The sequence below is a fragment of the Schistocerca nitens genome, chromosome 3, assembly GCF_023898315.1.
Source record: "Schistocerca nitens isolate TAMUIC-IGC-003100 chromosome 3, iqSchNite1.1, whole genome shotgun sequence".
In the NCBI taxonomy this organism is placed as follows: domain Eukaryota; kingdom Metazoa; phylum Arthropoda; class Insecta; order Orthoptera; family Acrididae; genus Schistocerca; species Schistocerca nitens.
Genome location: NC_064616.1, coordinates 350,146,078 through 350,218,166, shown reverse-complemented (window position 1 = coordinate 350,218,166; position 72,089 = coordinate 350,146,078).

Below are 72,089 nucleotides of genomic sequence, written 5' to 3'. Positions count from 1 at the left end.
ACTGTGTGCTCAGACACACTTGTACTCTGCCCCGCATTAAAGTCTGATGTTAGTCCCGCCACAGTTCGCTGCCTGTCCTGTTTTACCAGTCTGCCCAGCCTAGACTTGCGACATCAGTAATGAGGGGTGGCCGCCCAACGCCACGACTTCTGGTCGTGGTTTCACCTTGGTTTCGCCACTTGGTGAAGACACTTACCACAGTACTCGTCAAACACACGGCAAGTCGTGTAGTTTCCGAAATGCTCGGGCGAGCCTCCGGGACATTGCAGTCTGCTCTCGGTCAAAGTCAGATAGACCGCGCGCCTTCCCCATACTACACACCGACAGAACGCTCTCTGGTACTACATGCACCGTGCGCGTGTCTGACTAGCAGTAATTCTTCGGCAGGCTATGCTGATATCACCTGGACCGGTTTATAGCGATAGTAGGTCGGTGGTCATAATGTTCTGGTGCCGTTGTTAGATCGGTTACTGCTGCTACAATGGCAGGTTATCAAGATTTAAGTGAGTTTGGACGTCGTGTTATAGTCGGGTCACGAAAATGGTTCAAATGGCTCTGAGCACTATGGGACTCAACTGCTGGGGTCATTAGTCCCCTAGAACTTAGAACTAATTAAACCTAACTAACCTAAGGACATCACAAACATCCATGCCCGAGGCAGGATTCGAACCTGCGACCGTAGCGGTCTTGCGGTTCCAGACTGCAGCGCCTTTAACCGCACGGCCACTTCGGCCGGCTCGGGTCACGAGCGATGGGACACAGCATCTCCGAGGTAGCAATAAAGTGGGGATTTCCCGTACGACCATTTCACGAGTGTACCGTGAATATCAGGAATCCGGTAAAACATCAAATCTGGGACATCGTCGCAGCCGGGAAAAGATCCTGCAAGAACGAAAACAACGACGACTGAGGAGAATCATTCAATGTGACCGAAGTGCAACCCTTCCGTAAATTGCCGCAGATTTCAGTGCTGGGCCATCAACAAGTGTGAACCGTTCGGAGCCGAAGGCCCACTCATGTACCTTTGATGACTGTACGATACAAAGCTTTACGCCTCGCCTGGGACCATCAACACCGACATTGGACTGTTGATGACCGGAAGCATGTAGGCTAGTCGGACGAATCTCTCTTCAAATCGTATCGAGCTGATGGACGTGTAGGGGTATGGAGACAACTTCATTAATCAATGGACTCTACATGTCAGCAGGGAAATGTTCAAGCTGGTGCCTGCTCTGTCATGGTGTGGGGCATGTGCGGTTGGAGTGATATGGGACCCGTGATATGTTTAGATACGACTCTGATAGGTGGTACGTACGTAAGCCTCCTGTCTGATCACCAGCATCGATTCATGTCCATTGTGCATTCCGAAGGACTTGAGCAATTCCAGTAGGGCAATGTGACACCCCACACGTACAGAATTACTAGAGAGTGACTCCAGGAACATTCTTCTGAGTTTAAACACGTCTGCTGGCCAGCAAACTCCCCAGACATGTACATTATTGAACATATCTGGGTTGCCTTGCAATGTGCTGTTCAGAAGAGATCTCCACCCCCTTGTACTGTTACGGATTTATGGACAGCCTTGCAGGATTAATGGTGTCAATTCCCTCCACCGCTACTTCAGACATCAGTCGAGTTCATGACATGTGTTGCGGCACGTTTGCGTGCTTGCGGGGGCTCTACACGATATTAGGCAGCTGTACCACTGTCTCTGGCTCTTCAGTGTATATACTGGCTATTCAAAACACTCTTATTGAAAAACACATGAATTCCAAATATTTATGATCAAATCTGCTACTGTATCATTATTTTTACCAACGCCATTACCTTATTAGCGCCGTTATGTCGCATATGCCAGAAGACGTATTACTTCTTATGCCAAATCAATGTTCAGAGTAGTATGAAAAATTCAAAGATCTATTATTTTTGGTACCGTATTTAGTGCACTTCGGTCCCAGGGAAATAAGTTGTGTTAACCACGGACGAATCACAGACCTGGATCAGAGCAGACCTGACACTTTGTGACACTCATGAGACTGGCTAAATTATATCATTTGCAACCAACATGATATCACAAGTGGAGGGAAATTTCTCCCAGTTTGAGCAGGAATTTCGCTTCATTATCTATGATGCCGCGTTGTTCCACTAATAGAGCTGTGAAGTTACATTCCGTGTAGTTGTGGTCGTAAGCCACTATTAGCAACAGTCAACACAGCACTACAGAACTCATTACTCAACGCGACAATTGACTCAGACACTGGCTACTATGACTACGAAATAAATAACCAGTACACCAACAAACATGCCATATGGACGCACTGTGACTCAGTCGAATGGTATAGTCGTAGTATTTTAGGCAATGAAGGACGAATGATTTCAATTAGACACATTCACTGAACATGATCGGTGATATTTTGTTTGCTGCTCCTCGGGTTGCTCAAGAAATGGACCATGGCCCAATAGTCCGAGAAATTAACGACTGTGTACGAGAACTGCATCCAATCCATTGTAGGTGGGTATCTTTTTAATATACAGCACTGAATATTCAGTTGATTGACGAAGAATGACGCTAACGCTGTGTGCAGAACCAAAACTTACGTGGAAGACTGCATGGAGAATAAAGCCCCAAAATCCTTCTCCTCACCTGTGCAGCTCTTGAATTCACAGTTAAAGAATCATAATTACAGTTTACAACAAATCAAATCGAAAACACAAATTGCTCATTAGAAACACACAAGAAAGGGAGATGGTCAGAATATCGACCGTATTACAATAGACTGCGAACATACATATCCCCAAGAACAGAAAAGTTTGCCGAAAAATACCAGACGTCCGTTACGACGCGATCCCTCCAAATTACCTCATCAGATGGTAGCGGGGCCGCTGATTGATTCTAATGTTCTTGCTGCCTCCCAACTCCACATTTCAAGAAACTCTACGTGGAAGGGATGGTTTTATGCTGTTTGACTAGCGAGAATTGTTGCTAAAGTCATGAAAAAGCGATGGAAGGAACATGTAACTTCCTTCCTTGTGCAGATAATATGCACATTTCTAAATACGAAGTTGGTACAGGACTGAAGCACTGTCTTCACTGTTGATAAGCCTTACGCCGCAAGAACACACCAAGTATTCTGTTAACTAAACCAAATAATTAGAGCGAACGCAAGTGACTTCCGCACACTGGACGGATGGTCCAACGATGACTTGCTCTTTGATGCTCGCGCAGAAAAACAATAATGTCATGCTCAGCTATTCGCTGAGGATTATAGAGCAACCGTGGCATTCACTGACCACAGGAGGTGCACGCACCAGCCCAGCTTTAAAAGCCACAGAGCAGAGCACTACCTAACTTCCACGAAAACTGCCCGTATACCCAAACCAGTTGCTCGTCACCTTATAAGGTTCACAGAGTGCATTTTTTGCCATCAAAGGAGGCCATAGAGACGTTCCCAACAATATACCAGCCCAGAGTGGGGCGTACAAGGCTACTTTCCCAAGCACACAGTCCAGCATTCTCACGAAAATAACCACGGAATATCAGCAGATAATGAACCGATATTGCATAGCAATATGTGATAGTAACGTCATAGAAATTATCGTGCCATGTGCTATTTCAACTTGCTGACGAGTGCCTTTGTACACATTTTAAAATAAAAATAATCTTGTGAGGTTGCATCTAACTCCAGTGCCCTACGCATCTGTTTACTCTTTAAGTGCCTCTAAATGTCACATGCAGATATACAAAATATAATAAACACAAATCAAATGACAACACAAATAACACATAAACCTTACTGCTAATAACTAGTAAGAACTTACGGGTAAGGATCATTTTTAAATATCTTATACAACAAACAAAAATTACACAATATAAATTAAAACTTAGGTAACCCAACTGCACAAAAAATTTGAGATTGGAGAAGTGGTGCATCTCAGTTATTCTTCTCACCTGTAATGTCTACAGGATGTGGTCTCTCCTCGTAGTGACTGGTTCTTTGATTGTACCAATTGCTCCTCTGATTTTGAGGTCGGTCGCTGCCGCTATTTTCTCCTACATTACCATTCGTCCACTCATTGTCCCGTAAGTTTCTGTACTGGTTTCGCTCCGATCCATGGCTCATTCTTTTGTTTTCTCGTACATACTCATATAAATCCATTAAACTAGCTTAAATGCCATTAGGTCACTCATCCCAACACAAAAAAATGGTTCAAATGGCTCTGAGCACTATGGGACTCAACATCTGAGGCCATCAGTCCCCTAGAATTTAGAACTACTTTAACCTAACTAACCTAAGGACATCACACACATCCATGCCCGAGGCAGGATTCGAACCTTCGACCGTAGCGGTCGCGCGGTTCCAAATTGAAGCGCCTAGAACCGCTCGACCACACCGGCCGGCATCCCAACACAGAGTGGGGATCTTTTTTATTTTATTGGCATTGTATTAATGAAGAGTTGAATCAGAGCACCATTACTGTACAGTTGGTCGAGATGCTATTCCGTTTTGATACTGCAGGTAACATTGGACGCGTGTTGCTGCTGGTACAGAGGTTCTAGTTTGTTCTGTAGCCGTCCAGTACAGCTTCATAATCTTGGATTCGAATTCTTCAAAGGTTGTACAGTACCTGGCGACTGGCAAAACTCAGGTCATATGACTACTCATAAACTCTAACTATCTTTGGGTTAGCCAGAGGTTTGGCAGACTGTCCTATCCAGGTCTTAATATGCAGGTGTCTGCCTGTAGCGTAGGTGAGAAACTTTTTTATTGAAAAAAAGTGTATATGATCAAAGTCGAGTCCGTGGCGGACACGGTCCTCGATGATGGATGTGTTTCGCTCACATTGACCCTATCTTGCGTTGCTTATAGCTCACTAATAAAACATATAATTATTATAGACATGCTGCTCATTATTAGCTCTTATCAGATTCTCTGCCAGTGGCAAAAATTACTCCACAATTCGCGACCACTCAGTCTCCTCTCTTACGTTCTCAATACCTCGTTAAAGTGGGGAAAACTCCTTAGTTTCTGCGAATCGCACGTGTTCTGTGCTTTACGATTACGTACGCTTGCCCAGAGTACGCACTCTTTGAGACAGCGAGGTTTCCGTCTCCTCCACATTCTTCAGATTTGTCTTCGCGTGGTCCAGCCTTGTCAAGATGCTTTAGGCTGTCTCAGGAATCACAACCAGTTTTTCGTCTACCGAGTTAGTACAACATTCGAATTTCCCTCCTAACGCTGTCATCTGCTGCCTAAATTGTTTCCTGTAATGCTTCGGCTTTTTCCCTGTCTGTCTCTGCTCGTTTCCTATCTTCCTAGACTTTTCTGTCTCTTTCCTCTGCTTCTTTCCTATTTTCTTCGGCTTTCCCGTCCCTTTCTTGTGCCTTTTCCTGTGCGCTTCTGATTTCTCTTTACCTGCCTCTGCCTTACCCACAATGGACTATCCATGTTTCGAAACTTTGAGCTGCTCTGTGCTACTGTTGATTCCGTCTCACAAATCTCGCTAGTCACTACCGAATCCTCTTGGCTAATAGCTTCCCTTGCTCTCTAGATCGCGCTCTACTAGCCCTCTTCATGAATGTAGTAGGTGAAAATGGAAATTACTCTAGAAATGTTAAGATGAACAAATAAACCTACACTCAAAAATACCTTCACACAAAAATACTAAATCTTCACAAGAAACGCAAAAAATCTTCACCGACAATACAAAATTTTCACACACAATACAAAAATCTCATAAAAATTCCCAGGAATATAGGTATATACAAAACATTACTACACAACAAAAAAGTCTGCTAGCGCTACGCTATCATACACTGCAGCTTCTGGTTGTAGCAGAACTGAATGTAAAAAAGAGCAAAATAGTCTCTGTAGCTTTTTGCACCCCAAGAGGTGTTTCATTGCATCAACATAACTGCAGGAAGCTCAAAAAAGGCAAGATTAAGATCTTGGATCCGGTTTGACATGAAAGTTCCTAGTCTGGTGGTTAACTTGAGAACTAATACCAGCATACGACCAACATGTACTTCTAGGGGAAGTGGACTCAATTCTCCCTAGTTAATATAACCAAATCGATTAGTGATTGCAAAGCTGGCTACTTTCACAAAGAACAAGTAAATTAGTGTTGTATTTGGCCACTGCGCCTAAGGGCAAAGCCGACACAGGGAAGTTAACCAAATGGGTACACAGCAGGCAATATTTATGTTTAATGGGTCGTCTAACGAGGAAACTTTGTAAGAAAAGTTAAAGGATCTTGAAATTTGAGTCAAGTGTGCGTATAACAGGAGTTTATTTGATCTGTATGCTTCAATAAATTAACAACAAATTCACAGAGAGCAAATTTATCTGAATTAATTGACCAAGAGTGACGCTAACACTGTGGACGATACCAAAATTTACGTGGAAGGCAGCATGGAGTTCGTTTTCCATACATGGAGGAGACGACTCTATGGTTTTGCCAATGTGACTTGCGAGAATTCTTGCTACAACCATGAAAAAGCAGTGGAAAGCACTCGTAACTTTCCTCGTTTTGCGTAAAAAACACACATTTTAAAGCGTGAAGATTGTACTGGGCCAAATAGCCCAGTCAAGGGAGACTAAAAATTGTAGTCTGGGGGAAAATTTCGGGTAGCTGTAAACTTTTTTCGGTAGTGTTAGGGAGTGTTGTGAACAACAACCTAAAAAAACCTGACAAATCCAGTGTTGTGGTGCGGAGAGGGAAAGCCATGTTAAGGTAATGTGTTAATGTTTTTCTTGAGTAACTCGAAAACCATGGGTTCTATCGTTAATGTTTGTCAATAGAAAATTAAACAACTTGAAATTTCATACAAAAAGGGCCCTATTCATTTATTCTTTAGAACTAATATTTTCCGGTATGTAGATCATTAAAAATAGTGTTCTAATGATATAAAATTTATGTGTGCAGTGGAACCGTATTAAAAGATAGATTGTGTTATGGGGATGTAACAAGATGGAAAGACGGGAGTAGAGGATAGAAGCATAAGGGAAGGTACGACAGCAGAAAGGAAATTGTCGGAATTATAGTCTGTCCGTAAACCGCAAAGCGAAGTGCACTCTTGGTGGGGAAGTTGCCTTTAGCTTAAGAACTTTACAGGTGCCGTACAGGATAACAGAATCAATTTCCACTCTAGCATTGAACAACAGTGTGCAGAGATTTACATAGATTCTGTCTATACGCACTTCTTACATTTGTATTATTGGAAACTCACACCTGTATTCAGTGCAGTGTTAACTCTATGGAAACTAAACACCTCCTCTGGAAGTGTCTGCTTACTGCGTTGCCGGTGATTCATAATCCTAGCTGTGGGAGATTCCGTGTAACTTTGTGAAATTTCCTGTAGTTACTTTTTGTGATATAGTGCAGTAGATAGAATGGGAAATTGTCTACTCACTCTTCATTTTACAGACCTATTAAGGAGGTAACTGCACGATCACAATTTGGACACCCACCTTCCCTCATGCTTCTGTGCTCTATCCCCACCTTTCCATCAAGTTACAAAAACAGAGTATTCCTTAAAAGGTTTCTACTGCACTGTGATATGGTACACATATTGTATAATTGTTATTAAACCATTCCATCTACTAATTAACATCAATTGTACAGCATTGAATGTCGTTTTGATAATCTTCGTTCATTTTATCCCCTTGAATGTGGAATCTATTAGTCCTAGAGAAAAAACGAATAGGAAATTTTTTGAAGGAAACTTCATTTACTTTAATTCTGTACACAAAAACATTTTCGATAGAAGTCGCAGTTTTGGAGGTGTTCAAGAAAGCGTAAAAAAGTGACCCTTAAATGCAGCTCCCCACCCCTACGTTCGCGACCCACCGTAGAGGAATTTTTGTATATTATTCATTAAACTTCCCGCTACCACTGTACTAAAATTTGAGACTGCACGAATTTTTTCCTCGAATGTTCTTTCCTTGACTGAACTAAAAGGGGCGTGTTCACGATTGGTCAGCCTTATGCAACAAAAAGAATGTTTAGAGTGATGCAATGATGTTGGCTGAACCAAATTTTTACAGCGAGCACAACTGACCATCGCATGCTGGACGGATGGTACCAGTGTGTCTTGCTCTTTGATGTTCATACAGACAAGCAAATATGTCATACTCAATTATTTTGTGGGTACTGTAGGGTGGCCGCGGCATTCACTGACCACAGACGGTGCGGGTATCAGCGCAGCTTTCGAAAGCCACAGAGCAGTTCTCTACCCTACAACCACAAAAACTGCCCATATCCGAAAACGAGGGGTTCTTCACTTAATGAGATTCACAGACTGTCTTCTGCCGACAAAAGAGGCCATAGAGAAGTTTCCAGTGACACACCACCCCAACGTGAAGGGTGCAAGGCTGCCTTTCTAAGCATATAGCTCTAATATTCTTACTAAATTAACCAAGAAATGGTGACAGAAAATCAATTAATAACGCGAAATGTGACAGTTATGTCAGAACCTCATCGACCCTATAATTGTCTCCTTTCGACATGACACATCCACATTTATTTTTGTTTTCGTGTAGTAAGCCGTTGTGAAATTTGAGCAAAGAACCACGCAACTCCTAGACATAATATTTTACGTGACTCTTTGAGAAGTTTCTTCATCATCCAACAACCGTACAGTGCATCACGACATAATGCGGGAGGTGTCAGAGAAACGGGACAGAGGGGGATCACTGGGGCGTTATTTAGCAAGAATGGGCATAACATGCAGCACATGTCCCAGCTAAGCCTGCCATACGCGAAGTTACCACACGGCTAGGCTTCAGTGCTGCGTGCAGGGTCAACGTGACAAGGAGTGCCAGCCAAAAACATTGGTGAGTGAAACCGTCACAAGTACTGACCGTTTTTGGCAAGCAGTTCAGTCACTGCCTGCAGCCAACTACGAGAGGAAGTCTGCATCAGTCATCGTCCTGAACTGGATAATCTGGCCGCCGCCGCAAGACGATGTCTTCAGTAACCTGCGGAATTGCCTGCTGTGCTTAAGTCTGGATGCCACAGGGAGTCGAACTGGTTTATTCCAGCTGGTAGGCCATCAGTTTACTGACTTCCTCCGACTGCCGATGGCCAACTTGGGCGGGTCCTTGAATCAAACTTCAGTTTGCCTAGCTGCCTTTTGCGGGTGCACTGTACTGCTGCCTGTGTGCCTAGTGCGGAGATATTCTACTGCTGCTGGTTTGCCCTGTGTGAGCACACCCTACCGCCGCCAGCCGCTGTTGCTACCTCCCATGCTGGATCTACGGCTCGACTCTGCTTGCTCTGATGCTTCCTGCACTTCCCCAGAGGCAGTCTCAGCTGCATACAACTCTGGCCACAGCCCCTCCATGGCTTGCTTACAACCTGAGCTGGCCACGCCAGCAGACACTGAGTTCTGAATGCAGCACCCTCGACGCCCGCCGAGACCAACGTCCGAATATTACCGCTGCTTGTGACAACACAATCACTGTGTACTGATTGATAATTATACTACCCTCCTGATTTATTAGAACACATCCACCTAGGTCCTAGCCACTGCCTTGCTCAAATCACGCCCGTGGTGGAGAGCTCAACATTATCCCGACATCTAGAAGAACGGCTCTTACACGCTCTGTAGGGATCAAGTCATCCCAAGATGTACTGACACTTTCACATCACATAAGAAATATTTCTTCGTGTCTCCTATCAACACACTACAATTTTACCTTGAGCTTACTGGACCTACGGGATAGTGTAAGTAGGAACACTTGATGGTTTTTGGTCGGTACTTCAGTCTAGAATCACATGAAGGAGTGCACACTACAGACCGTCATTTGCAGTTTTTGTCACTTTCTGCAGTTTTTGCTGTTGCTAGAAATGAGGCTGTATTTTGTAAACATTTCTGGTTTTATACATTTAAATGCTGTATAATACAGGGTGACCTAAAAGCCCGTTAACATTTTAAAATGCACTAATTCACGGAATAATGTAGACAGGGAGCTTGAACTTGACACATGTGCCTGAAACGACGTGGGGTTTTATTGAAACCAAAGACAAGTGCAAAAACAGGCTGACAGATGGCCCTAATTGCTACACGTCAGAGACGCCCTTTGTGAATAGCGTATAAAATGAGCTGTAGTGAGAGAGGCAATCACATACATCAGCAATTGCGGCATGTTGACTTTACCAGAAAAGGCACTGTTAGTGAAGCATTACAGTCAGAATGGAGAATCCACTACTGCAGCTGTACGATTATATCGCCATAAGAAGGGTTACGAATAGATACAGATCCTATGACAAGAGTCAATGTGAAGAAAATGATCACGATGTGCGATGCCACGGATTTTTCAGACGACTGGCTCGCTAGTGGGCAACCACACACAAATACTACTGCTTGGACAGTTCAGGAAGAAATGGAGACTTTAGTGGGTTCATCTCCGTGAAGTTAACGCTCGTGAAGTCGCATAACGCACCAGCATTTCACGCACTACTGTTTGGAGAGCGCTAAGACGTCATACTATCCGTACAAATTCCAGCGTCGTTACTAACTGTTAGCAACCGGAGCATTTTCGGTGTCGGCACTTCAAAAAATGGGGGATGATGCCGATTGGTTTCTAAAGTGTTGTGGATTGACGAAGCCCATTTCACATTCTTAGGGTGTGTCAACACCCAAAGCTGCAGAATCTGGGCCACCGAAAATCCTAGAACTATCATGAAAAGCCCCTTACACGACGAGAAAGTCATGGTGTAATGTGGATTTAACACATCAATCGTGATCGGACCCTTTTTATTCGAGGAAATGTGGGATGCAGCTTTTCAGACTGCCAGCGTGACGGGTGCGAGGTGCGTCGATAAGTTACAGAATCGCATCATCCCTAGCCCGGCTGATAACATCTACTGGAAGGCACGACTTTTTTGCAGGATGGCGCTCCATCCTATATTGCTACACACGTGGAAGATCTCTTGCGCAAATCGTTTGGTGAGGATCACCTACCGAGCACCCACTTCCGTCATGCATGGCCACCTAGCTCCCCAGACATCAATCCATGTGATTATTAGTTGAGGGATTACCTAAAGTCATAAGTCTAAAGCGACCGTCCGACCTCATTAGGGATAGTAAAAGGCAATATCAATTGGCTCAAATGGCTCTAAGCACTATGGGACTTAACACCTGAGGTCATCAGTCCCCTAGACTTAGAACTACCTACACCTAACTAACCTAAGGACATCACACACATCCATGCCCGAGGCAGGATTCGAGCCTGCGACCGTAGCAACAGCGCGGTTCCGGACTGAAACGCCTAGAAACGCTCGGCCACAGCTTCCGGCAAAAGGCAATATCGCACTGCAGTTTGTCACCATACCTAATGCTAGGCTGTATCGCGCTGTTTTCCGCCCCCGGTACCTGAGTGGTCAGCGAGACAGAATGTCAATCCTATTGGCCCCGGTTCGATTGCTGGCTGCGTCGGAGATTTTCTCCGCTCAGGGACTGGGTGTTGTGTTGTCCTAATCATCATAGCAGCCATCTTTGGCAAGATGGCTACTATGTTAGTATTCTTGTTGAAGTGATCAGTGTTAATTTAATTTTTTTGTGATAACTCCGAAGTTGTTTCGAGAGTGTGCTGTGTGAAAGTGACTTTTCAACTAAAGGTACTGTACTCAGACCGAAAACCTAGAATTTATTGTCCAGAATTAGCTACAAACTTACATCATGCATGATGGCTCAGTGCATTGTACCTAGAGTGCAAAGATAAATTAATACTGCAGGTATTTTCTATTACTTCATGTTTCAGACTATCTGGACAAAATAGTTATACTCCACAGTGTCTTGTTTTGCTCTCTTAAAATTTTGCTTGCTAGGATGGAAGTTTTTAGGTTATGTGTGGTACATAGATCGAACTTTCGGCGTGGTACATAGATCGAACTTCCTTCGTGGTACCTCAATCGAACTTTCTCCGTGGTACATAGATTGAACTATTGTTGTGGTGTGTAGATCGAACTAATTGTAGTTGGGTGGTTAGGTGTAACTGATTATTGGACAAGAACTTGTATAATGTTAATTGCGGTATACTTTCTTTGTGACTTCCTAGCATCTACGTAGATAGCGTAGACGATGGAGAAGACCACTTGGTCTGAATTAGCGGCGGTTGTGGCCAGCCGGATTGTGGGAAGTGCTACACCTAAGCTTATAATGACGACGGTTTCCGAGGGAAAGAGCTCTGCATCTAAGCGTCGTATTTCTGTAGATATGTCGGAAGCAACTAGAACCGTGGACGCGACCCAGGAAAAAATTGCTGTGGTTGAAGACTTCATGGGTGAATTGACAAGTGAACTACGGCAGAAGAAAACGTCGACAGCGATATCAGACAAAATTAAAAATAAGATTTGGACCTTTGTCTTGACTCAGTCCAGGTTAGAAGGCCAAATCGAGGAGCTCAGGTTAGAAAACCAAAGGCTGAGGAATGAGCTTGCCACTGCCAATGCCCCTGATGCCCAGGAGGGAATACAACGTCTGGAGACGGAACTGAAAAGTCTTAAGGAGGAGAATACACGATTGAGAGAGAGTAAGCCAGCCACATCGTCATTTGCCGCTGTTGCGGCAGCTGTACCAAAAAAGGTAAACACAACTGAAATGAAGATTGAAGAAGTCAGAGCCAAACAGACAAGTGTTCTCTTCTTCAAAGGCACAGCCAATCAGGATTCTAAGACTGTTAGAGAGACAATAACGAAGACCATAAATCCGAAACTAGACAAAGTCAAAATTAGAGCTATCAGATCGACGGCAAATACTGTCATCATGGAAACTGAGACGGCAGAAGACAAGCGCAAGGTTATTGAAAAAGACAGCTGCGCTGCAGAATATTAAATGTGAAGAGCCAAGGAAGCTGCGACCTCTCGTAGCAGTTTACCATGTTCCAACGACACTGACAGATGAGGAATTTCTTGACGAACTTTATGAGATAAACCTCAGCGAGCATGTTTCCCCTGAGGAGTTTCATGCTGAGGTAGCTGTGAAGTTTAAGACGGGACCTAAAGGGAAACGTACAGTTAACAACATTATTGAAGTCACGCCGAGAATTCGTTGTCTTCTGTTGCAAAAGGATAGAGTTTACAACCAATTTGAAGCCCTAAGAGTTAGAGAATTTGTTGCTGTCCAGAAGTGTTTTAGGTGCTGGGGTCTGGGACATTCCACCAGGCACTGTGACAGAGAACAAGCATGTGCAAAATGTGTGAAGACAGGCCATAATAGGTCAGAATGTAAAGAGCAGACGGTAGTTGGGTGCATTCCATGCCATCACAGGAAGAGGGTATGTAAAAAAGCTGGGGGTCCAGACTGTTCAACCTTTAGACAACTTTACGAAAGGAAGATCCAACGCACAGACTACGATTTGAGTAATGTCAACTAAGCCTAACTCTCAAGTGTTTAGGGACTACACAAACATTCAGCATACTCAGCGGATATATAGGTCACCGTCCACGAGAGCCAGAGCATGGCGACGTGCAGTGGCATGGAGAAGACAAATGAGTATTTTATCACAAGAAGAAGGAGATGGAGCACCGGAATCACTTTTAGTGGCCATTCAAGACAAATACTTTCGCATGACCGACATGTTAGATGATGCATGCATTCATGGAACAATGGAGTATTATCTTGCGCGAGAAGTTAAGCATGAGTTATTTCAGTGGGAAATGCTCCATTCAGCCTCGTTATTTCGCATAGAGGACTTGGAGGCTCAACTTCTGGTCGAGGACAGTGATAATAACCCAGCATCAGCTTCTGACAACTTCTCAACTGCGGAATCCTCCCTGCACTCTTCGCAGCAGGCAACGAGTGAGAATGGATACTTTGTTACTGACTGTCACAAGGGATCATCTACAGTGTCACCTGAATACGATGTGTCTAAATGTGAGTCTTACATCAAACCTGTTCGCTTTATTTATGGAGGTAGCACACATGATGGATCTAACCATGCCGGCCGAAGTGGCCGTGCGGTTAAAGGCGCTGCAGTCTGGAACCGCAAGACCGCTACGGTCGCAGGTTCGAATCCTGCCTCGGGCATGGATGTTTGTGATGTCCTTAGGTTAGTTAGGTTTAACTAGTTCTAAGTTCTAGGGGACTAATGACCTCAGCAGTTGAGTCCCATAGTGCTCAGAGCCATTTGAACCATTTTTTGATCTAACCATGGGTTGGTGTCCAGAAGTAATTATTCAAATTCTCAGGGTCCTATAAACACGGAAATAGAAACAGACAAAGTACGCAATGAAGGACAGCACATTGAAGATAAAGAGAAGAATACTGAAACTCTTCACTGTGTGGACTTAAAGAATGGTACAGATGGGGAACCAAGACCTGAGGAACAGAAAGTACCTACCGTGCCATCCAAACATACTGTTGACTCAGTTGATTATTGTGACTTACAAGGGGAGGCCGCCAATTGTGAAATTCAGATTCGATTCATACTGCGCATAATAAAAGCTCATGGCCAGAGGTGTAATGGGGCAAAGCACCTAGATGCACTTCTCAGCCGTTGTCGAGAAAATCGACAGTTAAGAGAATACGTTGCGGTGAAATAGTCTCTACGATTAATAATTTTCTACAGCGTCGTGGCGCAGCGGTAAGCGCTCGGGTTCGTATTCCGAAAGTCGCCGGATCGAATCTCGCGCCATGCAACATTTTTTTATTATTAGTTTTTTGTAATATATATATATATATATATATATATATATATATATATATATATATATATATATGCGGGAAGGTGAGCAACCACGAAACATACAGGGTCCTTCGAGAAGTTCACTGGCAGAAATATTCTTCAACTTGTTACTCTTCTTGTCAGCAGCAGAGGTAGTCATTTCAACGTTCTCGATAGTTTTGTAGACTGTTTGGCGAGAACGTCGACGGTATCTTCTGTAAGGCATCGTGGCAGCGTTCAATGCAGTTGCCTGTGCAGCAGCAGCAGCGCGAATGAGCAGGCTGTGGCCTGTTCGCTCGCTTTCATACGCGCAGAGCGCGTGACCTTGATTCGGACTTAGCCGATTTCACAGTGCCAGCCGCGCACAGTACAGTCTCCCACAAACTTTATATATTCACAACATCCTTTACCTTTAATCCAAATATATACAGATTCATTTACAGAAACTTTACGTCTACTTCTAGTGTAAAGGGATAGTGAGGAAGGTGAGGTATATACAGATTTTCCAAAGTCTTTATTAGCAATTTCTCCAATGTGGTAGGTGCGGAAGGCGATGACATCACGATCGACGAAACTCTCCAGGCCACCAACTGCGGGAACACCAGATCCACCTCTTACGATATATATATATATATATATATATATATATATATATATATATATATATATATATAAACTATTAATGAATTGCTTATGCATGTTGGTGAAGGTGGATCTCTCTCCAATTGTACCGCCTCCATTTTTCCGTTTGTTTAACAGGGTGTATCAAAGCTCTCACGTCCGCACTGATTTTCGACGATATTATAAGTTGCGCTAGGGACCGCATCTACCTTCTTTCGAAGTTAGCAGGCAACTACGCTGTTATGCGGCGGCTCGTTTCGGCCCATTCAACATCTGTCCTTGAAGTGTAACGAGCGAGTAACGGAGTTTATATTTCATACCTGCCACAGCAAATTTGTGTTGGTTGGTTCGTTGGTTTTTGGGGGAAGAGACCAAACAGCGAGGTCATCGGTCTCATCGGATTAGGGAAGGAAGTCGGCCGTGCCCTTTCAGAGGAACCATCCCGGCATTTGCCTGGAGCGATTTAGGGAAATCACGGAAAACCTAAATCAGGATGGCCGGACGCGGGATTGAACCGTCGTCCTCCCGAATGCGAGTCCAGTGTGCTAACAAATTTGTGTTCGTGGGGTTTCTATTCTAATTCGAACGTTTGACTTACGCTATACGTATTCGTTTCGGAATATCGTTTCTACGTCTTCCGTTAACTGTACGTGGTTAACATTATGAAGACAATTAATAACATTCGTGAAATAAAACTTTGTTTGCGGAAAACATAATGATGTTCGAAGTCGTCAGTTTTTCCACGACAAACGACTTTCAACAACTTATTATATGCATAATTGTTGCAACTGATTGGCGGGAATTATATATGTGTGTACACACACTTGAATTCCAAAAAACAAATACTAAAAAAAAAGGTTGCATGGCGCGAGATTACGAACCCGAGCGCTTACCGCTGCGCCACGACGCTGTAGAAAATTATTAATCGTAGAGACTATTTCACCGCAACGTATTCTCTTAACTGTCGATTTTCTCGACAACGGCTGAGAAGTGCATCTTGGTGCTTTACCACATTACACCTCTGGCCATGAGCTTTTATTATGCGCAGTATGAATCGAATCTGAATTTCACAATTGGCGGCCTCCCCTTGTTACAGAATAACATTAGACTCAGTAGGTTAGAAAATGACATATTTCAAACTGCACTACGTCTGGTGACGCGATTGACTCATCCTGAGGGAAATACAATTTGTTACTCCACGACTGAACAGACAGATCGTATGATATTAAGGGTAGAAAACTTGCCAACTGATAAAAGAGAACTTTGTAAATTGTTGGCTATGGTATGTACGCGCCGTGGCGAGGGGCTAAACTTGCATAACGTATACAAAGTCCTGGTTCGGGCCCATGGCAGAGTGTATTTCGACCCTAAGGAAACTACTCCTAGGTGTTTTGTATTCACCAAATATTCATCGTGAAATTTATACAACTTAATTGTATGAGAAGTAGACTGGTTATGGCTGAACTGGGTAGATTGATTGATGACGTTGGAGCACAAATTGCCTGTCTTCAGGAGCCTTATATCCATGGCGGTAAGATTCTCGGATTGCCAACGTATTGCACAACAATCACAGGATCAAACGATGGTAAGGCGGCAATTGTGATAACAAATAGGAAGATCAAAGTCACACGTATTGCACAACTGTGTTCTGAGCACGTTGTGACGATTGAGGCTTTAATAAGGGGAGACGTTTGGATAATCTCCTCAATTTATGCCCAGTACTCCTTGGAAATTGAGCCCTTTCTTGACAGTATTAGGAACATAGTCAATTTTTCCAGACAGAGAAAATTACTAATTTTGGCAGATATAAACGCTAAATCCACATTGTGGCATGTAGACAGGACAGATACAAGGGGGCTTCTAGTGAATGATCTTGTCAATGAGTGTCAGCTGGTAGTATTGAATAAGGAAGGACATGGGCCCACATATAGGGGCCATGCTGGTGGCACTAGTAATATAGATATATCGCTTGCGAATGAACTAGCTTATCCCCATGTCGCGACCTGGCGGATTTGCGATGGTGCTTCACAAAGTGACCATAATATGATTATAATAGAGGTGGATAACTCTTATCGCTCAAATGTACAGGCAGATTCATCATGTCACGCACGATTGCTGTTTGAGAAGGTTAATCTGGAGACCTTGTTTAATGTAATAGATAGTTTCAACATTAATGAAGTACAAGGGAGTGTGGATTTTGGGCTCACTTCCTGGTAGATGTGCTGCAACAGGTGCAGGTTAGGGCCATTCCGTCTGTGAGTGGAGGAAGACAATCTCGTTTCCCCTGGTCCCGACAGCTGACAACACTAAGGAAGAAAGCTCGAGATGCCAGACGATATTACCAACTAGCAAAGACATATAATGAGAGGCATATAAGGCTGCAACTGTATTTGGCTGCCAAAAATAGGTGCAAGGATGAACTGCAGAAGACAAGACAGGTTCATTGGTACAAGTTTGTCAACACAAATCTGTCTAAAGACATCTGGGGCGAGCCATACAGAGTGCAAACAGAACGGGTCGAATCACCTCTGATTATGTCAACACTGCGGCAGGCAGATGGACGCATGACGGATGGATGGCGGCGTACGGCAGAATTTCTTCTTGCATAGGCTGCTTCCTGACGATGATGTAATTGACGATGACGTTTACCATCGTGATCTTCGCAGGCAAATTGGTGAAGAATACGTCAACGACCTAGCTGTCATTCCGTTTGCGCAGGGAGAGGTTTCATTGGCAATTCAAAACTTGAAAAATAAGAAGGCCCCTGGCCCGGATGGTGTGCATGCTGAGACCGTGAAGGCTGCTGCCCCTCTCATTGTTCCGTACCTGACAAAATTGTTAAACGACTGCCTACTGGAGGGTAGAGTTCCGGCCACCTGGAAGTCGGCTAGTGTCATAATTATTAAAAAATCGGAGAACAAAGATCCGACAGATGCCAAGACGTACAGGCCAATCTGCCTACTAAACATTTTAGGCAAATTTCAGGAGAGACTATTCTGTGATAGACTTCAGACTCACCGGCAGCTGAGGGGCCTATCACCCCATCAGTTTGGCTTTCGCCCTAAGCAATCTATTGAAGACGCAATTAACAGGGCAATCGATATTACCAAGAATACGGACTACAGTTATGTTCTGGCAGTGTTCATAGACATCTCAGGCGCCTTTGACAATCTCTGGTGGCCTGCCCTGTTCGCAAGATTGCGGGACTTGCAAATTCCAACTGCATTGTCCACAAACTTTCTTGATTACTGTAGACATAGGACGGTAGAATGGAGGGCAGGAAATCAGACAGTTGTCAAAAGAATATCTAAGGGTTGCCCTCAAGGCTCCATCTGTGGTCCCATTTTTTGCGACATTGTAATTGAACCACTGCTGGACATGATAGATAAGGATAGGAGGGCTTCAGGAGTTGTTGCTTATGCTGACGACCTAATGGTGTTAGTATCAGCAAACTCTCGGAAACAACTAGAGACTGTGACTTCTGACTTGCTTCGTGACATTATTGATTGGTGTAAGAAAAACAAACTGACTGTGGCGGCGAATAAGACTGTGTATATCCTCCTAAAGGGTCAACTGCTACGTAACCCAATTATTAAACTGAATGACGTGTCACTGAAACGACAAGAGGTAACGCGGTATTTAGGGCTTTATTTGGATGAGAAGCAGTCTTTCATACCACATGCAAGAACAATGACGGAAAAAGGATTGAGTATTTTGCATAAAGTGGCGTGACTGAACAGTGCCTCCTTCAGGCTGCCGCTGAACGTTATGAGAGCGTATCACACTGCGCTATTTGAATCTATTACATGCTTTGCAGCTAGTGTCTGGGCACATCGGCTGCACCTAGGTACCCACGTAAACATAGTTAGGCGTGGCCAACGGAGTGTTCTGCTCCGATTGTCAGGGGCTTTCAATACCACTTCCATCGAAGCCTTGTGTGTTGTACTAGGTGTATGCCCAATTGATCTTACCATCAGGCAACGTGCGGCAGCCTACTGGTTGAGGAGAGGGGAAGAAGGGAAGGTGAGAGATATTACAGGGAAAAATCTAAGGAACATGAAGGATTTAAGAGACTGGAAGCTACAGACATGGCAGTCTGAATGGGAAGCGACAGACAAAGGACGACGAGTGTACAACTTTTTTCCTGATGTACGTGAGAGATTAAGATTGCGACACTGTGATCCTACGCGCGGTATGGTCCATTTCCTGACGGGTCATGGACCATATCCTGGGCATTTACAACGAGTGGGATTAAGAGAGACAGATGTATGTGTGTGTGGTCATGTCGGTACACCGGAACACGTCGTCCTACACTGTCACAGGCTTTCAAGGACACGACAACCAACTGTGAGTGAGGACTTACATAATTTAATAAGACAGCAGGGTGAGTGGGTGAGGCTGAATAATTTAAGCAACGATATTTCAAATGTACTCCATCAACAGTTTAGGGAGGATCGGCCTCATGCACGGGTCAGACTGGGTGCACAGGTTAGGCAGCATCAATGGAGCGACACTGACACAGACTCAAATTCACTCTCAGACTCAGATGCAGTTGTGAATGAGGACATGGAATGAAGGTTCTGGCATCCCAAGAGTGACTGGCTCGAAGTCAATTCCGAGCCCTCGCACTTGGGTGTTAATGTTCAAATGGTTCAAATGGCTCTGAGCACTATGGGACTTAACATCTGTGGTCATCAGTCCCCTAGAACTTAGAACTACTTAAACCTAACTAACCTAAGGACATCACACACATCCATGCCCGAGGCAGGATTCGAACCTGCGACCGTAGCAGTCGCGCGGTTCCGGACTGAGCGCCTAGAACCGCTAGACCACCGCGGCCGGCTGTTAATGTATACAGGTAGATGTGTATTGATAATTCATATAATTGTATAACTACGATGTATTGTTTAAAATTGTTCCTGTTTTCGTAACTAATGTTAATGTGATGATTGGTAACAAATGTAATGTACTCCTAAGATTATATATTAGTGCACATTTATCATGAACATGGTAGTATGCTTCTTGTTTGCATAGAGTAATGAACATATAGAGGCTCGAATGTACAAAAGCCACGTCCACTATGACAGGCTCGAGGATTTGCCGAGCCCTCATGTGGGTGTGGCTTTCCGTGGAATCAGAGCTTGCTGTTTTTAGTCACTTTGTTTTGGCCATCTGCTAAAGAAGTAGATCCTAAGTTCATAAATATCTCATGTTAATTTTATTCTTCTTTGATTTTATATATTTCTTAAATCTCAAATTTTCTAAATTGTTTTGGAGTTTCTCTGTATTAACAATATAAACAAAAAAAAGGGACTAGTAAACAGAGGAAGGTTAGTGGCACACCGAGGAAGAAATCTGGTCCGCCTCCACGTGGCTAGGGACGGGCAACGGTGTGAGAACTTTTAAAACCATATAGAAATTCTCACACCGGCTAAGAGACCATGAGTGCCACTAACGCTACATATTGTAGTAGCAGTACAATCCACCATAGCTACTAGACGGTGGGTTTCTCTGTAAGTTAAATGAAAAAAAAATGTCCTAATCATCATCATTTCATCCCCATCGACGCGCAAGTCGCCGAAGTGGCATCAAATCAAAAGACTTGCACCCGGCGAACGGTCTACGCAACTGGAGGCCCTAGTCACACTACGTTTACCATGCTGTTCACTCCATTGTCCCTCGACTACAGGTACTGTTGATGATTGACGGCCGTCATGTTGAGCATTTGTTATATAGGATATCGTATTTGCTAAAAACCAATTGTTGTGTTACTTATTGGTTTTCTATCATATTAAACGCCGTATGTTCATCATTTTGTGCACGTTTATTTGGTTTCAATAGAAACCCATGTCATTTCAAGCATGTGCGTCAGTGGTTTCCTCTCTACCTAGATTATTCTGCGAAGTATTGAATTTTCAAATGTTAAAGGACTTTTGGGTAATACGGTACTGTAAATTAAAGCTATTGAGCATGTATTGTTAATTATTCATTTACAGAATTTTATGGCTAGTAAAATTCTATATATTTTTAAAACTAGTTGGTAACGTGTGGGCGGTTGTGCACCATCTTGTACATTGAAGCAGAAGAAGGGCTCTTAACTTGTAACCTGGGGTATCTGCAGATTAATTGACTTTTGTTAAGGTCTTAACAATTTTAACTGTCTTGAAAATACACGGTGTTTATGAATTAGTTGTACAAAAGTAGCCTTCAATTGCAAAAAGGGAAAACAACTTACAGTAATGTTTGATACAGCACTGAATGCAGTATACCTTCAAGTCTTATTCCCACATAACATGGTTACTTCCCGATGTTGCCGCTAGGTGACATGCGAGAACGAGTTATTCCAACATGTGCCGACTTGGATTGGACGTGGTGGAACAATGTCCTGGCCACCACAATTACATGATTTCATCCCAATGGACCTCCGTGTAAGGGGTTACATTAAAGGCAGAGTATTTGTTTCTCCACTTGCGGCAAACGTCGGCAAGCTGGGACAAAGGATAACACAAGCAGTTGCCACCATACATGAAGACTTGCTTCGTGGGATTTAGCAGGAAATTGATAACAGATGGGACATTTGTCATGTCACGAAAGGTAGCCACACTGAAATTTTGTAAAGAAAACTTTAAGATATACTGCATTTACTGCTGTATCAAACATTTCTGTAAGTTCTGTATCTTTTTCACAATTAAAGGTTACTTTTGTATAACTAATTTATAAACAATCCATAATAATTGTGGTGGTTTCCAATCGATTTCAAAAGGTATTTAACTTCTAATTGAAAACGTGTGTGAATTGCTTGGGGACCAAACTGCTGAGGTCATCGGTCCCTAGATTTACACATTACTTAAACTAACTTATGCTAAGAACAACACACACAGCCATGCCCGAGGGAGGACTCGAACCTCCGGCGGGAGGGGCAGCGCAGTCTACGACAAGGCGCCTCAAACCGCGCAGCCACTCCGCGCGGCTAACTTGTAATTGATTTTTGATAATGCTTCTGCTTAGTTTGATTTCGCTTAGTGATTCTTGGTGTATAGTAGAGTCAAAATGTAATACTGACAAGATTTTCATGGTTGCGACACTTTTAAATTTCAATAGAATATTTGTTGCTAGGTACATGATCATGTTAATAAAATATTTTCGGATTTCAAGCCGCGTCAAGTGTTTAACTGCCTACAAGCTTTTGGCAGAGATCTCCTCTAACATTGTTAAGTGGTTCATTGTCGTCTCAATTTTTTTTTCTTTATTGCGATTTCATTCCCCTGACCCATATGGGCAGGGGAGGGCTGTCAGTGGCACAATCCGCCGCTCTTCAGCCGAGTGACACGACAACTAAAACAAGAATAAAATCATACATAAGGAGATAAAAAAGGTGAACATAAAACAGAGTAAGGGGAGAAAACGGAGGTAAAAAGACATGGACATGTAGACGTTCATTAGGGACAGTTAAAAAAGTCACCAGAAAGTTAAAAAACACAGTTGGCGATTCTTGAAACACAGAGAAGACACTGAATGCGCATGCACAGGTTAAAAGTTGGCCACAGTATTAAAAACACTCCAAAACAACACACTTAAAACCCACTTGGAGCACACACGACGAAGAGTAAAACTACCAGGTGGGACCTGCCGACGGAAAGGTCAGAGAGGATGGAAAAGAAGGGGAGAGCATGGGGCAGCTGAGGAAGCGGCGGGATGAAGAGAGGAGGGGCAACCGTGGGTTCACGAAGAGGCAGGAGACACGTGGGGCGAGAGAGGAAAAGGGAAGACAGGGCAGGAGGGAGCACAGAGACACTGAAAGGAGGCACAAGAGATGGAGGGGGAGTAGGAGGGGAAAGCCGCTCAGAAGGAGGGAGGGGGAGGAAAGGGAGCCCTGAGGAGGAGGCAGGAAGAGGGGGTTAGAGTTGGTAGGAAGGGTAGATGTCAGGGCGAAGCTCATCATCCGGGAGGGGTAGATGGTGGAAGTTGCGTTGGGAAAGGAGATGGAGGGTGTGGAGATGGAAAGAGGGACTGTCGTCTCAATGCCGCTGCCGTGCTTATATAACCGCGCCGCATTCAGTGACGTCACCGATGCCTGTCCCCGGGCCGTATGTGACGATGTTTCGGTGGCGCGAACGCCGCGCCCGCTTCAGTTCCCCTATCACGGGATCCCAGGCTGTACTCAGCTGCAGTCCACCATCTTTATTGTGTTGTCCGATATTTGGCCTCTAATGCTTCGTTTATTACGCTATCGCAGAAGCCGTTGGTCCGTTTAATGATAGAAGTATCACCGAAGGAAATTCGGTGTCTGTTTTCCAGTGCATGCCCTGCTACAGCTGATGTTTAGGGATAGCGTAGGCGGAAACACCTTTCATGTTCTATACAACGGTGTTCAGTAGTATGGACAAGCTGACCGAAATAAAACTGCCACACGTAGACGGTATTGGTTCGACAGGTCGCCACCTACCCTGCTTTACAGAACGGGAAAGCCTCCGAAAATGGTTCAAATGGCTCTGAGCACTATGGGACTTAACATGTGAGGTCATCAGTCCCCTAGACTCAGAACTACTTAAACCTAACTAACCTAAGGACATCACACACATCCATGCCCGAGGCAGGATTCGAACCTGCGACCGTAGCGGTCACGCGGTTCCGGACTGAAGCGCCTAGAACCGCACGGCCACACCGGCCGGCTTTTATAATTTCCTTAGCGTGTCAAGTGAACACAACGCCACAGGGCGGTATTCATTTTTCCGGTGGTTAATGATCATAATCATTAGGTAGATTAGTGTATGAAAAATTCTGTTTGTGTATGGTAGTCTCAGAATCTTATCTAATGGGACGGTCAAAATGTTGCAAAACCGCATCAGAATCAGGAGACGTAAGGCTCATAAAACTAAAATGACCAAGAAGTTAATGGACTTGGTTAAGGTGGGACCTGAGAGAACAGCTTGAAGAAAGAAGAAAATTCTGTCTTGTTTTGGCAGAAATCTCAAGAGAAAAACATTCTCTGAAAGAGAAGGTGGAAGATAATAACCGAGTTTCTATACAACATGAATATTTCAAAGGAATATTCCAAGAAATACAGACTGAATAGTGCACAACGGAGATTTTTGTCCTTTTTATGTTTTGTATACTGTCCATCGTATGAGTGGACTGATCTGCAGTGGAACCACCACCTACACAGATCAAGTTCATTCTGAAGTATATTAACTTTCATTTATAGTATGGTTCCATAAATCTTTTACATTATTGGAGCAATATTAATTCGCAAATCTTTTTCAGGTGTAGAACAGTTTTTATGAGGGTGCACACCAAGTGTAGCTTAATTGTATAGTGGTAGATAACAGCAGTTCTTGCAACTGCTACAATACAGTGAAGAGACACTGGTATACGTCAAAGAAAAATGGCTCTGAGCACTATGGGACTCAACTGCAGAGGTCATAAGTCCCCTAGAACTTAGAACTACTTAAACCTAACTAACCTAAGGACAACACACACATCCATGCCCGAGGCAGGATTCGAACCTGCGACCGTAGCGGTCGCGCGGTTCCAGACTGTAGCGCCAGAACCGCTCGGCCACCAGCTGCCGGCATACGCCAAAGAAATTTTGTGTATTCCTAATAGACATCAACATCACTATTTTCATATCTCAGTACATATATACATACATACAGGGTGTTTCAAAAATGACCGGTATATTTGAAACGGCAATAAAAACTAAACGAGCAGCGATAGAAATACACCGTTTGTTGCAATATGCTTGGGACAACAGTACATTTTCAGGCGGACAAACTTTCGAAATTACAGTAGTTACAATTTTCAACAACAGATGGCGCTGCAAGTGATGTGAAAGATGTAGAAGACAACGCAGTCTGTGGGTGCGCCTTTCTGTACGTCGTCTTTCTGCTGTAAGCGTGTGCTGTTCACAACGTGCAAGTGTGCTGTGGACAACATGGTTTATTCCTTAGAACAGAGGATTTTTCTGGTGTTGGAATTCCACCGCCTAGAACACAGTGTTGTTGCAACAAGACGAAGTTTTCAACGGAGGTTTAATGTAACCAAAGGACCGAAAAGCGATACAATGAAGGATCTGTTTGCAAAATTTCAACGGACTGGGAACGTGATGGATGAACGTGCTGGAAAGGTAGGGCGACCGCGTACGGCAACCACAGAGGGCAACACGCAGCTAGTGCAGCAGGTGATCCAACAGCGGCCTCGGGTTTCCGTTCGCCGTGTTGGAGCTGCGGTCCAAATGACGCCAACGTCCACGTATCGTCTCATGCGCCAGAGTTTACACCTCTATCCATACAAAATTCAAACGCGGCAACCCCTCAGCGCCGCTACCATTGCTGCACGAGAGACATTCGCTAACGATACAGTGCACAGGATTGATGACGGCGATATGCTTGTGGGCAGCATTTGGTTTACTGACGAAGCTTATTTTTACCTAGACGGCTTCGTCAGTAAACAGAACTGGCGCATATGGGGAACCGAAAAGCCCCATGTTGCAGTCCCATCGTCCCTGCATCCTCAAAAAGTACTGGTCTGGGCCGCCAAAGGAATCATTGGCCCATTTTTCAGATCCGAAACGATTACTGCATCACGCTATCTGGACATTCTTCGTGAATTTGTGGCGGTACAAACTGCCTTAGACGACACTGCGAACACCTCGTGGTTTATGCAAGATGGTGCCCGGCCACATCGCACGGCCGACGTCTTTAATTTCCTGAATGAATATTTCGATGATCGTGTGATTGCTTTGGGCTATCCGAAACATACAGGAGGCGGCGAGGATTGGCCTTCCTATTCGCCAGACATGAACCCCTGTGACTTCTTTCTGTGGGGACACTTGAAAGACCAGGTGTACCGCCAGAATCCAAAAACAATTGAACAGCTGAAGCAGTACATCTCATCTGCATGTGAAGCCATTCCGCCAGACACGTTGTCAAAGGTTTCGGGTAATTTCATTCAGAGACTACGCCATATTATTGCTACGCATGGTGGATATGTGGACAATATCGTACTATAGAGTTTCCCAGACCGCAGCGCCATCTGTTGTTGACAATTGTAACTACTGTAATTTCGAAAGTTTGTCTGCCTGAAAATGTACTGTTGTCCCAAGCATATTGCAACAAACGGTGTATTTCTATCGCTGCTCGTTTAGTTTGTATTGCCGTTTCAAATATACCGGTCATTTTTGAAACACCCTGTATATACATGCATACACGGCAGTGGTATTCAACATCTTTGTAATAATGTCAAGAGCTCCAGCAAGACAATTCTTTATAGATAACACGCTGAAAATTAGCTTCGTTCAGAGAAAGTGAGAAACCCGTTGTGATGATCGGAGTAGCGTCCTGTTGCGAGTACTTTGTCATTTCCTGTATGAGAAGTGTCACGTCATAGTGTAGATGAGCGTGAAATAAGCCTGTCGAGCCTAATACTAGGTTTGAGTGAGAGGAAGGGATGAACCCAGTGATGGCACGTAATCTACTGCTCGCCAAGAAGTGTGCTGGGTTTCCACGTCGCCTTTCGACAGCGGCTTACGCCGTCGCCGGCTGACGGCTGTCAGCGAGGGAGTGCAGTTCCTTGCTTCTCTCTGGGGAGGCGAGGGCGGCCGCTGTGGTCCTCTGACTTCCAGCCAGGCGCGGACGGCTACTGTCACATTGCTCTGCCATCTTATTTCAAACCTCAATTTTGCTTCCATACGTGATATTCGATACAACTCGTATTGACGCAGACACAGATTACTTTGCTTGGCAAGAGATTACAATTTTAAAGCTGGCTCTGTCAGTTCACAACACATTCTCTTGCCCTGCTAGTCGAATTCTCTGTTCATTCCTTAGTAAGCACTCAGGTTGGGACATTTTAACACAGCAGCTGGAATCAGAACCCGCGATGTGATTTCGTATTTTGACATTAACAAAATATTGTCAGAGGAGAAAGTTACACTAACTGCTAGGAAGAAAAGCATTAATTTCTTTCACTATCTTCAGTAGTGACGATATACGTGAAATTAAATGTCTGTGTATTGTACGTTACTGCATTAGTCATCTTTTAACACATTTGTTTATAAACATCACACTTTGTTGAAAATGATTTTGATTTAATTTAAAACTTTTCTTTACTTCAAACGTTTTTCCAAAGTAATTTTCCACAGATTCAAATCATAATAATCTGTTGTTGCTGCCTTTGCCCCCGTGAAGTGCTTTAAAATGGTTCAAATGGCTCTGAGCCCTATGCGACTTAACTTCTGAGGTCATCATTCGCCTAGAACTTAGAACTAATTAAACCTAACTAACCTAAGGACATCACACACACCCATTCCCGAGGCAGGATTCGAACCTGCAGCCGTAGCGGACGCTCGGTTCCAGACTGTAGCGCCTAGAACCGCACGACCACTCCGGCCGGCTGAAGTGCTTTAGTAGCTACTCCATCGCATCTCACTTTCGTTAGAGCCATTAAAAATATGAGTGTTTATAGGAAGAAATTGTTCCTTGTAGCCTGGTGCACACGTTCCGATAACACTAACGCTGATTTTATAACGCTGAGATGAGTAACTTGTTCTCTACAGTAATTTTTTTATTTATGTAATTTATGTGTAAGCAACAGCCTACATATTTCATCGCTTAGTAAAGCGTCGTTCATTTAGTGTCATACACTCAGTGTCTTAAGTACTTAACCCACTGACTTGTCATGCACCCAAAGCGATATTGCTGTTCAAAAGTATGTGAATTCCTAAGGGACCAAACTGCTTAAGTCATCGGTGCCTAGACTTACACACTACTTAAACTAACTTATACTAAGAACAACACACACACCCATGCCCGAGGGAGGAATCGAACCTCCGGCGGGAGTGGCCGCGCAGTCAGTGACATGACGCCTCAAACCGAGCGGCCACTCCACATTTTGAAACAGTCTCTTCCACAGACCAACCCATTAGTATTTGGACTCCGGTTTCGCAATTTTTTCTAGCAGCGTCAGCAAGTCTTACTTATTTATAATACCCCAAAGTAGAAAATAACTCATAAATCACTCTCACAACCTGGTAAGACACAGCTTTTTTCGCTGATAAGCTATGCCTTCCCAAATGAAACAAAATTTGGCACTTGCAGGCTACACAACAATATTTATATTTTGTACCCCTTTGTAAAGTTTACACTTGTCCCGCCGATTGCACTGTTTTTTCTGACTAAATCTAATGCAAGAAGCCCAGAGGGTTTCTTTCTGCTTATATGCACTGCATTTCATTTCCTTGTACAAGTGCCGGCCGCGGTGGTCTCGCGGTTCTAGGCGCGCAGTCCGGAACCGTGCGACTGCTACGGTCGCAGGTTCGAATCCTGCCTCGGGCATGGATGTGTGTGATGTCCTTAGGTTAGGTAGGTTTAAGTAGTTCTAAGTTCTAGGGGACTGATAACCACAGCAGTTGAGTCCCATAGTGCTCAGAGCCATTTGAACCTTGTACAAGTAAGTAGTTGGCGTCGGATTCCAGTTGATGCAGCAAACATTTAAACACCGAATAAAATTATGATTTTTGCGACAACGCAGGACATAATTTAGATAGCGGAGATTTATTTTATTGGGAACTATGTTGGTGATCAGATGCGCAAGCGACTTCTGAGATATCTTCGTAAAATAGATATAGCAGATAGATATAGCAGTAACGCCCTTAATTAATAAGTAATGGTACAGAGAGATACATAACACGGCAAGTGCCATAACCTGATTTCCCAGACCCATCGCACAGTGGAACAGGAGTCGAAATAAGGGAACACGTGTGTTGGCTTGTCGGTATGTACTCGACCGTTTCTGAAAAAACGACTGTCAGAGTTTTCGAGGTCCTTTATGTGTATTTCAGCGAATAAGTAGCGAATAACCACATAGACCGAAGCTAGCGTCGCGGCTTCACACATGTGCGCCCTATGTTCGAAACACGATTATTTATATTTTAACGATTACTAAACGAATGTTTTCCAATGTTTACTGAAATAACGTTGCCCCAGTTCTTCTACTGATTGTATGTCTGGTGAATAAATTATAAAAGCAATAAACGAATGAGAAAATTATTTAAATTGTTTTCGGTGAAATTCCTGTAGTGTATCTTGATTCATAAACGGCTTCAAGTGCCAGTTTTGGGACTAGTGATCCGTTATGCGTGGTTTGCCGTGAAATTGTTGCCACCGCTTGAAATTTTCAGCGATGTTAGCAACATTTCTTTCCAGAGAGAGGACCGTACGTAGAAATGTCATTGTGGCAAACCTGCCTTCGCGTTTTTTGGGGGGTTCCGTATTTATATGATTCGTATGTTTTTACGATCGGTATCATTCAAGGGAAAGCACCAAACTTTCATGAAGAATAAACATAATAATGAAATATAAGAATTAATATAAGGAATGATATAAGTATGAAACATAACAATATGGGAATTTAAACCAACTGAAAGCCCTGAAAATACCGTAGACACATCTGTCATATAATAAATATAGAGCACTTACTGCGAAATCCAGCTGTAATTTTACAATTAATATAACGCCTTTGTATCCCCTAAATTGATAAGAAATAGTCGTGCAGTAACCTTCTATGGATGTCAGTAGATACATTGAAAAAAATTAAATAAAATAAATAAGAAAAATAATCGAATTTCGAACATGGGCGCAAAAACAGTGCACTGCGATGCTAACCACTGTGCCACCATTTCGGTTACGATTATTGCACGCTAAAAGGCACATAATGTATCTCTAAAACTTTGACCGTCCTTTACTTAGAAAGAAACGGTCGAATATCTACGGATAACGGGAGACACGTGTTCACTTATTTCGACTCCTCTTCCACTGACCAAAGTTGCTGGGAAATCGGCCTATGGCAACACATATACGACTTTCCGACAATGCAGTTAATTGAGACTTCATCATCATGGACGAAAATTTCGGTCTGCATCACGCTATTGCTCCGTTGGGGATACGAATTGTAACCATTAGCAAGTAATCTTCTACTCTTGCAGATAGTTCTTCTTTGGAAATGGTACTGACTACCAACAGAATTCTGAGCGTGAAACCGCGCTGTCGAGCATGTATCACAGTTACGGGCTGTCATACATCTGTTAACAGTGTTATTGTTTTCTGCGAGATTTTTCAATTTTCTCATCTTTTTTAATGTATGTATTCGTGTCCAAAACACATGTGGAGACTGTCGTATGCAATATATCTTATGACTAAGCGATTAAACCTTGTTAGTGTCATGAGAGCGGCACTAGAATGTGAATTAACATTTTATCAATTATGAGTGGCTTATCCGATAATGGAAAGAGAACTAAAATAAGGATTCAGCTGTGTGGGAGCTTATCAACAATTAATATTTCTTGATTGTGAATTTCAAATACAGCATTCTTAAGAACTTTCATTTAGGAGAACTCAACGCTTGCTAAGAAATAATATCAACCATTACCAGTACGGAGAAAAGCAACACGAGCATTTAATATAAATTCAGATGTGATTCGCAGCCCGTCCGCGTTCCTAGTTTGCTCCCTAAAAGATTAGCCCATATGACCCACATAGTACATTCAGCAATACCACTGCCGGCCGGTGTGGCCGAGCGGTTCTAGGCGCTTCAGTCTGGAACCGCGCGACCGCTACGATGGCAGGCTCGAATCTATGGATGTGTGTGATGTCCTTAGGTGAGTTAGGTTTAAGTAATTCTAAGTCTAGAGGACTGATGACCTCAGATGTTAAGTCCCATAGTGCTCAGATCCATTTCAGCAATACCAATAGAAAGTATATTACGACAAAAGTGGCACTAGTATCCGACAATGAAGCGGAACAGCTTCGGGTGGTACATGGCGTACTTAGTCCTACACTTACTTAGGATTTCAACATAAGACACTACTGGATTTAGAGACTATTTAATTAAGCAACTCTGGTTATTAAACAAATTCCATTAGAGAAATAAAAAATTCTGATATTTTTTAGAAATTACCATCAGCATAGTGAACTGAGTTTCACAAATAGGTAACTTCATTGTTCTTCAAGAAGAGTCCAGCGGTTTTTCAAAACACGGTTTACCGTTTCTCATGATGAGTGTTTGTATTTTTTACTTAGATGTTTTCATTGCTTTTCAAGAACATTACCGTAGATACTGTTTTTTTCAAGGGCAGTATTCAGTTGTTTTCTTCAGGAAGTTTACCCTCCCCTCTGCCCCTCCCCTCCCGTCCTTCCAAGCACCCAAGAAGTTTTGTATTTGTTTTCTAAGGAGAGTTTTCTTTAGTTCTGTTCCCAAGAAGCTTCAGGACAAATTCCAAGAGGACCACTTCACTACGAGATAAATTCTTGAGCCAATGAAGGCTTTTTCATCCAAAGAAGGCATTTTTCATTGTTAGCATAACGAGGGGCAGAATGCCGGGTTAACACCCCAGCAACACAAGCAGCCTCTTGTGGCACCAAGATGAAGGCGTCCAAGTGCAAACTCTGTATACAGGGTGTATCACAATTAGTAGTGAAAAGTGACGCTGTTGAAAGTAAATGATAACAGAATCAAAAAACTCTCCAGTAAACTCCATAAATGTTAATGTAAAATTAGATGATATTTTCTGCATTTCTTCCCACTTTTTTGATGGAAAGTGAAGTAATTTGTTAATTATACACTTAAAAATATCTGTTATAAAATAAAAAAAGCAAAATTGGTATTTTCATTCAAAGCACATCTTTACTGAAGCCAGAAGTCAATAATACGTCGAGTTTCTTGGGCTTTCAGTAAAATCTTTTAAAAATCTCAGGAATTATCTTACATGGAAATGAACAGGAATAAGACTAAGAAATTTATTTCTGTTACAAAGGACTGTATACGTAACACTAATTTTAATAGAAAAAAATTGTTTATACGATCACTAGATTTAGATTTATTTTCAAAAGTCGTGGAGGTGGGGGGGGGGGGGGGGGGCGAGAGGAATTTCAGTAGATATATCGCCTGTGTTGAGAAATGTTCTTGAACCAACCCTGCACCCAGTTAGGTTTGCGAGGTTCACATGCAGGTCATTCAGCAGTGTGTCGCCCTCAGAGCATAATAGCGTGGTGAATAAACATCTCCAATCAGGTGTGCTCTCCCAGCAGTCAACTTACTTGTAAGAATCTCTTGCGCTGACTACAACCCTGCTGTAGAGACTGTGGATGTTTTTGTGATGTTCTGCACTCGAGGTACCAAGCAATCGACAAATTAGACTGCTTACCGTTGGTTACCATAGCAACTTGGATTGTGAAGATGCACACTCCATCTCTCTGGTGTTGTCTGGGACCTACACTTAATGACAGATTCACTGGACCAAATAATGACTTTCGCTACTAATTGCTCTCTTGTTCTTCCTAGGGAGTATAAAAAAGGCGGCGCAGTAATATGGACAAACAATTTTTCGTTTTCTAGCCACATGAGTTAGTGCTTCAACAGGAACAACAGTACCAGCGACAAAACCAACAATAGAAACAAACAGTTTTAGTGGAACAAGTGAACCTGTCCATAGTCAGCCTTTTTTTATGGCTACCCTGTTATTGGCCTGTGTTTCAGACTTCCTGAAATTATGCCGCTTAGAGATGAAAATCGGGCAGATAAAACACATGCGAAGACTTATTAATGTGTGACCTGAGCCGAATAGCTGATGTAAAGACATTGTATTTTATGTAAGATCTGTGCACAAGAAATTTGGGGATACCACAAGTGGGGTATCAAGGTACATATGAGCTCAGATAACTATCTTATATGAAGGTTACACCTGAGGCAATTGAGTTTGCTACCTTCAAAGTCAGTGGGAACCCTACACCCCACACTACTCCCCCTGGGTAGCCCTCACATCTCGGGTAATTGAATGTGTTTCATCAAAGGTCATCAAACCACCGAGAGAGTTCTAACCCAAATAACTATCTAAGCCAACAGGATAGTGGGAAAGCCTCCTCCTTCCCCTCGACCAATAGAAATCAAGTTCCGCTCCCCTTTTTGTTATAGATCCATTTGTTTGAGTATTATCATTTGAAGTGTGCGCAGTAGTGAAAAGATCACCACGAAGTGTCAGCAATATGGGTCAGCCTGCATCCCCAAGCAGAATAAAAAGAATAAGAAGAGACGTAAGAACAGTTAACCTCTGTCTCCCGTAATTACTTGTTATTTACAATTTTTGGGTAATTGGTTCAAATTCTACCGATTTTCCAAATACTAACATCTATAGCCTAAGATATATTCGTATATAAATACAATGTCAGAGTATTATTTAAAAAAAGATGTCATTGTTATAAGTTAACATTTCCCACAACACATTATTTAGCAACAAATACAGTTTTGCTCTTCAAATGTTTAACAAATAACACAGTGTGATATTTAAACAATACACTGACATTATGCATTTAATAATTTTCACAACACATTATCAACCCTTTTTCTGATACAGACGCCCTCTCTGCACTCGATACTGAGCGTAGATTTATTGTCGCTGTGCTGCTCACCAAATGCTGCTATCTATGCTGAGAGATGCCTTTCTAGCCACTATGAAATACTTAGTATCCGATGTAGAAAAAAAAAACTGTTACGGGGAAAAAATTTTATTTTGCACATTTTACAGTCTGATATCTTCAGTCGATAAACGACAGAATTTCTTTTTGTTTTATGTCAAAACTACTGCGCCACATCAAATTAAATGAAACATTACACGAAAATTTAGAGAGTGTGCAGAGGTAAAATCGCATTGCTTACACGTTGCATATGGTGGAATTTAGTTCATACATTGGTGTGTATGAAATGTAGATAAGATACAGAAATTATATTTAAAATTCAGAGCAGAACGATACGTCATTTTATTTTGAAGTTATCGGTTCTTATATTCGGTGCATGGTCGCACACAATGTGCTAATTTCTGTCCCTGCACATCGGGAATTATGTGGTCATAAGAATAGTTGCATTTCATAAATGGTTCAATACATCGAAAGCTGTGTGCACACAAAGAGGTACATATTTCATATAATAAATACTCGAAACTTTTTTATTCATTGTGATATGGAGCCGGCCGGGTGGCCGAGCGGTTCTAGGCGCTACAGTCTGGAACCGCGCGACCGCTACGGTCGAAGGTTCGAATCCTGCCTCGGGCATGGATGTGTGTGATGTCCTTAGGTTAGTTAGGTTTAACTAGTTCTAAGTTCTAGGGGACTGATGACCTCAGAAGTTAAGTCCCATAGTGCTCAGAGTCATTTGAACCATTTTGTGATATGGAAGAAAATAGTTCGCAGCAGCGAGAGGCCGGCAGAACAGAACGTGTAAGCACACTAATATTGCTTAAAGTAAACGCAGGGGCCATGTGTAAACACATCTTCAGCACCTGGGGAGTGGTGGAGCATGACGTTTTACCTCGTCCTCAGCAATCAAAGGGTTAACAACAAAAAGGCACTTGCTGAGGCTTTAAATGATATACAAATATTACAAAACTATATGTAAACATAACCTCTTGCAACATACTTAATCCACGTCATACATATAGTACTAATGCGTCGAAAGTCATAACGTGTGTGTGTTGAAACAGGGGCGTTGTCCTATTCACAGAATTACTATGATATAACGATGTCATGGCTTTTTCTGTAAGCACTCCAAAGCAAGACCACCAGCCAGTATTCGAAAAACATACACGTAAAAATGAGACACTTAAATGCTAACGATATCTGTCATGTAGAATTTTGTAACAGAAACAGTCTTAATAAGTACCAAGTCAACATTTTTCCGTCATTATTAGCGTGTGACATCACTGTATGAGTACCCATAGTGGACACGTGAGTATCAAAGACAACTCCACACACATGGCATTGACGAGTTCACACTGTAAAAAGTTATCCTCAACACTGGTATAAAACTGACTATGTAGTTTGTTAAAAAAAAACAACAACATTACTAATAGGATGGCCTTAGAGAAGTCAGAATCTAAAAGTATATAATACACTTTTAAATTAGAATGGAAAATCTGTTGGGAACATTTCTACACATCGCTAAATTGCACAATAAACAATTACTGCACCACTGGATGGGAATGGTGGAGAAATATACTTCATTAAAAACACAAAGAAACAAAGAAATAATGTACATGTAATGGTCTCCACACAAATCCCCAGCCGCTCACTGCCCACTGCCCACTGGCCACTGCCTCCACCTCGAGTGGACGCTGCCTCGCCACAACCAAAAGAACTGCCTCGGTCGCCAATCACCACTACCACGCCTGTATCAGCAGCTGATATGACCCCAACCCGCCAGTATCATGCGCGTTGGTGGCCAGCAACGGGCAAGAGATAATAGGAACTGTGTGACTGTTAAAGAACGAGATAGTAACTGGGGAAAACTAGCCGTGATGGCATATCAGATGCTAAGTGCCGGAAGCAGAGATTTGATAAGGCAGACAGGATAACACAAGTCGAAACACCCGACAGCAGAGTAGAGGGAAACTGTACTAAATACTCCGATTTTTTTAACTACATGTTGTTCTAATGTTCCAGGATAATTCAAAAAATTAAATGCTATTAACGTACTACAACCGCTAACAAAGGTCTCCTGTATAGCAAATATTTTTAAGTGGACTGTACTAAAAAGAACTTTCTGGCACGTTGACAATGGCAGTTATACAGTGCGCTGTTTAATGGTCATAGGCTGATAACAGTCATGGAAACATTTAAAAATCTGTATATCGTACGCATGTAGTAGTAAACTACAATCGCTATATTATGTATCATTGTGGAAGACATGCCTCCCCACGTTTTTTGCTACTATGTATTGTCAAATCATGTTGTCTAACCTATGAAAGGTGAAATAAAAAGAATTTGTGGCTCCTCAGTAATACTGTAACTAATTGTGTTGCTTTTCCTATTTTCATTTTCTATGCATGTGGATTGGGTGATGCAGAATGAAACTCCGTCGTTACACACAATTCTTGATGAGTTGGGCAAGGGCGGTCTCCAACTGGGTGTGAAAAATCGTGGTACAGATGTATGATTGTAAGCTTACAACTCCAGTTGTGTGGCATCATTTACCAATCATTTTGCGTGTACTTAATTTTTAATTAATTCTCGTAACATACAGTATTCCCGCAAAACCAGAGAAATTTATTTTTACCCAAAACACTTGAACAGCATGCAGGAATGACTGCTTTTCTAAATGCATCCATAAACTGACATAATATTACAAAGGACTGACATGTGGTGCAGACGGCGCCAAACACATCTAAAAAACGTACTTAAAAGCTAAGTCATATTCAGAAACATATCATGTAAATAATAAGTAATTCTAGTTTTGGTACTTTGTAACTACTAGAAGTGTCAGCTGCTTATCATAAATAGAGTAATGGGAAAGAAACACATTTCTACGCATATCTTTTTGTATTTGTATCGTTAGAGCAGTAAGATCATAACGATGACGAGCACAAAACTACCAGACACTTTGGATTGCCGTAGTGACATTAGCGCTACACGTATGCTCTTTTATATTCTAAGAAACTACTCCTAATTCGGTAATACCCAAACTTTTGATGGTATTGTTGCATGCAAAAGATCTAGTTTTACCTCAGTATGTTTAAATAATGCACTATGGCAATCATTAGATGACGGGACATCGACAGGGAGGTACCGCCTGGCTGTCAGATTTTGGCTCTGGCTGCAGCTTTAGGCACGTGTTATGGCAGCAGACCTATGATACCATGGTTTGGCGGGCGCAGTAACGAGTCAAGTGCTGTAGCTGTCTCGGACGAACTGTGAATGTGTGTCTATAAGTCAACGTACACGATGCAGAATATCCAAATCATCAACTTATCTTCCTGTCTGAAATATCATCTAATTTAATATACATATAGTATTCAGAACCATATGTCCTTCTACACAAAACTTCCGTCAACACACAACGCTGACTATCATGGAAAGACACTACAACATACACATTTGGATTGTAAATAATGTTACCAATTCCCTGGTAGTCTTCCTCTTGCACACTGAAGTCTTGATTTGATGTTAGTCACACAAATCCATTTTGTTAAAATTCCCGGCAAAGTCGTGCATTATTTCCCTATAACTGATGTAATAGTCTAGGCGCTTGAACCTCAGAACGCGCATTTTAACGTCAGTCCCCTCCACTTTACATGTCATAGACAAAGGGTTTTTTTATATATTTCTTCTAAATGGTTTACAGCACTTCCCTGCAATTTTTTTTTCTGATATGCCTATTGCTGATGCAGTACGGCCCATGTAAGGGATAGTATCGTAGTTTCATCCGTATAATGCACCAGGTTTTCGCTTTTACACCAGATATATGTGGCATCATCTCTCTATTATATCTATGTGATGTTTACACCAAACGTCCTACCGTAAGTTACAATTACTCCCTCTGTATAATTCTTTTTTGTTTAGTAAGTGTATGTGTGCTGTGATCCCTCTCTTATACATGGTTGTATGGTTCTATAACAAATTTTGATTACTATTTGTGTATAAGTACATATATCCTGTACTCCTATTTTTGTAAACTGATTTTTCCATATTTTTCCCATATTTTACATGTTTCCCATATGCTATATGTAAATTTACAGGAATATTTATGCTCTTATTGTTTATCGTACAAAGTTTCTTTAGCATACAACAGAGATTGAATCCCTCTTCACAGCCTGCACGAATTTACAAAGTTGGTTCAACTGGCAAATTGGCAAGGATTTGAACCCAGCCAGTTGTCTGCCAAATCGTAATAATAGTTTTGGAGTCAGTGCTATCGAGTTCTATTTTGATAACCACGTTACCAAAATAAATGCTCATTAAATATAATAATTCTACAGGTTTCAAAACAAAACTCGGCAACGAACCTCTACAGTAACTGTCAGTAAACTTACATATTCGCTCTAATATCACTGATTTTTGTGATGCGAGACGTATGTGGGAGGAAATAATATTTAACAGCTGTACAGACGTTTTGCTTTTGGTCACCGTCCCTTACTTGGGCTGCCTAGCACACACAAGATAATTTCGAGGTGCCTTGCAGTCTCTGATCAGCTCTGGTGTGCTCTTATTACTGAAGGATGACAATAGTGCTACATACATGCTTTTATACTCAAATGGAGCTAATCTTCGTCCAGTTACGCATTTTAGCAAGAGTGTATTTGTTGGGCACTGTGCTAATTGTTACACTTCAAAGCAGTGGTGGGTACAGAAAAACAACAAGGAAGGGGCGCTGAAGATATCTTAAGCCACCTTTACTTTTGCCATAATAAAAAAATTATCAAGTCACATGCAAAGTTTAAGCAAGTTTTATTTAAACTGATTGTACACATATACAAGACAATGCCATCTTATGATATAAAAAAGTTACAATTGTGGTTGTCTTTCTTCAGTGATGAATTCTATGGGCCTATTCTCCCTAGAAAATTGGTTTATTACATCATCAATAGGACAATCAATGTCAGGGTGTGTTTTCAACAGAGCTAAGCCAGTAAGTCGATCCTCATTCACTGTGGACTTCAGCCATGTCTTTGTACGCTGCAATGTTGAGAAACTTCAGTCGAGTCGACTGACGAAAGAAACGAACGAATAGCGTGCGGGCTGACTGACGGAGGCGGCGCGGGTGGCAATGCGGGCGGTCCCGGAAGGGGGGCGGGGGCGCCCTGTGCGCCCCATATGTCTCCGCCACTGCTTCAAAGCCAGATAGACAACGTTGCCTGGCGTCACAGTAGATTTAAAGAAGGTATTCCTGAATTAACACACAACAATGTGATATGAGCGATATTCACGTGAACGGCATCTGAGGTCGTCTCAGGAGAACTGCGAGTGTGTATCTCTAATGTATCATGTAAGTTAATGTGCGTGTAGTATAACCGAAAACACGAATAAAATTATGGTAAAAGATTTAAAATCAGGCAGAATGCCGAACAATAGTTCCTGATCTGAGTGACAGAGATGAACGTAGACAAGATGTGTGTGGTCGTTACAACCCAGATGATCTGGACGATGATGACCTATTTCTTGTACGAATAAATTTGTATCTATTACTATCAGTTGTGGTATTGTAATGGAGCTAAGATTGTTTTTTCTTTAATCTGGCATCTTAATAGCTGAGACACATCTTCTGCCCGTCTTTATAGCTCTTAAAGGTGCGTTTTATCCCTCTACGGGTTGACAATGGGCTCAGAGGAGAGCGACCACAATGCAGTTATCAGTATCACTATTTGTTATTAAATCATCAACGACATTTTCTACATTTTTCCATATTTTTACTTCTAATTTCAGATATTGTTCGTATTGTTACATATTCCTTACTGCTCTAAAAATACGAACAGATAACTGTAAATGTGGAAATGTGTTGCAGTGCCATTACGCTGTTGGTCATAAGACAATGGGAATGCTAGCAACCGTAAAGTCTCAAAACTAGAAAAAAATGGTCCAAATGGCTCTAAGCACTATGGGACTTAACATCTGAGGTTATCAGTCCCCTAGACTTAGAACTACGTAAACCTAACTAACCTAAGGACATTACACACATCCACGCCCGAGGTAGGATTCGAACCTGCGACCGCAGCAGCTACGTGGTTCCGGAATGAAGCGCCTACAAGAACCACTCAACCACAGCGGCCGGCTCAAAACTAGGATTAATGATTGCCTCCATGATACGTTTCAGGAAATAATTTCGATTTTTGGGTACATTTTCACGATGTGTCAGGTGCTGTCCACACCATATGCCAGAGTCCTTTGTAATATTACAGCAGTTTATAGCTGCATTTAGAAAAGTTGTCATTCTTGCATTCTGTTCAAGTGTTTTGCATGAAAAGCTATCCAGTGATGAGGATATTGCTTACTGTGCTATGTAGCGAAGTGTAGAAACGCTCTTAGTCGGACTTACCATCGTTTATTGACAAGTATACCATATTCCTTTAGTACCAGAATTCTCTAAGGCATCCAAATGGCGGTGTCCTTGTTTTTTTAACTCACTATGACGAGAGAGCTGGTGATCGAAATTTCGTGAAAGGATCTTCCCGCAACTAAAAACGTATTGGTTTTAATGATTGCCACTCTAACTTTTGTATCGTACCCGTGACACTCTCTTGTATGTTTTGTGATGGTACAAAACGAACTCCCATTCTTAGAACTGTTGCGGTGTCCTCCATCAGTCCTAGCTGGCGAGGATCCCATACCTCACGGCAGTACTGTAGCAGAGGACGAAAAATCTCAGTGCAGGCAGTCTCTTTACTTGATTTGTTGCATCTTATAAGTGTTTTGCCAATAATACGCAGTCATTTCTTCACCTTACCCACAACATTATCTATGTGATCGTTCCATTTTAGGTTGTTTCTCGATTGTAATCCCTCGGTATTCAGCTGAATTGACAGCCTTTAGAATTGTGCAAATTTTCGTGTAACCGAAATGTAACGGATTACATTTAATAGTCTTTTGGATAATCTCACACTTCTCATACTCTTCAACTGCCACTTTTTGCACCGTACAGAATCTTGTCTAAATCATTTTGCAATTTGTTTTGATCCTCTGATGACTCTACTAGACTGTAAATGACAGCATCACGTGCAGACGGTCTAAGAGGGATGCTCAAATTGTCTCCTAAATCATTTGTATAGGTCAGGAACAGCAGTCAGATTGCAACGCAAAACTTGTGTTTTACTCGTTGGCTTTCCGTGTGACCTTCCTGACACGAACTGCGACCTTCTGCAAATCTAGAAATATGGAATCAACTTAAGATCTCCTGTCGTTAACACTCATTACTTCATGTGAGTAAAGAACTAATTGTTTTTCACGCGAGTGGGTATTTTCCGAATCCGCGCTGACTTTGTGCCGATACATCGTTTTCTTCGACGTAATCGTAGTGTTCAGACATATAACACGTTCTAAAATCCTACTGAAAATCCTATTTCACAACTTGTATTGGCGTGAACTGTGCGAATTTCCTGTCTTTAGGTAAGGATCTTTGGGCGAGCGAGCGGTTGTAAATGATGGCTAAATTTGCAGCTATTATATCAGCGTACTCTGAAAGGAATCTGACTGGTATACAGTGTGGACTGGAAAACTATTACGCGATTTGATTTGCTTCGCTCCATCGAGGCTATCTACTTCGTAGTTACTCATGTTGACAGCTTTTCTTGATTCGATTTCTGAAATACTTACTTTATTCTCGTTAGTGGAGGAATATCGGAAATTTTTATTCAGTAATTCCAATTTAGTGGCACTGTTGTCGGCAATATTAGCATCGCTGTCACGCAGTGAAGGTATTGATTGTGTCTTACCACTGGTGTACTTTACATGCGAACAAATTTTCTTAGGATTTTTTGCCAGATTTAGAGACATGATTTCGTTTTGGAAATTGTTAAACGCATCTCTCACTTGAGTCCGATTAAATTTGGAGCATCTTTAAAATTTCGCCAGTCTCTGGGATTTTGCGCTCTTTCGAAGTTAGCATTGTTTTTTTGTTGCTTCTGCAACAGTGTTCCGACCTGTTTTGTGCGCCATGTGGAATCTGTTACTTGTCTTCTTAATTTATTTCGGATAAATCACTCAGCTGCTGTCAACACTATTTCCTTGAATTAGATTCGCAACTGTTCTACGCTTACATAGTTAGTGTGGAAGGAGTGGAGGCTGTCTCTTAGAAAGGGATGAAGCGAATTTTTATCATCGGTTTTAAACAGAGTGTAAGTCCCGCTTTGCAAGATACAGGTTCCTAGTTGGCATAGGGTCTTTTCCCCTACTATCGACTCAGCGTAAATACGCTGTCAGACTAGAACACAGCACTTTCCGGTGATACTTGGTAAGTAATGAAGACGCTTCTAAGCACTGCTCTAGCTTCATTTACAAAGCACTCATCTTAAACAGTTCGGTTTGAATTTGCATTTAATTTGATACAGCATTTTAGGGAGAAAATGCGAAGGTTTCTGGAATCTTGTTCGTCCTAAATATTTCTTGGTGTAAATACAGATGTTTTGTATAGTGTGCCATCCAGGTAATTGGCAACGCCCAGCACTTCCCACATAAGGAGTTACAAATACCTCTGAAATATCGCTGGTGCGCTCGCAATTCGAAAGGGCAGGCGATTGTAGCAGAAGGGACCGAAAAGCGTGCTTATCACCAGCAAGTCTCGCGATGCCGCATCCAATAGAAGCTGTAAATATGCATCCTTGAAATCACTTTTCAGGAAGATTTTGCCCCCCAGCCAGCCGAGTAAGAATCTCGTCGACCTTTGGGATAGGGTAAGAATCAATAGTGGACCATGCGTTAATGGCGTTCTTGAAGTCGCCACATTTGTGGAGGACAAGCGTGATGGGTATCGGGCACTGATTGCTGAAAACAGCTGTCAAACGTAGCAGGTCTGCCCGTAGCTTATACCGCAAGGCGAATGGGATGTTCCGAGCCTTGGAAACACGGGGGGTGGCCGTTGGTAGCAAGGTGATGTGAGCTCCAAATCCCACGACGCCTATAGTAGAATGCTCAAAAACTGAACGATACTTCGAGTGAAACGCGTGGAAATAAGAATTGTCCATGCCGGGCTGGGTGCTATTGGTTCTAGTTCCAAAGGATCAAAAATATCAAGTCCCACCAAGTTCATCGCCCCACGCATATCGACGACAAGGTGGCGCATCTTGCATGTTGTGACACCATGTTGGATGAGGGCTGTGCACTATCCCATGACAACAACTATGGCGTTTCTGTAACTACGATTGTTGTCAAGAAAGTAAATTCCGATCGGTCGCGAAGTGGACACCATAGTGAAAATCCGATGAAGCTTTGCACATATGTGTTGGGTAGTGTCTCTAGTATGACCGTCGATTGCATCAAGACGCTCTTTTCAGTTGTGAGCGCACTGTGAGCGAGTAAAGCTGCCTAGAACAACGATGTTTCCCGCCAAGTAGGGGGGCCCTCTGAGAGGCTTCGCCTTAATGAATGCAGCCCACCTAACATAACTGCCACACACTTCCTTCTTCATGGCAATTCTCAGCCACACTCTGCAGGGGCAGTGAAGACGCTCCTGCAGCCTTTTCGATGGGAAGTGTTTGATCATCCACAACACAGCCCTAATTGGCTCGTCCTGAGTATCATCTCTGTTTACATGAAACGCTGGATACGAAGACAACCCTTGGGCGCAAGCTACGCGCTATAGACCAGCGTAGAGAATTATCGGAAAGCACAGGCGGCTGCCTTCTATGACGATAGTGTTGGAAATTTGTTATAACGTTCCGACAAATGTCTAAGTTGGAGCGGCGAATATGTAGAGGAGTATCTGGAAAGTGTAGGTAACTCTTGCAAATAAAATTTTTCTGATTTTCACTGTGATCTCCATTTAGCGACCGATCGGAACTGACTTTCTGGACAACCCTCGTACAAAGGCGCTGGTTGAATGTATGGACAGGAGGAGAGCCCAACCGCTAGTAGGTATTCCACACGACGATCGACGAGGTAAAACCGGTGTGGTCTGGGTGGCTAGTGACGAATACCTGCAGAGATAGTTGTCGATCCCGCATGGGGAATATTACATGGATGTGGAGGACACGTAGGTCTATCACACCAGATTGCTCTACAGGGAAATGACCCACCTTAGTGTAAACCACCTACGTCTTGGAGGAGGCTCGGTAGACCTGTGCTTTGCGGCATCTTTTGGCACACGAGCCTCATTCTGCACGGTGGAACTGACACAGGTGCCTAGGATGCGTGACGAAACAGTGAATGCAAGAGTCCAAATGCTGTCGGAAGCGGTCTGAGAATGGTGGTTTACTAGGAAGGTGAAGCTCAGCAGAGTTTAGGGTCTGGTGGGTCGGTGGGTGGCAGATGGGGTGGGTGACTTAGACGTGAGTTTGATTCCCACGCACATGATCATGTCGCGAACAAGCGGCGTGGCATACGTCTGTTGACAGTTATCGTCAAGATCTACTCCCGATGTGATTGCCCCTGTTGCTTACGGCAGCTAAAGAATTTGTGCAGCACGTCCGCAACGAGCAATTGGGAGTCGAGATACGCTTTCAAGCAAAATTCCAGTTCCTCATATAGCAGGACGTCCTGTTCTAGTTCAGACTTTAACTGCTGAAGAGGACAGTAGACTTCTGGTCCATCTCGGGCGATGAGGAATGCCGGACGATTGGCGTCGGTAGAAATACCATAGCCAGAAAATGCTGTTCGAAGCGGGCCGTATAATTGGCCCAAGGTTCCGCTTTCTTGTCACAAGCCGGAAATGGTGGAGGAGCTCCGCGGAAGGCTTTAGCCACACAGTCAGTTCGAGAAGAGTGTTGTGATCCATCAGCGGATTCTGCGGTAACGTCCGCCATTGTGTTTACCAGCCTCTGCGTGACGAGCTGCATATCTCGCAGGAATAGCAGCACTTAACGCGTCAAATCGAGCCGTCCGGGAACCGGGCGTTCTGCCGTAGGAAGCAAGAAGATCTGCCTTGTCTGCTGACCTGGAGGGAGTTAAGAACAAAGCTACTCAGGCGTGACCATCTGGATCCAAAGAAAACCTCGTCGCCAAACTGCAATATCTCACGTAGTGAGATGCTTGAGAAACACGTTCCAAATCAATAAGATAAAGGATAATCATCATCATCATCATCATCATCATCATCATTTAAGACTGATTATGCCTTTCAGCGTTCAGTCTGGAGCATAGACCCCCTTATAAAATTCCTCCATGATCCTCTATTCAGTGCTAACATTGGTGCCTCTTCTGATGTTAAACCTATTACTCCAAAATCATTCTTAACCGAATCCAGGTACCTTCTCCTTGGTCTACCCCGACTCCTCCTACCCTCTACTGCTGAACCTATGAGTCTCTTGGGTAACCTTGCTTCTCGCATGCGTGTAACATGACCCCACCATCTAAGCCTGTTCGCCCTGACTGCTACATCAATAGAGTTCATTCCCAGTTTTTCTTTGATTTCCTCATTGTGGACACCCTCCTGCCATTGTTCCCATCTACTAGTAGCTGCAATCATCCTAGCTACTTTCATATCCGTAACCTCAACCTTGTTGATAAGGTAACCTGAATCCGCCCAGCTTTCGCTCCCATACAACAAAGTTGGTCGAAAGATTGAACGGTGCACAGATAACTTAGTCTTGGTACTGACTTCCTTCTTGCAGAAAAGAGTAGATCGTAGCTGAGCGCTCACTGCATTAGCTTTGCTACACCTCGCTTCCAGTTCTTTCACTATGTTGCCATCCTGTGAGAATATGCATCCTAAGTACTTGAAACCGTCCACCTGTTCTAACTTTGTTCCTCCTATTTGGCACTCAATCCGTTTATATCTCTTTCCCACTGACATTACTTTTGTTTTGGAGATGCTAATCTTCATACCACAGTCCTTAAATTTCTGATCTAGGTCCGCAGCTCGTGGTCGTGCGGTAGCTTTCTCGCTTCCCGCGCCCGGGCTCGATTCCCGGCGGGGTCAGGGATTTTCTCTGCGTCGTGATGACTGGGTGTTGTGTGCTGTCCTTAGGTTAGTTAGGTTTAAGTAGTTCTAAGTTCTAGGGGACTGATGAGCATATATGTTAAGTCCCATAGTGCTCAGAGCCATTTGAACCATTTTTTCTGATCTAGCTCTGAAATATTACTTTGCAAACTTTCAATCGAATCTGCCATCACAACTAAGTCACCCGCATATGCAAGACTGCTTATTTTGTGTTCATATATCTTAATCTCACCCAGACAGTCTATTGTTTTCAACATATGATCCATAAGTAATATGAACAACAGTGGAGACAGGTTGCAGCCTTGTCTTACCCCTGAAACTATTCTGAACCTCGAACTCAATTTACTGTCAACTCTAACTGCTGCCTGACTATCCATGTAAAGACCTTTAATTTCTTGCAAAAGTTTGCCTCCTATTCCATAATCTCGTAGAACAGACAATAACTTCCTCCTAGGAACCCGGTCATATGCCTTTTCTAGATCTATATAGCATAGATACAATTCCCTGTTCCACTCATAATACTTCTCCATTATTTGCCGTAAGGTAAAGATCTTGTCCTGACAACCTCTAAGAGGCCTAAACCCACATTGATTTTCGTCCAATTGGTCCTCAACTAATACTTGCACTTTCCTTTCAACAATACCTGAGAAGATTTTACCCACAACGCTGATTAAAGAGATACCCCTGTAGTTGTTACAATCTTTTCTGTTTCCATGTTTAAAGAGTGGTGTGATTACTGCTTTTGTCCAGTCTGATGGAACCTGTCCCGACTCCCAGGCCATTTCAATTAACCTGTGTAGCCATTTAAGACCTGACATTCCACTGTCTTTGATGAGTTCCGACTTAATTTCATCCACCTCAGCTGCTTTATTGCACTGCAATCTATTGACCATTTTCTCCACTTCCTCAAATGTGATTCTATTTCCATCATCATTCCTATCCCATTCTACCTCGAAATCTGAAACATTACTGATCGTATTTTCACCTACATTCAGCAACTCTTCAAAATATTTCCTCCATCTGCCCAAGGCATCCACAGGATTCACCAGCAGTTTTCCTGACCTGTACAAAATACTTGTCATTTCCTTCTTACCTCCCTTTCGAAGACTGCTAATTACACTCCAGAATGGTTTTCCAGCAGCTTGACCCATAGTCTCCAACCTGTTTCCAAAGTCTTCCCAAGATTTCTTCTTGGATGCTGCAATTATCTGTTTGGCTTTGTTTCTTTCTTCAACATAACTTTCTCTGTCTACCTGAGTTCTAGTATGTAGCCATTTTTGATACGCCTTCTTTTTCCTTTTACAGGCTGCCTTGAGTGTGTCATTCCACCAAGCGGTTTGCTTCATCCTACTTTTACACACTACTGTTCCAAGACATTCTTTAGCCACTTCTAGTACTGTGTCCCTGTACCTTGTCCATTCCTTTTCCAATGACTGTAATTGACTACATTCAACTAACTGGTACCTTTCTGAGATCGCTGTTATGTACTTGTGCCTGATTTCCTTATCCTGAAGTTTCTCCACTCTCATCCTCCTACATATGGACCTGACCTCCTGCACTTTCGGCCTCACAATCCCAATTTCACTGCAGATTAAATAATGATAAGTGTCATCAAAGAATCCCCTGAATACACGTGTGTCCCTCACAGCCTTCCTGAATTCCTGATCTGTTATTATATAGTCAATGGCAGATCTGGTTCCCCTGCCTTCCCAAGTATACCGGTGAATGTTCTTATGTTTAAAAAAGGAGTTTGTGATTAATGAGACCATAGTGGCACAGAAATCCAAGAGTTGTTTCCCGTTCCTGTTGGCCTCCATATCCTCTCCAAATTTACCCATAACCTTTTCGTACCCTTCTGTTCGATTTCCAATCGTGGCGTTAAAATCACCCATGAGCAGAACACTGTCCTTGTCCTTTACTCTAACAACTACATCTCTGAGTGCCTCATAAAAACTATCCATCTTATCCTGATCTGTCCCTTCACAATGCGAATATACTGACACAATCCTAATATTCTTGCTAGACACTGTCAAATCTATCCACATCAGTCGTTCGTTTACATACCTTATTGCAACTACGCTGGGCTCCATTTCTTTCCTGATGTAAAGCCGTACACCCCATTGTGCTATTCCTGCTTTGACTACTGACAGGTAGACCTTGTATTCTCCCACTTCCTCTTCTTTCTCACCCCTTACCTGAATGTCACTAACAGCTAAAACGTCCAGCCCCATCTTACTTGCAGCCTCTGCCAGCTCTACCTGCTTCCCAGAGTAGCCCCCATTGATATTAATAGCTCCCCGTCTCATACCATTTGTTTGCCAAGTCGTATCTTAGGAGTCCCTGGTTTGTCAGTTAGAGAGGATAGAAAGGATATTAACTAATCAAAAAACTTCTTCTCACAAAACTTAATATCAAACTGTCTCAGACTTCCATCAGGCATTCGCGTGGTAAACAACGAAATTAATCAAGATTAAGGGACGTAAAGACTAATACAACGAATTTTCCCGCTGGAAGGAAGGAGTGTGTACTCGGCAGCAGCTGCCCGAAGATACTTCAGGAGGTGTCTCTGGAGAGGTTCGAAGTCCCGCCGCAGTGATACTGACTGAAGGGCTAGTATTAGCCGGGATATGAGTTGGTCCAGAGCGTCGGCGGAGAACTGCTGCAGTGGAGCTGGACCGCTGTTAACAGCCACGGCGCAGAGGTTTACTTCTGGATTTATTTTCGCACACGTGATTCGGAGTTGTAAGCAGATCCCCAGCGAGGAGAACCTCTGGCTGCGCTTGCTCCTCCATCAGTTGCAATGTGACACTTGCCAGGGGCCGAAGTCTTGTGAGGCGACGCCTTGGAAGTCCGCAAGCGCGCGATGTTCCTCCGTCTGCAGGGTTGCTTGTCCATCAGGCGCACTGCTGGTATAGGACACTATGGGTCTGCCAACCGTGGTCCAGTCGCAGCCTGGATGGGCTGGGGGTCGAGCTAACGTCCTTTCAGCTCCGAACCACTGGGATATGATAGCGCCAGCTACCGCCCACCAGACACCGGTCCTGAGTTTGATTCTGGACTACTTCCATCTATAGCCTGAGCTGCACACCAGCGTGTTCCAACTGCAGTTAGAGCAGAAGCGCAGGGGCGCTGTAGCCTACCACAGCCCCGAGGCGGTATAATGCGTTGTTAGCAAGGTCGCTGCAGAGCCGTACTGAAGTAAAAAGATGACTCAGGTATACCATCACCAGCCTGTCCTGCCCAGAGGTGCAGAATCTGCCGCGGCCACCACCACCCGCCTCCCGTGGGTACAGAAGCTACGCTTGCCCAAGACAAAAAATTCTCACTACTGGCTACCTTCATGTTCTGCACATACTGTTCACCTCCACCAGAGAACTACATACCCACATTTAGTCCGCACTTTTACGCAATGAGCGGGAGTGGCCGAGCGGTTCTAGGCGCTACAGCCTGGAACCGCGCGACCGCTGCGTCGCAGGTTCGAATCCTGCCTCGGGCATGGATGTGTGTGATGTCCTTAGGTTAGTTAGGTTTAAGTAGTTCTAAGTTCTAGAGGACTGATAACCTCAGCAGTTAAGTCCCATAGTGCTCAGAGCCATTTTCTTTACTCAGTGAAATTAAGCAGTCGATTTTCAGGGACTTGAATTAGAAAACAATACACTGTAGGAATTAGACGAGTTTTGCTGTTTTATAACCAAGAGAATTGATGATAGCTGAACGAGAGTGAATATCAAACTACAGACTAGTATTAGCAACAAAAGCATTTGCAGAAAAGAGAAATTTATTAACATCTACGATAAATGTTGGTTTTAAGTGGCGTTTTAAGAAGGCATTTGACTGGAATGTAGCATGATAAGGAAAGGAAATGTAGACGATAAGAAGTTAAACGTGAATAGAATTCAAGCTTTTGAAACGTGTAGCTACATGAAAGTAATGAAGATCAGATGAATAGATAGAGTAATTAATGAGAATGCAGCGAACAGAATAGGAGAAAAAAGAAATTTATGGCACAACTTGATCAACGGAAGGGATAAGTTGATAGGACACAGCCTGCGGTAGAAAGGAATAGTCATTCTGATAACGAAGGGCAGAGTGGAAGTAAAAATTGTAGAGGCAGATTTAGGGATGTCTGCAGTGAGCAGGTTCAAATGGATACAGATTTCAGTAGCTGTTCACTGATGAAGAGACTTACTCAGGACAGACTTGCCTGGAGAGCTGAATCGAACCTATCTTCCGACTGACCAACAACGACAACTATATTTAAACCTAGAAGTCTACCATCGCAAAGAGTACTATGTGGTTTCAAAACAGTAATACCTAACAAAATTTAAGCATTCGTTTCGTCTTTTCTGGTATCAGTGATAGTTTGTTGTCTGTGTCGACGATAAATAGCTATTTGGCTGTAAAGATAAATATTTTATTATCATTTGCGAGTGTATTAATCTCTTCCTACAACACACACGAGTTAAGTAACTCCTGATACTACTTCTAGCTTTTTAGAAAGCCTAGACAATTTCATGGTAAAGTGTAGCTTATTAGTTCCTACAGATTACTTAAGAAAGAATTTTTTTCCATTTTCCTCATTCATTTCCTGTACATCCTGTAAGTTCAGACGTTTTTTTATAACCACGGAGATCGACTACAGCTTTAGACAACAGTTATATGAAACACAATAAGACAAAGATATTTTTGCAGAATTAAACCTGCATTCCGTTGCTTATTGTTCACTGTACTGAAACTTCCTGACAGATTAAAACTGTGGGGATACTATGCCACATATCTGTGCTGGAGAACATCTGTGTATATGCGAATACAGGGGAAATATATTCATACTTCAAAAGGGTGAAGTGGGTCGACGACAAACACGTGTGCATATCCTGTCGATAAAATACAATCGCGTTAGAAGGCACGGGTCCAGGTTCTAGTTACGAATTAGCAGTTACCTGTCACCTTTCAGGAGAGGGAACTTACTTTGATCTTGAGAGTACATGGAGATGAGCTACTGTAGATTAACATTCTTATAATTAACAACTCAGCCAAAGCGATTATTTACTTTCGTGGGAAGAAGAATGAAAAATAATAACAACAACAAAATCACAGTAACTGAAATAAATAGGAGTTACGAATTTTTGAACACGTTTATGTGGTCACATAGCCGGTTTTTGGCTTTGGACGTTAGCTGTGTACAAACAATTTGGCTAATCCGAACCAAACATGCTTGGAAAACATTTTTCTAATCAAAAACTTCCTGTCTTCTCAGATTTTGTGGCAACAAATAGATGCATTACTATTAACTCTTAGGAAATTTTGGCGATGTCTGATTCTTTTAAATTTATTTCATGTACTACCGTTCAGTCGTTAAGCATAATAAAGAAATAAAACCATATTCCACTAACAGGATCTTAGAGAGATAGCTAAAAAATTCAAGATTTTTGGCATAACAGAGCTTCGAAAACTTTTCAGCAGAAAGATACGAATCTGAAGAGGCACATTTCGAGAAAAGTAACAAATCCTGAAAACCTTTTACACAGCAACAAAATAGTTTATGGAGCATAGTGATACCTGCAGCTGTCACATATTCTTTTTATTATCATTAGTGTTACGACTTTCGTTCCCTAAGGTAGATGTCTTCATATTAGATGGCTGACTTTTTAGGACTTTCCTTCCGTTCTGTGAGGAGTACTTAGAGTACACCCCACGTCACTTCTCCAACCCCTTAACCTCCGGCTCAACAATGTGCGAGTCACTTTCGCTTTCAAGCTTCCCTCCTGGAATTGTTCGATTGCACTCCTGTAAGAATGATTTTATGTAAGTGAGGCTGTGTCAAATGTATTATCAGAGGTAGTTCTATAATGAATTTGTAACCTTTTATACGAGCAAAAAACTTGTGTTTTTGATTGCACATTTTTTGCCGACCGCAACGTTTCTCATTCTATTTGCTAAAATATCTGACGTTTTGCACGTGGTAAGATAACGTCTTAGTCTCGAAACGAACAACTTACCTCATCATAGTTCATTGTGGTCGTTATCAAATCTCACCATCGATCAAGTACCCATCCCTGATTTACAGATGTTGTATTGTTTTAATTTTGTTCGCCTTGGACATTATCGTCATATTTCATAGTGCCACGTACATATGCGTACAGAGACTAACGTATTCATGAAGAAAATTCACGGAGGAGACCACTAGTCGATCCGGCTGCATACAGGAGTTGGCTCTGAGCACTATGGCTCTGAGCACTATGGGACTTAACATCTATGGTCATCAGTCCCCTAGAACTTAGAACTACTTAAACCTAACTAACCTAAGGACAGCACACAACACCCAGCCATCACGAGGCAGAGAAAATCCCTGACCCCGCCGGGAATCGAACCCGGGAACCCGGGCGTGGGAAGCGAGAACGCCACCGCACGACCACGAGATGCGGGCCCATACAGGAGTGCCTCCATGTTTAAAAAATGGCTCAAATGGCTCTGAGCACTATGGGACTTAACATCTGTGGTCATCAGTCCCCTAGAACTTAGAACTACTTAAACCTAACTAATCTAAGGACATTACACACATCCATGCCCGAGGCAGGATTCGAACCTTCGACCGTAGCGGTCACGCGGTTCCAGACTGAAGCGCCTAGAACAGCACGGCCACACCGGCCGGCCCTCCATGTTTAGTACGTGCACGTAGATATATTGTACGTTAATACGTTAATGTGTGGTGGGCTGCCTACGAGTCATATTTAAGTAGCGGACGTCGCGAGCACTACAAGGCGACTGCAGAATGCCCAGAACTACGTGGGGCACTGCGCGAATCCATCAGACCCATCGATCAAAAACTCCTGTCCGACAACTCCCAAAAGCTGAATCTGTAGTCCTCTACTATTAGAACTGTCATTTGAGTGTATCTATATCCTTTAAAGAGCATAATGGCGCCTATTCTGCACTGTGCTTAAATTACATCACCATATAATCTCAGAGAGACTCTCTTATTTCCTTGAAGATACTCAAGTGTGATTCCACGTCCACTGATTATGGTGCAGAATAATCTGTTATACAATAGCCAAATCTCATCATATGCACAACGTAATTATCTCGCATTAAGACGACCCTCACAGGGCTCCTAACAGTTCCCCACTGCAAGCCACATTCCTAAAATCAGTTCTGTTCTCGCATCCAACCTACACTATCTTCGTCAAATTCTCATAATATACGCCTAGTTACACGAAGCTGGTTGTTAAAGGTGCAGTTAACCAACAGCAAGGCCAACGTCATTGTCTTCAACAATGACATGAACATCATGTTGGTCACCACTGAAGTCATCATGATCATCTATTTCTAATTCTGTTAGCCACATTGCAGCATATTTTAATGATTTAATAATTATTTTTTAGTTACAGTAATGTGTTTGGCTGCAGAAATGCTACTTAGTGTGTGGCTGTCTTCCATGAACAAATGAAAGATAATACTGGGGAATAATGGAGATACACAACATATTGCCTAGTGCTCTCTTTTCTGCATCTTCTTCGATACACAATTTTACATGACACAACTATAATAAGTGTTTATATTGTTCGTTTAGTATGTAAAGACTCTAGTGCCGCAAAAATAAAAAAAATAAACCATTTTGCAAAAATCTTCGTTTTCAAGGATATTTCGGAAGCTTGTCACCGCCAAGCGGCCCCTTTATACGAGGCCTGTTCAGAAAGTAAGCTCCGATTGATTGCCAAATTGAAACCACAGTGAACATCAGAAATGTTTTACTTGTAACAATTAGCTACAACTTTCAGCTACTTCTCTACGTAGTCGCCGTTCTGACTTAGACTTTTGTCATAGCGTTGTACCAACTTTTCAATAGTCTCATCATAGAAGGCAGCCGCCAGTGCTTTCCGCCAATTCTCCACGCTGGCCTACACATCGTTGTCTGTGTCAAAATGTTGTCTTCAAAGACAGCGGTTCATGTGACCAGAGATGAAACTCGGGGGGAGACAATTGCGGACTGTATTCTGGGTAATCTAACATTTCCATTTGAAAACGATGCAGGAGCATCTTCATTGCCCCTGCAGAATGCGGCTGAGAATTGTCTTGCAGACGAAACAGCACGACAGTTATGTAATGTTAGCTGCATAGCTTCAGGCGAAATTTCTCACCAGGCCCTCGTACTTGGCGGCAGACACTATTTTCTAGACATCTTTACGCACTCACTGCGAGCTCAGAAATGAGAAGAGCGACGTGATGCTAACTGGGGTTATACTAGAGACACTACCCAACACATCTGTGCAAAGCTTTATCGGATTTTCATAGTCGTTTCCATTTCGCGACCGATCGGAGCTTACTTTCTGAACGCCCCTCGTATATTCGCACACATACATTTCTAACTGAAAAAAAAAGAACTGTATGGAAAGGGAAAAATGAGCTGATAGAATTCAAAAGTAGCTAAACATCGGGAAAATTCCTCGTAAGGTAAGTCTAAACAATATGGTGATAATAAAGTTGATTATCTTTTCTGAAAGAATACTATATATTTCTAATTGTAGCTCTCTACGACAGAAAGCAAAATACAATGAAATTTATGTAAGTAAAAATTTGTCTGTTCTTAAAACAAATGTTCATAAGTCCAAATAAGGTTTATAGGGAAAGAAAAGTGGAAAAACTAGCTCTGAAAATTGCGAAATTTAGGAAAAAGTGAAAGTATATTTTTCTATGGGATTTTTGTATGAACTCAAGACCATAACTAACGATTCTATCGCTGGATACTCTGAATTCAATATTGTTTTGTCTGTTATGGTCCTGGAAAAGCTTTCAGGAAAAAAAATCGTGACGGTTAAAAGGTAAGTCGGAAAATTCGGACAAACTACAAGAATATTAATGTATGTATACACCCAGGATCACAACTGACGATAGGAACAATATATTTCGTTGATTATCTTTTTGTTTTGTTTGTTATGCTCCTGGGATGGAAATAACTCAACTGAATGTTTTCAGTTGAAAGGTAAAAAAAAATATCTGGAAGATCTGGAGAAAAATCTGGAGAAACGCATTCCAGTCTAAATTAAAATTACGTTTGTTTTTACGTTGTGTTGTATCGCGATCTGTCGAACAAATGAAGTTGTTTTATTTCTGTTACAATTCCAATTTATTTCGCTACTACGAGCGCAAATGTCATTTGACAGATAATTTTAAGATTGTGAATCAAGCCAATCGGTTTTATAGCGACGAAAAATTAATTCAGTTGTTTATTTTCAGTTGAACTGTGAGTGTCTTGTAAATTAATCTTAATCTTTCCATGAAATAAATAATGTTCCCTCGTTTTATCTCAAACATATTTACAGATTTACCTGCGAACTAATGTGAGCTTTGAAGTGACAAACGGTTATACAGTAACTACAAAGTGAATAAATTGTCTCTTTTTAGTTGAACTGTGATTATTCGTATCGCTCGCTGTGTGACAATCGACACAGTTGAATTGGACTGACGCAATGTAATCGAAATGCAACGCCGTCAGTGAGACGGAACAACTTAGGTCGTAGAACTCGCAATTCTATAAACCAAATGAATTTCCCATCTTATCGAATTGCAGAGCAACGTGGAATCGATTATCACAAACATGTCCAGCACTTATACAACAAGAAAGGTAAAATGCAAATGAATTTCAATAATAGTACAAGAAGACAAACAAGTTTTGCACTGAATACTCAGCAAGCTATGTTCCGTTACAAGATAACCCTTGATTATAGTGCACATCAATCCGTTCCTACTGGATCGATGATCGTTGTCTGATAGCAATGTAAGGCATTGAAATATGAAAACGAAATCCTTGGATTCTGTTGTATGAGTGGCAATGTCAGATTTGCGCCATTGGTCCCGCCACCAGAGACATTGTGCTCATTGTTGTGTGGAACAGGAACAGATTCCATACATTTCCTAATATAAATCCTAAATTACAACAGATGCTTCCAAATGAGTTCATTTGGAGCAACAAACGTGGTTAGGGACAATTTAAAGTCCTTTTTCAAGTTAACTACAACACACTCATGTTTCAAACCATTCGACACTTCCACACAACATGATTGTTCGACGACAACATTATTTTCGTCTTATATAAATTTTCATTATTATATACATTTACCTTTACAGATTCGAGGTCAAATAAATGATCGAGCAGGTTCGCTATTGCCCCTGCCAGATGAAGACTAAAATTCTGCAGATTTATTTCATAGGCAGGTCACACACGAGATAGATCACCGTTTCTCAGGCAATATTTCAGCGAAAGACTAGTTATGCAGCTACCACAAACTTCGTTTCATCAACACAACAAACTGGTTGCATTTTTCAAAACCGCACTGATGGCATAGTGTCTGACACACGAAGTTGTAATAGAGGCGATAACCTACCTGCGGGAGAACAAGAAAAACGTTTCAGTGCACCGAGAATTTATTAAGCCCTCATTGTCGTCGTTGGCGAAAATTTGGAATCCGTAACATCGTTCTACATCGGCAGAAAGATAAGCTACAGCGTGTGTACGAAATGCACCGATTATAAGCTGCGTTACACAGTATCCCATCATATTTTAGAAAGGTGAAGGAAGTTATCATTTCTCGATCAAGATGACAAATCCGCTTGCAGGCGAATAGCAAACCTATATTTTTTGTAATAAGATTAATTCATTTCATTGACCCAAAAATTCACTTACAGGCGCTGAAACGAAAATAACATCAGTTCAATGAACTGTTATTCATGTCGACTGATGGTTCGTGAAAATGAGAACAATCACATCTTGAAGTATCGGCGTCTGTTTCACCAACAATCTGTTGATATGCACTCGTACATCAAAGCTGAAACCGAGCGACTGACCTTTTATAAGACTGAACTAGACAATTCTCCGTTTCGAGGAGTATATTCACCTTCGAGATGCCATCAACGCTGGCGGAAACGCACAGAATGTCTGCGAAATGACGATTCTCTCAGCAACGTTCGTCGTAAGTCCCGACATATGCGTGAATACGCTCAAGATACCGTTATGGCACATTAGATTTGTTCATCAGGTTCACGTACAACCGCAGTGGACAGAGAATCGACAAGAGTTATTCCCTGGAAAATCACCCATCGATCTCCATGACATCACTGCGAGAGTTTTCAAACAAAAATTGAATTCACAGATGGATTACAGTATGAAGCATTCGTTGTTCGGCGAGACAAGCTGTTGGATGTATTCCGCGGCGGAAATTCCCAATGAAGAAAAAGATCCAGCCTAGCATGAGGCTATTACTAAGAACACGAGTCACGGCGCCTCTGGAACATTAAATAACGATCTTCCGCGTGTGGTCGACGGGAAATGTTCGAAGCGTTATCCACGGGCTTTAGTAGCAGAAAAAATTAACAGTGTATCGTTCCGGATCGACTGCTGATTCGGACAATGAAAGACCAACAACTGTCAAAGTGAATGAACAGGACATTGAAGTTGATAGTCGTTGGATTGTTCAGTATTCGACATTGTTCTCGAAGACACGCAAAACGCCCATCGAATTTTGCAGTTCCTTGAAATCCATCAAATACATCTGCAAGCATGTGACCATTTTCTCATTCGCCATGCGTAGAAAACATCCCACTGCCGTTCACTTCGCTGTATTTCTGGAGAATGCAGAAAGTATATACTTGACTGTGGAGAATGTATTACAACGAGCTGATCGACCGCCATCCACAACACTGACCAGTTGTTTTGAAATATGCCAGGATGGTGACTTCGCCCGAACGTTGTTATGTTCCGAAATGCTAAACTGTTGTACTTTGAATCCACCGTCAAAGAAGTTTCAACGAAGGAAAGAAGGAAATCCATTTCCAGGTTACCCACATTTATTTTCCAGCGATGCGTTAGATTACATTTACATAGTCTATTAAATCAATGACGAGTATTTCTATTTGCGTTTGCTATTAGTCAACGTTCGTGACCCAGCATCATTCCATCTTCTATGAACTGTTAATGGTGAATTGTGTGGCACACTAGAGAAGCCTGTCAACGTTTACGACTGCTAGAGAGTGACACTCATTCGGATTACCGCCTCGGACATATTGTGACTCATCAAATACGAACATCGTTTTCGATAATTCGCTCAACATGCTTCCCATCGAAACCGATTGATTTGTGGACCAAATACAAAGATGGTAAGTCTAATGTTATTTTGCAGCAAATACGTAGTAGAACATCAAATCCAGATATGCCACTGAGCGAAGAAATTCACAACGAGGCATTGATATTAATTGAGGACACATGCATAATGATATCGAACAAGGCATTACGTCAATTAGGCACAACAACGCCCGATCTTCCGATGCAAGACACATTTAATCAAGAGTTGAAACGAGGAAAAAATATGACTGCGATGCTTTGAGAGAATCTGAACGAACGTTTCGCTGTTCAGTCCGCAACAAAAATATGCGTACGACAGTCTCATAAAAGTTGTGGAGGACGGAACTGGAGTATTTCCTTCTTGGATGCTTCCGGTGAAACAGGAAAAACTTTTTTGATCGCATCCGTTTTGACAACGTTTCTCTTACAGAATGAAACTGCACTTGGACTTGCTTCGTCAGGAATTGCACCTACGTTGTTATAAGCCGGTCTAACACCTCATTCGGCACTCAGATTGCCGTTCAACAAGCAAATCCATGAAACTCCAATGTGTACCCTTTCGAAGAACTGTGCGGCGGTCAGAGTTCTGCAACAGTGCAAATCGATCTTTGGAGGCATTACACCGAACGGTGCAAAATCTACGAAACAATCAATACCGCTTCGGTGGTACTACAATTCTGTTGGTAGGTGATTTTCGGCATTCATTGCCAGTGATTCTATGGCCACCCGATGAACTTCATACATGTTTGAAGTCGTCCTTTTTGTGGAAACATGTCAAGATACTCAATTAACACTCAGTTAAGTATGAACATACGTGTTGAGATTCAAAACGACCGATCTGAAGAAGTATTTTCAAGTCACCTGCTGGACATTGGCAATGACAAAATCCCCGTTGACATTTCGAATGGCTACTTTACACTCCCCGTCGATTTTTGCCAGTTCACCGAATGAATGATTGAATTCACCGGAAAAGTGTTACCAAACATTGCTCAAAAGGACAAAAATCACGCTTGGTTGAGCGAACATCCAGTACTGGTTGCAAAAACCGTTGATGTCGACGAATTTAATTTCAATATTCAAAATTAAATTGCAGACCAATTGATGTGGATTCCATTACTAGCCAAGATGATGCCATCAAATATCCTCACTGGAATTGCCCGGATTGCTGCCTCACAATCTCCCACTGAAAGCCGGATAGGTAATCGTAATGTTGAGAAATGTCAACCAACTACATCTTAGTAATGGCGCCCGGCTTGTGGTAAAGAATCTGATGAGGAACATCATCGAAGCAACAGGAAAGTAAAGACGACACGTTTTGATACCACCTAGCCCAATGATCCCAACCTACATGCCATTTGCCTTTAAACGCTTGCAGTTTCCGGTGCATTCGCAATGACAATAAACAAATCACAAGGACAATCACTTCGTGTTGTTTGCCTCATTTACCTTGAAAATGCATGCTTCCTGCGTGATCAAATGTACGTCGCTTGTTCCCCTGTCGGAAAACCATTAGCTTTGTTTGTTCCCGTGCCAGGCAACAAAACAAAAATGTCGTGTATCACAAAGCATTGCCATGGACGTGATGGCGATGTGACAGCAAAATAATCGAAAAAAATCATTTTTTGTATTGACTGCTTAACTGAACATAGATCTTACAACCGAGATTGAAACGTAAATAAAACACCCGACATTCTGATTTCAAATGTAATGGAAGAAAATAAATAATTTGGTGGACATGAAATTTTGACTCAATTAGACTTAAATTATGGAACAAAACCGCACAGTTCCATATCGATCACATTCCAGGCACATGAAGCATTTCCAGTGTTTCAGCGTTGTAATGCGGAATGAAGTCATCTCAAATGTAAAATATCCCACTGCTGTACATCTGAATGTACTTCTCATCAAAATGAATATCCATGGACACAATCGTAAATAGGTGCTAAAAAAAACGTCGTCTTCTTTTACTTTGTTTACACATTCCCAACAGCTTTCCACAAATTCACAAAATGATCACAAACAAATTTATTGAAGCTCGACATCTATCGAGTCAGCTAGTTAGAGATATAAAACACCAGTTCCATTGCATAGTGAACTCGAAACAGCATTTTCCGAAAATTGCTGGAACAATTGAATTGTGTGACAAATCAGTTACACAAAAAATGCCAATACCATTGTCACAAATGCTTCATTAATAAGAGGTGATGTAAGTTACGTATGTGGCTCACAGTAATCTTTTTAATCTAAACTGACGTGAAATCACATATCTGACGCCATACCTTTATAGCAGAAGGAGAAGAAAACAGAGAAGGACCAGGTGAAGCACAGGAAGAAGGAGAGGAAATTTTTGTGATTGTATTTCGTTTTATTCAACGTTAGTCACTCCTTATCAGTGTTTGAATTTTGTTAGTTTTTGATGTCGTTGCGGAACAGTTATTAAGTGCTTCTCTAGTAAGTCTCGCTTTGTATCTGAAAATAGCTACTTCCAGACGTCAGTGTGTTTGATAATGCGTGGGTGGCAGGCAGCCTCACGGCTGCCCAACGACAGAGTGACAAAGCAGAGAGCGGAACACAGCTCACAGTATGAGGTCATTCTGCCTTATCAGTCCAAGCTAACGCAGCTGACGAACTGTTGAGTTGTGAATCATCGAATCTGTAGAAACCCTGTTGTTACCGCAGTTTATAACCCAATGGATGAACTAAGTGCCTTTCGTTCTCCACCCGCACTCGTGAATGACCCGAGAGGTCGGAAGTACGATCCTAAGGACGTTAGTCAGCCAACGAATTCCTTGGTGTGTTTGCGTAACCACCTGTCGGACTTGCAGTACCTCGGTGCCCCCTCGGTGTCAGTAAGAAATGGTCACAGAATACGTCATTGTATATCCTGAACTTATAAAAAGAAAAATACCAGAATAATGAAATTTTGAATTACTTAATGCCAAAATTATAGTGGAATAAAAAAAACGAATAATAGTAAAAAATGTGACACCTTAAGTTTTGTTTCATTTATCTAAAGCATAATAATTAACAAAGAAGATGAAAGGTATCGGTCACGGTCCATTAGTACGAATCTATGTCTAGCTCATACTCCGCAAGGCACTTAACGGTGTCTGAGTGACGGTACTTCTGGTACTACTAACTGTTCCACTCACGAATGGCGAGTGGGAAAAATGACTGTCGTTAGCCTCTGTATTAGTTCTAATATCTCGTACTTTCTCATCGTGGTCATTTCACGAGAAGTATGTGGGAGGAAGTAATATGTTGTCCGACTCTTCCCTCAAATTTCAATAGCAGACCTCTCCGTGTCGCACAACGCCTCTCTTATAATGTCTGCTACTGGAGTTTGTTGAGCATCTACAACGCTCTCGCGCTGACTAAACGATCCCGTGACGAAACGCACCGCTCTTTGTTGGATGTTCTCTGTCTTTTCTATCAGTTCTACCTGATAAGAATCTTAAACAGATGAACAACACTCAGGGATCGGTCAAACAAGCGCCTTGTATACCAGTTTCTTCGTGGATGACTTACATTTCCTTAAGATTCTTCCTATGTATCTCGGTCTGGCATTTGCTTTTTCTAGTAGGAATTATACTGCTATTTTACTAAAATGATTTTGTAAAACCATACAAAAGTCGAAATCAGAATGGGCTGACTACAAATCCGTATCTTTATTCGCTTTATGTGAACACTTTTCCCTTTTATATGCAATTTAGTAAAATATAAAGAATTTAACACACACAAAAGGAAAGGAGTATTTATATTACACAATAACCTTCAATTTATATCAATGAATTACAGTCACATAACAAAAAGTATGGGACCTAAAATATTACTGAGTCATTAGAAGGGTCTTGTGTGGAGAAAAGCCTTCAATGTGAGATTGAAAGCATATGGTTGTCTGTAACAGTCTTCATTTTTTGTAGAAACCTACTGAAACTGTGTGTATTAAAAAACTAAAAACCCGCCTCGATTGCGAAAAAAGTACCTAGTGTTAAGTGTTAATCCAGGTTTCCGCGTAGATAACTACACCTTATGGCGGGTCATGGCCCATCGAACATAGGCCGGTGTGAGGTGGAGCGTACACCATTGAGGTTTTGACTTTGTACATATGTACTGTTTGTGTTTTCCTTTTCTTTTTCGTTTATAAATGTATAGCTATGGTGTTCTTTTAATCATTGACAAAGGTCTTCTTAGGCACTTTTGGCTTTTATTGTTGTTCTGAAGAAGGTGTAATTATCTACGCCGAAACCTGGGTTAACACTTATCACTAGGTGCTTTTTTCGCAATCGAGGCGGGTTTTTAGTTTTTTAATATATTAACCAACGATTGCTGACGAGCTGCGATGTTGAAGGTTCTTAGAAACTATGTGTCATAGAGAACTGCATACAATTTTGATCAGTACTTTAGGACATTCTCTCAGAATATAGATTGATTCTCTGTATCTGATTTCATGAATTCATATTGCTGTTTCATGGAAATAGATTCATGGTTTAAATCTCCATCTCACAAGTGACTCGATGTGCTTGACGTCGGTGTAAGAATACCCTGCTTGTTAAATAAAGGCCTGTGTCAGCATAGGTAGTTAACACCACGTAGGGTTCAGACAGGTCACTTGTTGACTGAAAATATTCGTTGTGCCTTTGTTGAGTTGCCCCCAAGTATAAAAGGACATTTTAAGATAAGGTCCGCTGTTTCCGCCAGTCACAGTTTGTCGGAACTTCAGTTAGTGCACGAAAAATAAATGAATTTTTAAACAAGAAAGAAACTGAAGTGTAGTTACTAATAAATTAGAAATGTAAAAACAGATTATTTTTCCAGAATGAGATTTTCACTCTGCAGCAGAGTTTGCGCTGATATGAAACTTCCTGGCAGATTAAAACTGTGTGCCCGACCGAGACTCGAACTCGGGAGCTTTGCCTTTCGCGGACAAGTGCTCTACCATCTGACCTCCGAAGCACGACTAACGCCCGGTACTCACAGCTCTACTACTGCCAGTATCTCGTCTCCTACCTTCCAAACTTTACAGAAGTTCTGGAAACATCCCCCAGGCTGTGACTATGCTATTTCTCCGCAGTATCCTTTCTTTCAGGAGTGCTAGTTCTGCAAGGTTCGCAGGAGAACTTCTGCAAAGTTTGGAAGGTAGGAGACGAGATACTGGCAGTAGTAGAGCTGTGAGTACCGCGCGTGAGTCGTGCTTCGGAGCTCAGATGGTAGAGCACTTGCCCGCGAAAGGCAAAGGTCCCGAGTTCGAGTCTCGGTCGGGCACACAGTTTTAATCTGCCAGGAAGTTTCAGATTATTTTTATTTAACTTATTAACTTTAATCAGAATGATGGCTCTCTTTTTAGTTATCAACAACTTTTTTATGCTAGGAGAGCAGGAAGGGGCTGCCATTCAAATAGAGTTGTCCAGTTAGTCTGTTTCCGTACCTGTACTCTGCTAAATTTCGGACTGGAGAAAGAAACCTCACACAGATTTGTAGAGCTGAACATTGCCTTCACTTTGCGATCAAACTGAACCGAAATGAGGTATTTCATTCGGTCCAGATGTCTTTCCACTACTAAACGATTGTAATTATTTTTCCATTCTGCGATCACTTATCTGAGTATCTGCTATTCCGGCGTTCATTCAATGACTGAAAAGAGGGACAGTATTACAGTTTTCCTCTGTGAAACATCCTTGGACGACCTAACTCAGTAATCCGGCCTCCTACCTGTTGTCTGCAGTATCGGTGCCAGTATGGTCACTGAGTGACTGACTAGGTGATTTCAAACCGCTGACTTATTTTACGTAAGACCAAACCAGCTTAGGGTTTTTAGTCAGCGTGTCTGGCAAAATTTTAGTTTCATAGTCACCGAACGCTTCTCTCATTTCTCTCCTCACGCTCATTTGCGCTTCGTTCAGCATTTGTTTGTCGACTATGTTGAGTCTATATCAATCGTTCGAGATATTGCAAGACTTCTGTACGTCCCGTGAAATTTAGTTTCCATGCCACGATAGATTGTCAATCTCGCTGTTATGACGGAAAGGAAATAAATGAATTTTTCCCCTTCTCTGATAAATTGTAGACGCCCATGTGCTTAACGCCGTGCTGGAACGTTTCCGTTTATTGTGGAGTCAACAACAACGAGATTGTTCCCTGAACAAAGTAAAGTATGCGTTGTTCACAGGAAACTCCCCGTGCTGGAGGAACGGTTTGTAGCCCGCCTGAAGTCACCCCACCCTGTAGCTTCTCCCACCGCAACTTTCTCCCACCACCGCTTGTGTATCCCCACTTCAATGCCTCTCTTGCAGTCCACGCAGAGCACGGTTGACATTCAGTTTCAGTGAGGTCTCTGTGAACAGTTCAACTTCTTTGCAGTTCGAAGAACGTCTCAGTGCTTGGTTCAAGTTTTAGACTCTTTCTTAGTAGTATCGCTCTACAGTGCATTATGTCGTCACAGGATGCCGCTGACGCACAAGTAGATCCTTCCGTGGCTGCTCAGTCTCAGCGTTTAATCCATGGACAGCTGTACTTCCTAGATGGTTTTATCTCTAATCCCATTAATTTCAATGGAATGCCACATTCCCCTTCATGCAGTGGTGGTGTGCCACACTTCTACCCACCACATCCTCTTTTCCATCCAACAATGCACCCAGCTTACTCACATGAAACTTCACCCTTTCATCATCATATACCAATGGGCTTCCAAGAACCTATGATGTGGGAAGAACAACTTAACGCCCGTGAAGCTGTGTATGCTATAAATGCTCATCCTGGATATTTTATGGTAATTGACGATGCACCATACGACGTCATTCCTCAGTGTAAGTTTAATAGCGAGACAGACCCCATTCACAACAAACGACCACAGGGTGTTTCAAAACCCAGGGTTTCACAGCAGTTGCACAAGCACTCACAACCTTTAGGTCAAGATCGCTCAACTTCAGGAGCTACAAGCCAAAGGAACTCATCACATGCAGCACCATACACAGTCACTGAACGTGTCGTCACAAACTCCAGTGAGTATAATTTAATGCTTATGAATCCCTTCAGTTAACTATCTAAGCATATGAGTATTACACTATGTTTTTACCACTGACGTCTTTGTAATAGTTCCTGTCATTGTGTTACCATATCCATGAGATGCGCTAAATTACTGCCAAACTATAGAATATCGGTACTACCATCTTGAAACAAATGGTGATTTGAAGTAACTGTCCTTAATCACAAACAAAATTTCTTCTTTCACAGGACATGGTACGGTACCTAAGTTTGATTTAGAATTTTGGCTATGTAACATGCATGACATGTTCTTGAGTTTTACAGTCTAAAAATCCTAAAGAAAACAAAGAATTCTAAAGTATACATGTTCTATATATACTGAGCATCATTGGGTACAGCCTGCAGCACATACATTTTCTCTGTGCATTTAGGTTTTAAGTCCTTCTATTTCAGTACTGAGTATTTCATATCATTTCTTATGTCTTATACACAGTCAGTTCTAGATTTCTAAACAGCGCAAAAATTATAATGACATGAATTTACGTATATACGAGGGTGGTTTGAGAAGTTCTAGGAATCACCACGAGATGTCAGAGCTAGCGCAACGAGTTTTTCGCGTGATATTTATTGGACTGTTGCCAGTAAACACGTGCCACGTCACAGCTCTTGGAAGAGAGCTGTGGCGGTGACGCGCCACTGTTCTTGTTCCCGCATAGTGATTTGCGAAAATGGAAAAAATCGAGATTCGAGCAGTGATTAAGTACTTCGTAAAGAAAGGTATGAAGGCAAAGGACATTCATGCATATTTAGCGAATACACTGGACGACTCTGCTCCTTCAAATTCAACGGTTCCCAAGTCGACAAATGAATTTAAATTTCGTTGTGAGAGCTCAGATGATGATCCGTGCAAGGGATGGCCAAATTGTGTCACTAATCTAGAAATCATTTGCAAAAATACACAAAATGGACATGAAGAATCGCCGATTGAAAGCGCATGAAAATGCTCATGCTTGCCAGATGTCATTTGAAAGGGTATGTCACATTTTAACTAAAGAATCATAAATGAAACAATTATGTGCAAAATGGGTGCTGCAACTCTTCCAGTGCCAACACACATGAGCAGTAGAACAAAGTTTGTATGGGCCCACTCTCCATTGTTGCCAAATTTATTCAAGATGACCGCCGGCCAGTGTGGCTGAGCGGTTCTAGGCGCTTCAGTCTGGAACCGCGCGACCGGTACGGTCGCAGGTTCGAATCCTGCCTCGGGCATGGATGTGTGTGATGTCCTTAGGTTAGTTAGGTTTAAGTAGTTCTAAGTTCTAGGGGACTGATGACCTCAGATGTTAAGTCCCATAGTGCTCAGATCCATTTGAACCATTTTTTTTATTCAAGATGGCGGATCCAAAATAGTGTCGATAGATATGGCAACATCGCAATGACGTCATGTTGGGAAGTTCAGATTTTGGCGGGAAAATAGGTCAATTGGGCTACCACTACTAACCTAACCCCCCTATCCTCTCCCCTCCCCTTCCCAGAAAATGGCGGTAAGTTCAAATTCCAGCAGGACAATGCAACACACCACAGCTACCTCCACAAATCTAAGGAAATGGTGGGAAAATAGGTCACTTGGGCTAAATCCACTAGCCTAAGTCATTCGACTGCCACCTCTTCCTATGAATTGGTGGGAAAACAGCTCAGCCTGTGCTGGATAGGATGGACATGTCATTATTTTCAGTCTTTAATTAAACTGTTTGAGGTTGGTAATTTCATCCAGTTTGTTCCCCATGAGGTCCAGAGTCCAACTGACCTAGTAAACACTACCGCCACTAGAGTGTGCCATCATCCCTCCCATGTCGTAATCCAAGATGGCGGTCTGGGGGAGAAAATGGCGGGAAAAGGACTAAGCCTGCACAGGGGTTGCTGTAGAGGGGAAGGAGGGTGCCTTATTTATTTCAGAACAATTTATTTAGGGATGAATTTCATGAAGTTTATTTATTAGACTGATACAAAACACTCACCCTGATGTGATTGAGGTCGCAGTAAATAGTCTACAGACCTCCAAACTACTTGTAAATAATGTGGTACACTGATGTGCAGAGACACAAACAACTCATAAATTACCGAAATACTGCAGTACACAACATACAGACATGCAAACTACTTGCAGATCACTGAAATAATGCATGTGTAATGTTAAACAAATATGCCCACAATGGTTACACATACGAAAATAATGCAGTGCAGAAACATGCAGTGCATGTAAAAAATGCAACGTATCAGAAAACTGTGAGAACGTGAGCACACGCTTTGCTGGGCCAGCCAGATGCAAGGCAGCACTGGAGCACGAACCATTGCTATCACGTCGCTGCCAACGGCAAGTGAAAGTTGCGTCTATTTGTGGGTATATAATTAGAGTTCCTCAAGTGTTATACTGAAGTCACATGTCTATGTAAATTAGCCCCAAGCCACCCACTGGACTGTACACAGATGTTCACCATTTCTGGCGTAATTCCTCTCTCTATCTGCTGTCCAGCGAACACCTTATTGACCAGCGACTCACACTCACAGACGCTGCAGAAATCTGTTCCATTGCTTCCCAGAATATCACAGGGTGCATTGTTCCTAGCGATCCTAATCGGACATGCCAAATGCCTCTGGCTGCGTATGTGCTTACCTAGCCACCACGAGCCCTGCAAGTCTAACGAAGGTCTAACTGCCAAGCAAGAGATGTCTGCATAGCTACTTACCTGAGAAGGTGCAGTTAAATGCTATACTGATGTTTCATGTCTATGTAAATAACAACCAAGCCCTCTCTCAATGCGCTATAGAAATCGTCTGCAATTCTTTCAGAAACTGTTAACAAAAATACTCCAGAATAACACTGAATGTATTCTTTCCAATGCTGCTAATGGCAGAGCTCGCCCATCAAATACCAGCCCTTCACGAAAATCGTAAAGTGTCCCAGAAATAGATAACAGTCGCTTTTGTAGGATCTTTTGTGGTGTCTCAGGTTGTGTGCATGGAAATTCTTGCCCAAACAGAACCTGTTTACGAAAACAGTGCAGAATAATGTCGAATGTATTCCTCCTGATGGTCTTACGATGGCACCCCATCCATTACGTCTTACCCTTCCTGGAAATCGTTAAGTCCTGCTTTCAACAAACATCTCAGAAACGGTAAACCTTCTCACTGCTATGTAGATGCTCTTTTGTCCTGCCACTAAGGATGTCTTGTGACTGAATGGAGCATTATGATAGGCTGGTATTGAATTTACCCACCGAATTACTGATTCCGCCAGTGTGGAAGCACTGTCCAGCTTTTTTTTTTTCAGCAGCAATAAACTACTTTGTACAGATCACTATATTGCACCAACAATTAAATCCTATGAAGTGGCTTACAGATCGTCAAGTACGGAAAGACTCTTACTCAATTACACCGCTCTGCCACTGAGAGCAGGAGCTTGAATATTAGAGCATGAAACCGATCTCCAACCTGGCAATATACCACTGCACGCCGTGTTCTTGTAGTAAAGACACAATTCGTATCCTGCACTATACACAATCGCCACTTTTACATCATTTGTATAGTTATCTACTGCCACACATTCATGCATATACCGTGAAGACATACAGCATAAGCACATGCATTGTAGGTACACTCCTCACTGCAGTAGATATTTCCCGCGAGGTCGGGCAGGCATCCACACCCAACACATGACCAGAGCGCCCTCAGTGGACCGAAGTTACTCTCCAAACTCTTCAACAAATTTGGTGTTGGTTCCTCTTGGCACAAACGCGCTACTGTTTCTGGTCCCGACCAGCTTGCTTGCTTTTCTACAGCAATCTCAAGACCCTGGGATTACAAGAACATATGTAATTTCATTTGGTTTTCCAGAATATCATGCCATTTTCGAGGTATTTCTCGATATCAAGCACACAGCAATATCGCTCGCACTGTATAAGTCCGTAGATATAGACTGGAAATTATTTCTCTAGAAACCCAAAACTTTAGCGAGTTGAAGCGTGGTGTAAATCACTGAGTAGCTAGAGACGTATCCCGTCTGTGAAGGCCTTTATGTGAAACCTCAAAAAAACTAGAGGAAACTGATATTTCCACTCGCAAATACCGATGTCAATGATGTAACAGATTCCAAATCATCCGTACAATTTTCAAAGGTTGTTAAGGTGTTTCTCATGTCTAGAGAACCAGCAAACGTGTCCCCCATCCGTCTTTTACCTGCTAGATGCATTCAACACACACCATAATAGATCTTCTGTCAACCAAATAAAGGCGGTAAATGTCATGAAGCAGTCAATCAGACAATTTACATTGGAGGGAATAATGGTCCAGTGCAAACACATGTCCATATTGAATCTTCTCAAATTTCCACATGATCACAAATGCTGTCCAATACATACTAAGTATGAGTACGCCATTTGGCCGTCTAGAGGACGACATGGGTAAGTCAGCTACATTCCTGCATCCCAACAGGCCTTTCCATTCAGACAGCTCCCGCCATTAACCGGAAACGTGAATCATTGACGCGACAAACCACCACCAGCATGCCATGTATCCATAGGCATAATCGTCCTAGGAAATCGGTCACATATACAGGGTGGCCCACTGATAGTGACTGAGCCAAATATCTCGCGAAATAAGCGTCAAACGAAAAAAACTACAAAGAACGAAACTTGTATAGCTTGAAGGGGGAAACCACATGGTGCTATGGTTGGCCCGCTAGATGGCGCTGCCATAGGTCAAACGGATATCAACTGCGTTTTTTTTTTAAATAGGAACCCCCATTTTTATTACATATTCGTGTAGTACGTATAGAAATATGATGTTTTAGTTGGACCATTTGTTTCGCTTTGTGATAGATGGTGCTGTAATAGTCACAAACATATGGCTCACAATTTTAGATCAACAGTTGGTAACAGGAAGGTTTTTTAAATTAAAATACAGAACGTAGGTACGTTTGAACGTTTTATTTCGGTTGTTCCAATGTGATACATGTACCTTTGTGAACTTAGCATTTCTGAAAACGCATGCTGTACAGCATGATTACCTGTAAATACTACATTAATGCAATAAATGCTCATAATGATGTCCGTCAACCTCAATGCATTTGGCAATACGTGTAACGACATTCCTCTCAACAGCGACTAGTTCACCTTCCATAATGTTCGCACATGCATTGACAATGCACTGACGCATGTAGTCAGGCGTTGTCGGTGGGTCATGATAGCAGATATCCTTCAACTTTCCCCGCAGAAAGAAATCTGGGGACGTCAGATCCGGTGAATGTGGGGGCCATGGTATGGTGCTTCGACGACCAATCCACCTGTCATGAAATATGCTATTCAATACCGCTTCAACCGCACGCGAGCTATGCGCCGGACATCCATCATGTTGGAAGTACATCGCCATTCTGTCATGCAGTGAAACATCTTGTAGTAACATCGGTAGAACATAACGTAGGAAATCGGCATACATTGCACCATTTAGATTGCCATCGATAAAATGGGACCCAGTTATCCTCCCTCCCAATACGCCGCACCATGCATTAACCCGCCAAGGTCGCTGATGTTCCACTTGTCGCAGTCATCGTGGATTTTCCGTTGCCGAATAGTGCATATTACGCCGGTTTATGTTACCGCTGTTGGTGAATGACGCTTCGTCCATAAATATAACGTGTGCAAAAAATCTGTCATCGTCCCGTAATTTTTCTTGTGCCCAGTGGCAGAACTGTACACGACGTTCAAAGTCGTCGCCATGCAATTCCTTGTTCATAGAAATACGATACGGGTGCAATCTACGTTGATGTAGCGTTCTCAACACCGACCTTTTTGAGGTTCCCGATTCTCGCGCAATTTGTCTGCTACTGATGTGCGGATTAGCCGCCACAGCAGCTAAAACACCTACTTGGGCATCATCATTTGTTGCAGGTCGTGGTTGACGTTTCACATGTGGCTGAACACTTCCTGTTTCCTTAAATAACGTAACTATCCAGCGAAAGGTCCGGATACTTGGATGATGTCGTCCAGGATACCGAGCAGCATACATAGCACACTCCTGTAGGGCATGTTGATCATAATAGCTATACATCAACACGATATCGACCTTTTCCGCAATTGGTAAACGATCCATTTTAACAAAGGTAATGTATCACGAAGCAAATACCTTCCGCACTGGCGGAATGTTACGTGATACAACGTACTCATTCGTTTGTGACTATTTTGACTATTACAGCGCCATCTATTACAAAGTGAAAAAAGAGGTCCAACTAAAACATTCATATTTCTTTACGTACTACACGAATATCTACAAAAATGGGGGTTCCTATGTAAAAGCGCAGTTGATATCCGTTTGACCTATGGCAGCGCCATCTAGCTGCCCAACCATAGCGTCATCTGGTTTCCCCCTACAAGCTATATGAGTTTCGTTCTTTGTAGTTTTTTCGTTTTTGCTTATTTCGTGAGATATTTGGCCCAGTTACTATCAATGGACCACCTTGTATATTTCATCACTATACTTACAATTAAATGTTGCGATTGCTATCTCAGTTGAACGACATTCGACAATGAGTGAAGTAACTGAAATACACACTGCCGACGGCTGTGGCTCTGGTAATAGAAATATCTGTACCATTCTTATGATTTGACATACTCTCTCCTTTGCTATCGCAGCATCTCATGTCAAATCCATACCTTCCTTATGACTGGACATAGTCATTTCCTTTGAACATGTCGCAACACAAAAACATACTTTATAATCCTGATGCTCAAGGCAAACCTATCACGCTTCCCCTACTACTAAGTATAATACTTGGCCATTAACTGATTGCTGGTGATACGAAATAGTACTGACCGAAAATCAGCGAAAGGTGGACATGTCTCATATGATTTTCTTGCGAGTGGTACCACTGTATCTTAGAAAGAGAGGTTTAATCACCTTACAACCAACCAGATGTTAAAAAACACGATTGCAACAACTATTTCATATTTATGAGCAAGCTCCATTCATTCACGAGATGCGGAGTGTAGCAGTCTACTTCTGGTCAGCTGAATATTATGTTGGCAACGGTGCTGCACAGCGGGTTGGTCAAAGACAGTGTGACAGAGTCTTTTAGTCTCTAATTTTATGCTAAGGCTGCAAGAATGCACTTTGGCACCCATCCGCGTAGAGACAGATCGTAAATTATGCACTATGCTTGAGGTGCTACAATTATGTAGAGTGCTCTCATTAATAAACGGTCACAATGCCCACATAGTACTAGGGACAGAAAGTTGGCTGAA